General features: G+C 43.4%; 5 protein-coding genes across 7 annotated transcripts; 4 read left to right on the top strand and 1 right to left on the bottom strand.

The window, feature by feature from the left end:
• Positions 1 to 18717: 18717 nt before the first annotated feature.
• On the top strand, positions 18718 to 22691 carry LOC125524242 (NAC domain-containing protein 7). The gene is made up of 5 exons (XM_048689319.2): positions 18718 to 19173; positions 19410 to 19591; positions 21092 to 21287; positions 21418 to 21692; positions 21813 to 22691. The coding sequence occupies exons 3-5, from the start codon at positions 21122 to 21124 to the stop codon at positions 22380 to 22382; spliced, it is 1011 nt and encodes a 336-aa protein (XP_048545276.1). The 5' UTR covers positions 18718 to 19173; positions 19410 to 19591; positions 21092 to 21121; the 3' UTR covers positions 22383 to 22691.
• A 5466-nt stretch (positions 22692 to 28157) lies between these two features.
• LOC125525125 (Terpenoid synthases superfamily protein) lies at positions 28158 to 30224 on the bottom strand. The gene is made up of 2 exons (XM_048690148.2): positions 30077 to 30224; positions 28158 to 29366 (listed from the first exon to the last, which is right to left on the bottom strand). The coding sequence occupies exon 2, from the start codon at positions 29336 to 29338 to the stop codon at positions 28430 to 28432; it is 909 nt and encodes a 302-aa protein (XP_048546105.2). The 5' UTR covers positions 29339 to 29366; positions 30077 to 30224; the 3' UTR covers positions 28158 to 28429.
• A 90-nt stretch (positions 30225 to 30314) lies between these two features.
• Positions 30315 to 35615, top strand: LOC125525124 (uncharacterized). The gene is made up of 15 exons (XM_048690147.2): positions 30315 to 30774; positions 30873 to 31151; positions 31271 to 31450; positions 31549 to 31684; positions 31945 to 32279; positions 32667 to 32796; positions 33247 to 33381; positions 33660 to 33704; positions 33790 to 33869; positions 33967 to 34063; positions 34477 to 34566; positions 34660 to 34707; positions 34786 to 34851; positions 34930 to 35098; positions 35178 to 35615. The coding sequence occupies exons 1-14, from the start codon at positions 30356 to 30358 to the stop codon at positions 35092 to 35094; spliced, it is 2205 nt and encodes a 734-aa protein (XP_048546104.2). The 5' UTR covers positions 30315 to 30355; the 3' UTR covers positions 35095 to 35098; positions 35178 to 35615.
• A 1031-nt stretch (positions 35616 to 36646) lies between these two features.
• Positions 36647 to 42410, top strand: LOC125525804 (disease resistance protein RGA5-like). 3 transcript variants are annotated; one of them, XM_087533024.1, is made up of 5 exons: positions 36647 to 36837; positions 37001 to 37862; positions 38534 to 40462; positions 40558 to 40612; positions 40954 to 42409. In XM_087533024.1, exons 2-4 carry the CDS (start codon positions 37048 to 37050, stop codon positions 40577 to 40579), a joined length of 2766 nt encoding a protein of 921 aa, XP_087389150.1. In that variant the 5' UTR covers positions 36647 to 36837; positions 37001 to 37047; the 3' UTR covers positions 40580 to 40612; positions 40954 to 42409. The 3 variants fall into 3 exon arrangements, with proteins under 3 accessions (XP_087389150.1, XP_087389151.1, XP_087389152.1); XM_087533025.1 differs by having other exon boundaries at positions 37033 to 37862; positions 40954 to 42408; XM_087533026.1 differs by lacking the exon at positions 36647 to 36837 and having other exon boundaries at positions 37005 to 37862; positions 40954 to 42410.
• A 27003-nt stretch (positions 42411 to 69413) lies between these two features.
• Positions 69414 to 70448, top strand: LOC147956803 (uncharacterized). Its single transcript, XM_087531457.1, has one exon. The coding sequence runs from the start codon at positions 69429 to 69431 to the stop codon at positions 70446 to 70448; it is 1020 nt and encodes a 339-aa protein (XP_087387583.1). The 5' UTR covers positions 69414 to 69428.
• The last annotated feature ends 1202 nt before the right edge of the window (positions 70449 to 71650 follow it).

The raw sequence follows: 71650 nt of genomic DNA, 5'->3' as shown, positions 1-71650 counted from the left end.
CTCGAAATACGTCAACCCAACATGTACCTTTGGAGACACCTGTAGAGCACCTTTATAATCACCCAGTTACGTTGTGATGTTTGGTTGCACACAAAGTGTTCCTCCGGCACACGGGAGTTACATAATCTCATAGTCATAGGAACATGTATAAGTCATGAAGAAAGCAATAGCAACATACTAAACGATCGGGTGCTAAGCTAATGGAATGGGTCATGTCAATCAGATCATTCAACTAATGATGTGATCCTGTTAATCAAATGACAACTCTTTGTCCATGGTTAGGAAACATAACCATCTTTGATTAACGAGCTAGTCAAGTAGAGGCATACTAGTGACACTCTGTTTGTCTATGTATTCACACATGTATTATGTTTCCGGTTAATAAAATTCTAGCATGAATAATAAACTTTTATCATGATATAAGGAAATAAATAATAACTTTATTATTGCCTCTAGGGCATATTTCCTTCACATAGACCATCTAGCGACGATTACAAGCACTTAAGCGAGCTAAGGCACACCACTGTCATCACCCCTCCCTCGCCGAAGCCGGGCATAATTTGTTGTAGTAGACAATCGGGAAGCCATAATTATAAGGCCCCATAGGACCAATGCAACATAACAACAATCATTGTCGATGAACAGTAGCGTAGATTAGAAGGATCCAACCTGAAGACACACGAACATAGACGAACAACGACCAAATCCGTCGGATACACACCTCCGCACGCCCACCGATGATACTAGACCCACCATTGGAACGGGTCTTGGTGGGGTGAATCTTATTCCATCTTTAGGGAGCCGCCACCGTCTCACTTTCCCGAACAAGACACAAACCCTAACAAAACTCGAAGAAAGATCTAAATAAAAACAGAGCCCTCCCACCAGTAAGGGTCGGGACCCAGTCCGCCTCCATGGCCCTAAGGCCATCGGAGACGAGGAGGACCGACGACGGCGCTGGCGGGAGGCAGAGGAAGCCTAGACCTTCCTAGTCTTTAGGCGACAAACCATGGTCCATTTGACCAGTCCATATTTTTTCTTTTCACTGTCCCCTTGCCAAAAGAATCTCCTCCTCGAAGGCTTTCACCTCGTTTTATAGATAAAGCAAAGATCCATACAACCGAGTCCCAAGAATCATAGAAAATACGATGGCTGGGGCAACATCACAATCACGCCCAAAAATCCATAAAATAAGTAGAGAAAAAAGGCACCAAGTGGCAGGCACGAAGGCAGCCCTACGAAGAGGATAAGCAGCGCTTGGTAGCTAGAAGTGCATCCATCATGAGCCCAAGACAGACGCGGTCACGCTGCCTAGAAAGTTGGTGCCAGTGGTGCAAGAAAGTAAGGAATTTGAAGAACGGGTCAGAGACCTAGGGAAGACCCGCTCAATCACCATTTTATTACAAGTCGTCCATAACGTCGATGACATCGCCCCAAAGACAAGCCAAAATAAGTGGCGAATTCGGTCAGTCTAGGTAGCATTGGTCTCAAGGAACTCCCCAAAGTCCAGGGCCTCCCAGTCGGCCCATAGTGCCTCAAAAACGAAACACCAGAGGGCCCTCACCGCTGCTCAAGAGAACAATACGTGGGTCCCAGTTTTTGGGACATCGCACAGGGGCATAAGGAATTACCTGGGCCATGAAGCTTAAGCACCTCGGTCCCAGAGGGTGGAGACAGTCACACGGTAGTTGCGACACAAATATCTTGATCTTTAAAGGCAATGGTGTTGGGGAATGCAGTATTTCAAAAATTTTCCTACGATCACGCAAGATCAATGTAGGAGATGCATAGCAACGAGAGGGGAGAGTGTGTCCACGTACCCTCGTAGACCGAAAGCGGAAGCGGTAAGTAACGCGGTTGATGTAGTCGAACGTCTTCGCGATCCAACCGATCAAGTACCGAACGCACGACACCTCTGTGATCTGCACACATTCATCTCGGTGACGTCCCTCGTACTCTTGATCCAGTTGAGGCTGAGGGAGAGTTTCATCAGCACGACGGCGTGATGACGATGATGATGAAGTTACCGATGCAGGGCTTCGCCTAAGCACTACAACGATATGATCGAGGTGGAAATCTATGGAGGGGGGCATGATACGTCCATTTTGCATCGTGCTTTTATATCGATATTTATTGCATTATGGGCTGTGATTACACATTATGTCACAATACTTATGCCTTTTCTCTCTTATTTTACAAGGTTTACATGCAGAGGGGGATTGCCGACAACTGGAATTCTGGGCTGGAAAAGGAGCAAATATTAGAGACCTATTCTGCACATCTCCAAAAATCCTGAAACTCCACGGGAATTATTTTCAGAATATATAAAAATATTGGGCGAAAGAAGTACCAGAGGGGGGACACCCACCGTCCACGAGGGTGGGGGGCGCACCCTACCCCCGGGCGCGCCCCCTGCCTCATGGGCCCCCTGGTGGCCCTCTGATGCCCATCTTTGGCTATATGGAGTCTTTCGTCGAGGAAAAAAAATCATAAGCTGGATCACGGGACGAAACTCCGCCGCAACGAGGCGGAACCTTGGGGGAACCAATCTAGGGCTTCGGCGGAGCTGTTCTGTCGGGGAAACTTTCCTTCGGGAGGGGGAAATCATCACCAACGATCTTCTCATGGGGAGGGGGTCAATCTCCATCAACATCTTCACCAGCACCATCTCATCTCAAACCCTAGTTTATCTCTTGTATCCAAACCTCAGATTGGTACCTGTGGGTTGCTAGTAGTGTTGATTACTCCTTGTAGTTGATGCTAGTTGGTTTACTTGGTGGAAGATCATATGTTCAGATCCATTATGCATATTAATACCCGTCTGATTATGAACATGAATATGCTTTGTGAGTAGTTACGTTTGTTCCTGAGGATATGGGAGAAGTCTTGCTATAAGTAATCATGTGAATTTGGTATTCGTTCGATATTTTGATGAGATTTAGTTGTCATCCCTCTAGTGGTGTCATGTGAACGTCGACTACATGCCACTTCACCATTGTTTGGGCCTAGAGGGAAGCATTGGGAAGTAATAAGTAGATGATGGGTTGCTAGAGTGACAGAAGCTTAAACCCTAGTTTATGCGTTGCTTCGTAAGGGGCTGATTTGGATCCATATGTTTCATGTTATGGTTAGGTTTAACTTAATACTTCTGTTGTAGTTGCGGATGCTTGTAATAGGGGTTAATCATAAGTGGGATGCTTGTCCAAGTAAGGACAGTACCCAAGCACCGGTCCATCCACATATCAAATTATCAAAGTACCGAACGTGAATCATATGAACATGATGAAAACTAGCTTGACGATAATTCCCATATGTCCTTGGGAGCGTTTTCCTTCATATAAGAGTTTTTCCAGGCTTGTCCTTTACTACAAAAAGGATTGGGCCATATTGCTGCACTTTATTTACTTTTATTACTTGTTACCCGTTACAAATTACCTTATCACAAAACTATTTGTTACCGATAATTTCAGTGCTTGCAGAGAATATCTTGCTGAAAACCGCTTATCATTTCCTTCTGCTCCTCGTTGGGTTCGACACTCTTACTTATCGAAAAGGCCACAATAGATCCCCTACACTTGTGGGTCATCAAGACTCTTTTCTGACGCCGTTGCCGGGGAGTGAAGCGCCTTTGGTAGGTGGAATTTGGTAAGGACAAATTCATATAGTGTGCTGAAATTTACTGTCACTTGTTACTATGGAACATAATCCTTTGAGGGGCTTGTTCGGTGTACACTACAAAAAAATACACTTCCGTGATGATGCGTGTTTGTCACACTAGGTCACGTTTTCTGTCATGCATGTACATCCATGACAAATTTATGACAGAATCAAGATAGTCATACCTGTGCTGTCGTAGAAGTGTTCCATGACATTACCAAAATTATCATCACGGAAGTGTCCACTTCCATGCATGACGATAAATCGCGCATCACAGAAGTGCTTTAGTCAAGGGTGACCGACACATGGCATCCACCGTAACGGAACACCGTTAAGCTATCGGGTCCGGTTTTGGATCCGATAACCCGTTAACAGCCCCGACCAATGGGGATTTTCCACGTGTAAAATCATCATTGGCTGGAGGAAACACGTGTCGGTTCATCGTTGGGACAGATATCATCCACTCATTGGACCCAAAGCGCCTATGATACATCGACACGTGGCACGGCCCAACAGAGGCCCATTCCTATGAAAAGACCGGCCCGTTTGACTTGGTCAGAAGATGGCGGGCTGGCCCACGACAAGCCTGTTAACGGCTTGTTCGCATATAGCCCATTTACAACCCGCTAACCCAGGGCCTGTTTACGGCCTATCCGAATTAGGCCCAGTAGCGTCATCTGGGCCGTCCAATATAATTCCAGCCCGTTTTAACTTCCGGCCCATGTATGGCCCATGGCGACTTTCGGCCCATATGAGGCCCTTATATTACTCTCGACCCATTAACGACCCGTGGTAAAACTGGCCCGTAATGAATAATGTATCACTTTATACCCATTAACGACACGTGGTGAAACTGGCCCGTAATGAACAGTGTATCACTTTATGCCCATTAACGGCCCATTATTCCGTTGGGCCGTTTCCAGCCCATGTTATCTTTAGGCCTTCTCGGGGCCCATTATTCTTGGGCTCATTTCCACATTCGTTTTCTTACGGCCCGTTACTGTCATTTTCTGCTTATGGGCGAAATTCAGCCCATGGTTACAGTCGGCCCGTTTGTGGCCCATTAATACATTGGGTCGTTTTCATAGCGTCATCAAATTACGGCCGATTAACGACGGCCCATTATGGTCGGCCCATGAATGACTTCAACTCTAGCCCATTTACGGCCATAATATGGTCGGTTATTGGCCCATGTTTGGCCAACCGATCATACGGCCCGTAGAAGGCCCATTGATAATACGGCCCATAGAAGGCCCATTGTGTCTACGGCCCGTATAAGGCCCATTGTTTCTATGACATGTAGAAGGCCCATTGTTTCCACGGCCCTTATAAGGCCCATTGTTTCTATGGCCCGTAGGAGGCCCATGTTAACTACAGCCGGTGGGCATCAAAGTTCGCCACCAGTGCAAATATAGGGAACACCCTATGATGACCCACAAGTATAGGGGATCTATCGTAGTCCTTTTGATAAGTAAGAGTGTCGAACCCAACGAGGAGCAGAAGGAAATGATAAGCGGTTTCCAGCAAGGTATTCTCTGCAAGTACTGAAATAAGTGGTAACAGATAGTTTTGTGATAAGATAATTTGTAACAAGCAACAAGTAACAAAAGTAAATAAGGTGCAGCAAGGTGGCCCAATCCTTTTTGTAGGAAAGGACAAGCCTGGACAAACTCTTATATGATGTAAAGCGCTCCCGAGGACACATGGGAATATCGTCAAACTAGTTTTCAACACGCTCATATGATTCGTGTTCGGTACTTTGATAATTTGGTATGTGGGTGGACCGGTGCTTGGGTGCTGCCCTTACTTGGACAAGCATCCCACTTATGATTAACCTCTATTGCAAGCATCCACAAATACAACAAAAGTATTAAGGTAAACCTAACCATAGCATGAAAAATATGGATCCAAATCAGCCCCTTACGAAGCAACGCATAAACTAGGGTGTAAGCTTCTGTCACTCTAGCAACCCATCATCTACTTATTACTTCCCAATGCCTTCCTCTAGGCCCAAACAATGGTGAACTGTCATGTAGTCGACGTTCACATAACACCACTAGAGGAGAGACAACATACATCTCATCAAAATATCGAACGAATACCAAATTCACATGACTACTAATAGCAAGACTTCTCCCATGTCCTCAGGAACAAAAGTAACTACTCACAAAGCATAAACATGTTCATAATCAGAGGGGTATTAATGTGCATATAGGATCTGAACATATGATCTTCCACCAATTAAACCAACTAGCATCAACTACAAGGAGTAATTAACACTACTAACAACCTACTAGCACCAATCCCGGACTTGGAGACAAGAATTGGATACAAGAGATGAACTAGGGTTGATGGAGATGTTGATGGAGATTGCCCTCTCCCGATGAGAGGAGCGTTGGTGATGACGATGGCGATGATTTCCCCCTCCGGGAGGGAAGTTTCCCTGGCAGAACAACCCCGCCAGAACCCTAGATTGGCTCCTCCAAGGTTCCGCCTCGTGGCGGAGTTTCGTCCGAGAAGATGGCTTATGATTTTTTTCCCATTGAAAGAGTCCATATAGCAGAAGATGGCCAACGGAGGGCCACCAGGGGGCCCACGAGGTAGGGGGCGTGCCCAGGGGGGTAGGGCGCGCCCCCCACCCTCGTGGGTAGGGTGTGGCCCCCTGGTGAAGTTCTTGCGCTCAATGTTTTTTATATATTTGGAAAACCGCATCCGTGAAGTTTCAGGACTTTTGGAGCTGTGCAGAATAGGTCTCTAATATTTGCTCCTTTTCCAGCCAGAATCCCAGCTGCCGGCATTCTCCCTCTTTATGTAAACCTTGTAAAATAAGAGAGAATAGGCATAAGTATTGTGACATAATGTGTAATAACAGCCAATAATGCAATAAATATTGATATAAAAGCATGATGCAAAATGGACGTATCAACTCCCCCAAGCTTAGACCTCGCTTGTCCTCAAGCGAAAAGCCGAAATCAAAAAATATGTCCACATGTTTAGAGATGAAGGTGTCGATAGAAATAAAATACGGACATGAGGGCATCATGATCATTCTTAGAACAACAACTTATATAATTCTTATGATATGATTTTTTATGCTAGAATAATAATTCAATCACAATATCAAGTATGAATCGTAAACTTCATTGAAAACTAACAAATTATAATCTCAGTCATTGAAGCAATTGCAATTTATCATAACATAGGAAAGAGTCAATGTATAAGAGCTTTTCAGCAAGTCCACATACTCAACTATCATATAGTCTTTCACAATTGCTGACACTCACGCAATACTTATGGGTATGGAGTTTTAATCGGACACAGAGAAAGATAGGGGCTTATAGTTTTGCCTTCCAACGTTTTACCTCAAGGGTAATGTCAACAGTAATAGTTCATGAAAACTCACATCCGATTAGCCATATATACCGGGATCTTTCCAACATATTGTGCTTGCCAAAGGGTAAAATGTAAAAAGGAAGGGTGAAGATCACCATGACTCTTTTGCAGTAAAGGAGATAAAAGTAAAAGATAGGCCCTTCGTAGAGGGAAGCAGAGGTTGTCATGCGCTTTTATGGTTGGATGCACAAAATCCTAATGTGAAAGAACATCACTTTATATTGCCACTTGTGATATGGACCTTTATTATGCAGTCTGTCGCTTTTATTACTTCCATATCACACGATCGTATAAAGCTTATTTCCTCCACACCAATCAATCATACATATTTAGAGCGCAATATTTTTATTGCTTGCACCGATGAAAACTTACTTGATGGATCTTACTCAATCCATAGGTAGGTATGGTGGACTCTCATGGCAAAACTGGTTTAAGGGTATTTTGAAGCACAAGTAGTATCTCTACTTGGTGCAATGAATTTGGCTAGCATGAGGGAGAAAGGCAAGCTCAACATGTTGGAGGATCCAAGACGGTATAATTTATCTCAGATGTAAGAAAACATAACCCATTATGTTGTCTTCCTTGTCCAATGTCAAATCTTTAGCATGTCATATTTTAATGAGTGCTCACAATCATAAAATATGTCCAAGATAGTATATTTATATGTGAAGACCTCTCTTTCTTTATTACTTCCTATTAATTGCAATGATGACCAAAACTATGTTTCTCAACCCTCAATAACTTTTATTCATCATACTCTTTCTATGTGAGCTCATTACTCTCCATAAGACTCACATGATCTCTTTGTTTCTTTTTATTTCTTTTATTCCTTTAGGATCATGGCAAAATAATCAAGCCCTTGACTCAACACTAATATTTTATTATATAGCTCATGGACTCGATTACATAGAAGGATAAGAAAGCAAAACTCACAACTAGATCATACTAAGAACTTTGATTCTACTAGATCAAGATATTACCAAAAGGATCAAACTAAGAAAAACGGTAAAGATAAAAGTGATGATGATACGATACCGGGGCACTCCCCCAAGCTTGGCGGTTGCCAAGTGGAGTGCCCATACCAGATACTCAATTCTTCTTTGTTGGTGAAGAAGGTGGAGTTGTTGATGATGGATAGTCGCACATTGAGCGTAGGAGGTCTTCTAGCTTGCGGATAATGCCCTTGAGTGCGATGATATGCTCCTTCAACAAACTATTTTCACGTCTGAGATACTTATTTTGTATACGAGCCAACTCAATCATATTGAAAGCTTCGATTTCTGTTGGGGTAAGACGATTGTGATCCAGTTGAAGGGTGTCCTCTGTTGCTGGAACTTGGTCCTCCATGGCCTTCTTGATCCCTTCATCCTTGTGGATCTCCATAGGTTCTTCTCTCTTCAACTCTATCTTCATTAGCCAAGCATCATTGCCTCATGGTTGGAGGAGGAGGGAGACGACATAGTGCCTGGCCTTGAGAACCCTGGTCAGAAAACAGCTCGAAACAAAGACAAGAGATTTTTGCGTGATACGGGAGTCAAAACTCCCGGGAGGTTATATAATGAATTTTTATCGACCAAAATACGTGTTCTGCAAGAAAACGGAGTCCGGAGAGCACACGAGGTGCCCACGAGGTAGGGGGGCGCGCCCAGGGGGTAGGGCGCGCCCTCCACCCTCGTGGGGCCCTCGTGTCCTTTCCGGACTGCTGCTTATTTTTCTATTTTTCTAAATATTCCAAAACGGAGAAATATTGCCTTAAAACTGTTTTGGAGTCGGTTTAGTTATCGTACCACATACCTATTCCTTTTCGGAGTCTGAAACGTTCCGAAAAGTGTCCTTTATGTACTCCTCCGGGGTTATGGTTTCAATAACATTGGTTTCAACATTTATGGGATTACCTGAGATATAATGTTTGATTCTTTGACCATTTACCACCTTCGGATTTGTGCCTTCGAAGTTGTTGATTTTTATGGCACCGGAACGGTAGACCTCCTCAATAACGTAGGGACCTTCCCATTTAGAGAGAAGTTTTCCTGCAAAAAAAATCTTAAACCACAGTTGTATAGCAATACACAATCACCTACATTAAACTCACGCTTTTGTATTCTTTTATCATGCCACCTTTTAACTTTTTCTTTAAACAACTTGGCATTTTCGTAGGCTTGGGTTCTCCATTCATCAAGTGAATTAATATCAAATAACCTCTTCTCACCAGCAAGTTTAAAATCATAATTTAGTTGTTTAATAGCCCAATAAGCCTTGTGTTCTAGTTCGAGAGGTAAGTGACATGCTTTTACATAGACCATTTTATACGGAGACATACCCATAGGATTTTTATATGCAGTTCTATAGGCCCATAATGCATCATCAAGTTTCTTGGACCAATTCTTTCTGGACCTATTAACAGTCTTTTGCAAAATTAATTTGAGTTCTCTATTACTCAATTCTACTTGACCACTAGACTGAGGGTGATAAGGGGATGCAATTCTACGATTAACATCATATTTAGCAAGCATTTTACGGAAAGCACCATGAATAAAATGTGAACCACCATCAGTCATTAAATATCTAGGGACTCCAAACCTTGGAAAGATAACTTCTTTAAGCATTTTAATAGAAGTGTTATGATCAGCACTACTAGTTGGAATAGCTTCTACCCACTTAGTAACGTAATCAACAACAACTAAAATATGTGTATAACCATTAGAGGAAGGAAAATGTCCCATATAGTTAAAGCCCCAAACATCAAATGGTTCAATAACAAGTGAATAATTCTTAGGCATTTCTTGACATCTACTAATATTACCAATTCTTTGACATTCATCACAACATAAGACAAACTTATGGGCATCCTTGAAGAGATTAGGCCAATAAAAACCAGATTGTAGTACCTTATGTGCAGTTCTATCTCCAGCATGGTGCCCTCCATAAGCTTCGGAGTGACACTTGCGTAGGATCTGTTCCTGTTCATGCTCAGGTACACAACGTCTAATAACACCATCTACTCCTTCTTTATAAAGATGTGGGTCATCCCAAAAGTAATGCCTCAAATCATAGAAGAACCTTTTCTTTTGCTGGTATGTGAAACTAGGTGGTATAAACTTAGCAACAATGTAATTAGCATAATCAGCATACCATGGAGCAGTATGAGAAGCATTTATGACATTTAATTGCTCATCAGGAAAGCTATCATCAATAGGTAGTGGGTCATCAAGCACATTTTCTAACCTAGATAAGTTGTCTGCAACAGGGTTCTCAGCTCCTTTTCTATCAACAATATGTAAATCAAATTCTTGAAGCAAGAGAACCCATCTAATAAGTCTATGTTTAGCATCTTTCTTTTCCATAAGATATTTAATAGCAGCATGATCAGTGTGAATAGTTACTTTAGAATCAACAATATAAGGTCTAAACTTATCACAGGCAAATACAACTGCTAAGAATTATTTTTCAGTAGTAACATAATTTCTTTGAGCATTGTCTAGAGTTTTACTAGCATATTGAATAACATTTAGTTTCTTATCAACTCTTTGTCCTAGAACAACACCTACAGCATAATCACTAGCATCACACATAATTTCAAAGGGTAAATTCCAATCAGGTGGCTGAACAATAGGTGCAGAGATCAATGCTTTCTTAAGTATTTCAAATGCTTCTACACAATCATCATAAAAAACAAATGGTATATCTTTTTGTAATAAATTAGTCAGAGGCCGAGAAATTTTTGAGAAGTCCTTAATGAACCTCCTATAAAAACCAACATGACCAAGGAAACTTCTTATACCTTTGATGTCCTTGGGACATGGCATCTTTTCAATAGCATCAACCTTGGCTTTATCAAATTCAATACCTCTTTCAGAAACTTTATGCCCCAAGACAATACCTTCATTAACCATGAAGTGGCACTTTTCCCAATTCAAGACAAGATTAGTTTCTTCACATCTCTGCAAAACTCGATCAAGGTTGCTCAAGCAATCATCAAAAGAAGATCCATAGACAGAAAAGTCGTCCATGAAAACCTCACAAATCTTTTCACAAAAGTCAGAGAATATAGCCATCATGCATCTTTTAAAGGTAGCAGGTGCATTACATAAACCAAAAGGCATGCGTCTATAAGCAAAAGTACCAAAAGGGCATGTAAAAGTAGTCTTTGATTGATCTTTGGCTGACACATATATTTGAGAGAAGCCAGAATAACCATCTAGAAAGCAAAAATGTGTATGTTTGGATAATCTTTCTAGCATTTGATCGATAAAAGGTAAGGGTAATGATCTTTTTAGTAGCCTTATTTAATTTACGGAAATCAATTACCATCCTATAACCAGTAATAATTCTTTGAGGAATCAATTCATCTTTATAATTAGGAACAAAAATAATACCTCCCTTCTTAGGGACACAATGGACAGGGCTTACCCACTGACTATCAGCAACGGGGTAAATTATACCCGCCTCAAGGAGCTTTAGTATCTCCTTTCTTACCACTTCTTTCATTTTAGGATTCAGACGGCGTTGATGATCACGAACTGGTTTAGCATCTTCTTCCAAATTAATTTTATGTTGGCATAGAGTGGGACTAATGCCCTTAAGATCATCAAGAGTATACCCAATAGCAGCACGGTGCTTCTTCAGAATTTTCAATAATCAATCTTCTTCATGTTCTGAAAGGTTAGCACTAATAATAACAGGATATATCTTTTTCTCATCAAGATAAGCATATTTAAGAGTATCTGGTAATGGTTTAAGCTCAAACACGGGATCACCCTTGGGTGGAGGAGGATCTCCTAGGATTTCAACAGGTAAATTATGTTTCAGAATAGGTTCCTGTTTAAAGAATACTTCATCTAATTCCCTTCTTTCATTCATAAACATATCATTTTCATGGTCTAGCAAATATTGTTCTAAAGGATCACTAGGAGGTACGACAATAGAAGCAAGACCAATAATTTCATCCTTACTAGGTAATTCTTCTTCACGGTGTTGTCTACTAAATTTAGAAAAATTAAATTCATGAGTCATATCATCTAAACCGATAGTAACAACATCCCTTTTGCAATCTATGGTAGCATTAACAGTATTTAAGAAGGGTCTACCAAATATAATGGGACAAAAACTATCTTGTGGGGAACCAAGAACAAGAAAATCAGCAGGACATTTAGTTTTCCCACACAAGACTTCAACATCTCTAACAATTCCCATTGGTGAAATAGTATCTCTATTAGCAAGTTTAATTGTGACATCAATATCTTCTAACTCAACAGGTGCAATGTCATGCATAATTTCATTGTATAAGTCAATAGGTATTGCACTAGCACTAGCACCCATATCACATAAGCCATGATAACAATGATCTCCTATTTTAATAGAAATAACAGGCATACCTACCGCAGGTCTAGGTTTATCTGTATCACGGAGTTTAGCAATTCTAGCAGTTTCATCACAGAAATAAATAACATGCCCATCTATATTATCATACAAGAGATCTTTAACAATAGCAATATTAGGTTCAACTTTAACTTGCTCAGGAGGTGTTTATGTTTTAATATTGCTTTTACGAACCACAGTTGAAGCTTTAGCATGATCCTTTATCCTAACAGAGAAATGTGGTTTCTCAATATAAGAAGTAGGAACAATAGGATCATTATGAGTAATAGTCTTTTCTTCAACTTTAATAGGTGCAACTACTTTTACTTCTATGGGAGGATGATATTTAAACCACTTCTCCTTGGGGAGATCAACATAAGCAGCAAAAGATTCACAGAAAGAAGCTACTATCTCAGAGTCAAGTCCATATTTAGTGCTAAATTATGAAAAATGTCGGTATCCATAAAAGATTAACACAATCAAAACTAGGTGTCATACCTGACTCCTTACCATTGTCGAGATCCCAATCTTCGGAGTTGCGTTTAATTCTTTCCAATAAATCCCATTCGAATTCAATAGTCTTCATCATAAAAGAGCTAGCACAAGAAGTATCAAGTATGGTGCGATTGTTATCAGAAAGCCGAGCATAAAGATTTTGAATAATCATTTCTCTTAAGAGATCATGATTGGGGCATGAATATAACATTGATTTAAGCCTTCCCAAGATTGAGCGATGCTTTCTCCTTCGCGAGGCCAAAAATTATATATATAATTGCGATCACGATGAACAAGATGCATAGGATAAAACTTTTGATGAAATTCCAATTTCAATCGTTTGTAATTCCAAGACTCCATATCATCACATAGCCTATACCATGTCGATGCATCTCCCCTCAAAGATAAGGGAAAGACCTTCTTCTTAACAACATCTCCGGGTACACCTGCAAGCTTAAATAATCCACAAACTTCATCCACATATATTAGATGTTCATCAGGATGTTTTGTTCCATCTCCTAAAAAAGGATTAGCTAGCAGTTTTTCTACCATACCCAAAGGAATTTCAAAGCAAGCATTTTCATTTTCAGTAGGTTGAGGAGCAACTCTTTGCTCTACTGGTCGGGGTGAAGATACCCCGAACAAGCCCCTCAGAGGATTACTTTCCATAGTAACAAGTGACAGTAAATTTCAGCACACTATATAAATTTTTCCTTACCAAATTCCACCTACCAAAGGCTCTTCACTCCCCGGCAACGGCGCCAGAAAAGAGTCCTGATGGCCCACAAGTATAGGGGATCTATCGTAGTCCTTTCGATAAGTAAGAGTGTCGAACCCAACGAGGAGCAGAAGGAAATGATAAGCGGTTTCTAGCAAGGTATTCTCTGCAAGTACTGAAATAAGTGGTAACAGATAGTTTTTGTGATAAGATAATTTGTAACGAGCAACAAGTAACAAAAGTAAATAAGGTGCAGCAAGGTGGCCCAATCCTTTTTGTAGCAAAGGACAAGCCTGGACAAACTCTTATATGATGTAAAGCGCTCCCGAGGACACATGGGAATATCGTCAAGCTAGTTTTCATCACGCTCATATGATTCACGTTCGGTACTTTGATAATTTGGTATGTGGGTGGACCGGTGCTTGGGTGCTGCCCTTACTTGGACAAGCATCCCACTTATGATTAACCTCTATTGCAAGCATCCGCAAATACAAAAAAAGTATTAAGGTAAACCTAACCATAGCATGAAAAATATGGATCCAAATCAGCCCCTTACGAAGCAACGCATAAACTAGGGTTTAAGCTTCTATCACTCTAGCAACCCATCATCTACTTATTACTTCCCAATGCCTTCCTCTAGGCCCAAACAATGATGAAGTGTCATGTAGTCGATGTTCACATAACACCACTAGAGGAGAGACAACATACATCTCATCAAAATATCGAACGAATACCAAATTCACATGACTACTAGTAGCAAGACTTCTCCCATGTCCTCAGGAACAAAAGTAACTACTCACAAAGCATAAACATGTTCATAATCAGAGAGGTATTAATGTGCATATAGGATCTGAACATATGATCTGCCACCAATTAAACCAACTAGCATCAACTACCAGGAGTAATTAACACTACTAGCAACCTACTAGCACCAATCCCAGACTTGGAGACAAGAATTGGATACAAGAGATGAACTAGGGTTGATGGAGATGTTGATGGAGATTGCTCTCTCCTGATGAGAGGAGCGTTGGTGATGACGATGGCGATGATTTCCCCCTCCGGGAGGGAAGTTTCCCCGGCAGAACAGCCCCGCCAGAACCCTAGATTGGCTCCGCCAAGGTTCCGCCTCGTGGCGGCGGAGTTTCATCCGAGAAGATGGCTTATGATTCTTTTTCCCATCGAAAGAGTCCATATAGCAGAAGATGGCCACCGGAGGGCCACCAGGGGGCCCACGAGGTGGGGGCGCGCGCCCAGGGGGTAGGGCGCGCCCCCCACCCTCGTGGGCAGGGTGTGGCCCCCCTGGTGAAGTTCTTGCGCTCAATGTTTTTTATATATTTGGAAAACCTCATCCGTGAAGTTTCAGGACTTTTGGAGCTGTGCAGAATAGGTCTCTAATATTTGCTCCTTTTCCAGCCAGAATCCCAGCTGCCGGCATTCTCCCTCTTTATGTAAACTTTGTAAAATAAGAGAGAATAGGCATAAGTATTGTGACATAATGTGTAATAACAGCCCATAATGCAATAAATATTGATATAAAAGCATGATGCAAAATGGACGTATCACCCTACACTATACAAAAATGGCTTGCTGTTTTCTTCAGCCGGTGGCTGCACGTTAAGAACAAATTTTGTGTCGCACCGAAACAAATTACAACTATAAAACAAAAGGAAGGTTGGCATAAAAGTTAACAATCTAGGAGATAAATGCACCAACAGAAGTTCAGAAGCTCAGTTCATTTGACCTGATTGTTACGTTTTCATGCTGTATTGTCTGATGGAGCACCATAACCTTCGTCTTCAGTTCTCCTAGGCTCCTGAACAACATAGCAAATTTCTGACAGTCTGGTTTCAAAATCATGCATATCTTGACAACATCGAACAATGTCTCTCTTTGTTTCATAAAGGGTCTTTGTTAGGGAATGGACTTGTGTCTGGAGCGCAGATACAACATTGTTTTGAGCTTGCATATCTTGACGATGTAGCACTAGGCGCAAGAAGGACTAATCCCGATGGTCATGGGCCTTTTGGAAGTCCAACTTGAGAAAGACGCCCCTATGACCCCGTGACGCCAGCTAGTGGACAATCTCGTGAATGCTAGAATCCCATTGTGGATTCGCCGACCCTTTAGAAATGCGGTCTGGAGAGGATGAGTAATTCGCTCCGCCACGGGAGCCAAACATGTCACACATACTTACGCAAAAATCTATTCAAGCACGTTAATCACCGTGATCGGCCTAAAATGTCCAATATCCATCGCACCAACTAATTTTGGGATAAATGATATGACACCAAAATTTATCTGAGACATATGGAAGGTCCCAATATAAAATTCATGAAACATAAATACGATCACCGGCTGTAGGACATTTCAGAACTTTTGGAAGAAAGCCACCAGTAAGCCATCCCTCGCAGGTCCAGGAGTCTGCTTTGTTGGGCAGCCACGGCGCCCCCGCTTGCGGGGGAGTCGGCGGCTGCGGGATCCCGTGGAGGAACCCCAACACTAGCCCCATGCACCACCATCTGGTGATCAGTGGGGTGAAGGCGCGTAGGCGGCCTCCCCCTCCGTGTCCTTCCCTGCGAAGGGCATCGAAGGGTACCGGTCCCAGATGCAGAACTGTTCGGCCCGAGCCCAGGGTCAGTGGTGGCCGGGGCACCCAGGTCCCCATGCTCCGCTCGAGCACGAGCCTCTGCCACAAGAGTCTTGTTTGCAAGACCCATTTTAAGAGTTGAAAAAATGAGAGCATAGAAAGAGCTTCATATTGGGTAGAAACTCACAGCAAAGATGCCACGCACCAGGATGCAACACGCGCAGAAGGGGCGTGCAAAAAACGAAAGGATAAAGAATGTGGTGGCTGACCGGGTGAGGCTAATCATCGGATGAAGCTCACGCCTGTCATGGGGGCGGTGTTGGAGGGAATGAATGCAACACGCCACCTTTCTCGCACAAGCCAAGAATGTATTCTCCTACACACTTCTCCGGTAGTACCCCACTTGCTGTTTTCATGCATGGTCTATCACTTCCTTGAAAAAAAAAATCTTGTAAGAAACATCAGCTTTTATACCTTTTTGTTTTTTTTGAGAAATTTTTATACCTTTTTGGTGCAAGCCAGGAACGCATGGGGTATTCTCCTAGACACTTCTCCCAACTGGGCCGGCGTGCATGGTCTATCACTTCGATTTTTCAAAAGGGAAAAACTTGTGATGAAATTAGCTTTTCCATGGAAAGTTGTCCTCTCTTTTATTTCAGAGTTTTTTTATAAATCAGAGCCAAAAAAACCCCTTTGCCGTTTACTAGTTTGGTTCACATTTCTCCTCGAATTATTTTGGACCCACTTAATTCCCCAAAAACATCATATCTTGAAGCACTTTACCTGCCGACTAGTTTCTAGAATGATAAAATTGTTGTCCCTACAGGGTTATTTTACATTATTTGAAAAATAAAATTGCTCATGCATATGCAATTTACGGGACGAAAATCATACATGCAATTTTTTGGTTTCAGAATATGACTATTCGTGATTGGTGCAAAAATAAAGGCAAATAATTCTGTTGTCATAGCACAGGTATATGTTTCACTGCATACTCTACGTACACATATGATACTTTAAAAAAATCAATATAAATTTTGTGAAGATTAAAAACTGTTGTAATGCTTGCAGGTCTAATAATATTTTGCTGCATGTATGCGGGCGCAGCAATTCCATTTCGATAGAAATAATGATGGCAATCAACTCTATATGATCAAAGTTTGCGGTATGGATGCCTATCCATATACATGGGGTTCTAGTCATTTGTGGTCTTCATCTTCTCCTATCACTCTACGTGTGTACGTACAAACTAATGCTGTAATGCACCTGCCGGCCGGCCCGGGTAGATCATGAACCATGCATGATCACTAATGATCAGTGACATACATAGGGACAAGCACATGATTATTTACACCCCCCAGGCTTAAGCTTGACCCACACATTATGCTCTACACATACAGCCTAGGTAGGGCAGGTACGTGGGATGACGATGGAGCTATAGGCAGAGACGACGATGGATGTAATGAGGAGGGACATGAACACTTATCACGCATGAGATTGCTACCTGCATGCCTAGCTTTCTATCTACTTGGCATATATATGAATCATGTAGTTATATTAGACTCTTCTTAAAAATAAACATATATACCAACATTTGTCAATGCAGATAGTCGTAGATATTGGAGTCAAGTTAACGACGATATTTCCAAATGTTTATTTTGTGTGGGGGAAAGATAATTCGAGACGTTGGTTTCAAACAAAAGATCTAGCTAATTAAGAAAGGGATCTCAATCGCGGTAAAGGCGTGAAAACATCTCTTTCGGTGTGCAGACATGAGATCGCGCGGCGGATCGAGTACTCATCACATGAGTATTTTGAGGGATCTACGGTGGGCGAAAGCCGTTCTCATCATCATAGGAGTATAAATGTCATTATCTTGCAAAGACTAGACTTACATATCCGATCGAAGTCCTACCCTTAAGATACGCCCCTCAAATTCTTTTCATACTATGTACCCCCGCGCGCTCTAAAATATCGAGTTTCGAGATTTAACTTTGTCCATCGGTTAAACCCACAACACAAGGGTTGTGTATCCAGTCGGTCGTACCGGTGAAAACTATTTCCAAGTGCATATCCGATGATCCAAATTTTGCGGTATATATACATATATAGCCTCCACAATTTTGGACTACTAACTGGTGGTGAAAGTTGAATCACCAAATATACGAGCGCCGTACGGTTTATGGCCAGAGGAAGTGGAATGGCACTAGCTATAGTATCCATCACACTTGGAGGCACTAGGCAGAAGGATGGACGGATCAAGCTAGCCACAAACCCTAGAAGAGAGGAGAGGAGCAGTAGCAATTGGCATTGGGCTTTTGGAGGGATATTTTATGGAAAAGAAACTGGAAAAGGAGGGGAATGATGGCGCGAGGCAACAAGGGTGGACGGGAGGGATTTGTTTGGTGGGTGGTCGGGTCCCTTTCCCTCTTTCTTTTCTAGCATTGCGTGTGGGCCACAGGGGTCGCTGTTCTGCTACGTCTTCTTCTTCTCCACCCCTCTCTCTCTCTCTCTCTCCCTCTCCCTCACTCACTCGCCACCACCTCCATTGCCCTCCCTTTCACCCTAGCCAGGCAGCTCGATCCTCCGCGGTTCATTGGATCGATCGCTGCCTAGCCTTGATGGTTGGATATTAATCTTGTTACCTTTAGCTGCGTGGCTGTCAACTGAGCCATGGCGGCCATAGATTAATCAATCCTTGTGCTAAGCTTTTCCTTCGTCTGATCATCCTATCCCGTTCTGCCCCCTTACATTTATCAACCCCGTTCCCGTCCCGTTCCTCCACTCTCTCTCCTCCTCCTCTCCTGCAGCCCTCTTCCTCTCTCCTCTCTGCAGCAGCTACCTGCTGAGCAGGATCAAGGGAAGGAGGTGGAGGACGAAGAAGCAGCCAACAATCAGCCAAGAACTCTGCTGAAGGGTGCATGCAGATCGACCGACCGACAAACGCTTTGCAGCTAGGCAGCAGGTATATATGTGATCGAGCTGAGCCTTGATGATGTTTTCTTTTTCATGTACTTTGCCTGAGAGGAGCTAGCTTAGCTAGATTCATCTCAGCTCTTGTTGCTCTTAGTTTGTCTTGTTATTCCTCAAGGTCCTTGAACTCTCTCTGATGCTGTTTGTTATTGTTGTGTTGTACCTGCCGTGTGTGCGCGTGCTCCTCTCTGCGGTCGTCGTCGACATTCTTCTTGGGATCTGAGCCAGACAATGAGTTATTAGGGATCAGAAAGGCAGATCAGAGAGACAAGCCTTGAGACAAAAAGCTCATCCCTGTCTACTAGCTATTGTATTGCTGCTCCCCTAGCTAGCTAGCCAGATCTCTGGAATTCTTTCTACAAGGTTCCATCACGCGTCTCACTACTGATCTCCATTGATCAAAGAAAAAGGTATAAAACCTAGACATATATGTTGACTTCAGTTGTTCTGAAAACATGTCTTCCCTGGAACCCTAGATCAACTCTTATCTATATATGATATGATAAGTAGAGATGTTCTGTTTGATCAGTACGTTAAAATTGATCACAGATGCAACATACTCTATATTACTAGCACACTAATATACGCAAGAATTTCATACATTTAATGGATTGCATCTTCTTCAATATGGACTTATCATTTGCAGAAACCTATATTTACATATGAGAGTAAATTTTTGTGTTGACGAGATGCAAGTTCAATCTAGCATACATATATGGATATCATTTACATATTTGATTTCAAAACTTGTGTGAGCTACGAGCTTGCTACCACCTTTTATTTTCAGCTCCCCAAATATATATTGTGTTTATGTGTTTTATTTTCTTGCGGCGGATGGATATATATATATATATAGTGTCTGTATGTTCTATTTTCTTGTGGAGAATGGATATGATGTGTTTTTCTCTGCTACATAATCTATGCTTAAGATTTCTTTGTGATGAGAAGTATGTACATATACATTTAAATTCTTCTGGAAAGGGATCATATTATCATATATAACACACTGATCAATGTGTCTATTGTAAGTACATGCATGTTGAGATGATGTGTGTGCACGTCTAGTTTATTTAAACTTGAAATGTTTGTAATTAAATGAGTAAGGATATACTCCTTCCGATCCATAATTTTTGTCATAGTTTTAGTTCAAATTTGAACTAAAACGACGACAAGAATTATGGAACAGAGGGAGTATATGCATGCATGTTCCCTTGCACATGACGATGCGTATTTGAACTTACAACATTATACATACACATCCATGCTAAATGTCTCCTCCAAATAGATCTTACAACTTAGATCTGATCCAAGCATAAAGCATGCCCACCAGCCAGCTATCTAGCACATATGATCATAGATGCATGAGCACCTTGACTGGGACCTAAGCTAATACAAGTGCTTATATATGACCCAACTATTTGCAAACTAATACAAGTGCAAATACAAGTAGCACAGACACATATATAAGTTCACTATACAAGTAGCTAGCTAGAGCAGGGACAAACATACACACATGCATGTATGATGAGATCTACCTTTGAGCAGTAGAAGCCGGGGAACATTCCACAAGGTGCAATGAGTGATGCCTCTCAGCATGTGTAGCATGCATGCGTCACACAAATGATCATGCTTTCTCCCAGCATTACCACTACTTTGCACCCGTCCATTATCACATGCACGCTTCCCACACAAGACACATCTAGGCATGCTTGCTTGCTCGATCTCCATCAGATTCAGTTAAATTAACACAAGCATGCATGCTTATGTGTATAGATGGGCAGTACTTTTTTCTGGATCTGATCTTTTGCTGTCTTCTCTGCATTGCATGCATGCTTCATTTTTACACACGTCACAATAATACAATGATATAATTAATTAGATATTAACTGGATTTTTCATACACCTTACAGGTTTAGCTGTACACTGATCTATCGGACAACATGAGTGGCAGCACACAGCCGCAGGTCCCTCCGGGTTTTCGGTTCCACCCAACCGATGAGGAGCTTGTGGATTACTACCTCCGCAAGAAGGTGGCCTCGAGGAGGATCGACCTAAACGTCATCAAGGATGTTGATCTCTACAAGATAGAGCCATGGGACCTCCAAGGTGTATATATATTACATATACAATAATATAATGCAGTCCAATTAGCAATGACAGCTTAATGTAGTCTTGAGTCTTGACAACACAAATTAATATGTTTTTGCTGATTTAGCTTACATTCATTTGTGTACAGAGAAATGCAGGATAGGGCCTGAGGAGGAGCAGAGTGACTGGTACTTCTTCAGCCACAAGGACAAGAAGTACCCGACGGGGACTCGGACAAACCGCGCGACTGCTGCAGGGTTCTGGAAGGCGACAGGGAGGGACAAGCCCATCTATGCAAAGCACTGCTTGGTTGGCATGAGGAAGACCCTGGTGTATTACAAGGGCAGAGCTCCCAATGGCCAGAAATCCGATTGGATCATGCATGAGTACCGCCTCGAGACCAATGAGAACGGCCCTCCACAGGCAAGCTATAGCTATGTTATTTCACTTGATATACATCGATCTCTGTCCATCTTGACTCGAATATAAACCTGCAAGCTCCTCTACAAATTAATATAGCCTAATTAATTTTCAAAATTTCAGGAGGAAGGGTGGGTAGTATGCAGGGTGTTCAAGAAGAGATTACCGACAACAAGAAGAGATCTAGATCATGATGCGCCATGCTGGTACGTCGACGATGATGGGCCCTTCATGCATGATCTCAACTCTCCCATGAGAGGAATGCCACCTCACCACAGCATGGCACTACAAGAACAACACCTCCAGATGCTCAACAACACCTACAAGAGAGAGCTGAAGCTGCAATATCAAATGCCAAACCATCATCATGTTCTCAACACCATCCCTCACGAGCTAGAGAGCCCTTCTTCCTTCCACTCTCTTTTGGTATCGCCAGACGATCACCAAATCAATGTGCACCATGCCCAGCACCACCATGTTCAACTTATTGACCATGCCGTCGACGACCAAGCTGCCACTGACTGGAGAGTTCTGGACAAGTTCGTCGCATCTCAGCTTAGTAATGATGCAGCCAAGAGTGTCGATTATGCTCATGAAGGAGACATTCTTCAGCTCAACGAGAAGGCACAAGAGTTGGCAACTGATTATGCGTCGACCTCAACATCGAGCAGTCAAGTTGATCCATGGAAGTGATGAGCAGCGGCACCAATCGAACATACTAGCATCCCATCTATAATTATTATATTAAGGAGTTACAATAAGGATGATGATCATATATCAATTATTGGACAGATAAGTATTTTGAGTTACATAACGCCATGTAAATAAGACTATTACATATGCTGTGTGTAGTGTTGTGCTGCTTACGTGTTTCAGGGGCATTGTACTAAATATACAATTACATATCAGTGTGTTGCTATATATATGAAATAATATCATGGAGACCATAAAGGCTTCATGAATTGTGATTTGTAAAAGGCAACACGGTTCAGTTATGTAATTTTAATCTGTTGGTTTCTCAACGAACTTGATAGCCATATGCCGGCCAGTTGTGCCAATATATATGCTCGAACACCGACTGTGCTCATTTTTATAACATGACATTTATTGTCCGTTGCTATAAGCCTCATGTCAGGGAACAAAAAAATTCAGCAGACTAAACCTTGCATGTTTCTAGTACTTCCATAATAAGAAGTACAAATGACAACGTGAAGATCTAGCAGAGACTGTTCAGAATAACTAGATCACATAAGACACCAATATTACATTCAAATAAATTAGGCAAAGATGCAAACAATGTAAACACTTACTTAATCTTAATAAGTATGACTAATCATTCTCCCTCTGTGGTCCGAAGGGTGAGCCATCATTCTTCTCTATGTGGATGCATGTGAGTATGCATTTAGTTCATCACCAGCTAATTCTTTTACAGAAACAAAGGGCTATGATGAAGTATTTATGATTACATGCATGCTGTATATTTGATTATATACGTACAGTGGTAGCTTAGCTTGCTTGAACAATGTGTGTTCACGAGGATCACCAAGAAAATTATCTAGGTCCCTGGAGTGCATATATTATATGAAGTCTTAACTTCAACAGTTACTAATGCATGGGCCTGAAATGTTAGTTTCACATGTTCTTCACATTGTTTTATCTAGTTCGATACAGGCTATGTTCTACTCTGCTACGATCGTACCTAAATAAATAAACACATATAGACCAAACATTCTCTATGTCAAAGTCCTGAAATAACTCACAGAAGCAACAATGAAATGTAGGTCTCTGCTACGATTATGGGTACTAGCAAATAACTGACGCCAAAAACATGTAGACATCAGAAAACTTAACATGGCGTCATAGTCGCAGGGAATGAGTAGTCTCAGAGCAGAATAATAACTTAGATCAACAAAGCGGTTAAGTTCAATCATAAGAAACATATATGGAGAAGAAAACCGACATGCATGGAGGAACTTCTCCAGATCATGATACAGAACAGTCCGGTTATATGATGTTGGATAGGTATGATAGAGAGAAGAGAACTAACTAAACTTGACATCATATATTTGACAGGGATGACCTATATACTTGACATCATATATATGTGTATCTGTGATAATGTCTTCAGATATAGCTCTCCATGGAAGGTAATGTTAACAGAATGACAGGTACCAAAAATCTTCTGTCCAACTAGTTATCTACATCACAAGTACTTTATGTTAATAGGAACAGAGTAGCTCTACCACTCAGGGAAAACAGTCACTCTTGTTTCATGAGACATTCAAACAGCAACTTACAAAGGTATGAAATGGGCTTAAAAGCAAAGCAGTTAATCTATAGGGCCCTGGGCTGGTTGTATACTGAGCCACAAAGGCCAAGTGTTTTTGGACAAAAAGAGCTACAGGTAAAGGAATGACTTTCTGGAGAAGAATTAAAAGAAAAGGTAAATGTCAATCACAAGCCCGGAGATATTAACTAGGCTAACCAACGACGTAGCAATAAGGGAAGAACAGTAATGCATATACGGAACTCACCTACCACAGATAACACGCTGGTGATTATGGCCCAAGGATGATGCTGAAGCAGCAAGTAGATGACAGCATTAGAGACAAGAAAGCCCGGCCGGGATGAGATGGACAGCGACCCCTTGCGGCCGGCCTGAGTGGTACCGGCGAAGCAGGGGATGTATGCATGCTTCCCAGCCACTGCTTTAAGGGGATGGCAAACACGCATAAGAGCAGCAATGACATGCATGCCTCCCACCAACTTACCTTCCGGCTGGCCGACTGCCTGCCTGGCTTATATAGTCCATGCAAGAACGAACCCTATGCTTGGCCACAAGCCATGCACGCACCGCAATCTCCCCTCTCACCACTCAGTGCTGCTCAGCTTGTGCGAAGCAGTCGGCATGATGGAACACATGCATGAAGCGTACTGATCGGAATGTCAGAGGAGAAGAAAGCGCGGCGGGGAACACAATATGATATAATTATGTGCGCGTGTATGAGGTTGAAAAGATGGTGTGGAAAAGGCAGGGACTCGAGAGGATGAGATGAGGGGGGCGGGGCGGGGCGGGAAGGAATAATTAAGTGAGGAGGGAGGGACAGATGGGAGATGGTGATGTTTGTTTGCAGAGGAAGATAAAATGATGCCTGCGTGAAAGCTCTCATGTGAGGACCCATCATGCACGCAGCCCTTCTGCTCCATCTTCCTAATTAATCCTCCCTTCTACTATGCTGTTTTCACACTGCATATCTCTTGCGTGCAAAATATAATAGTGTCTGAACAATGATGCACATATATATGGCCTTTTGCTCCCACGCAAAACAAATAGAAAAGGATTTGAGAAGCTATATGCAATGGAAGGGAAAACGATCCTGGTACTTACATCATTACTGCGCTCATCCCATGTGTATAACGGAATGATGAATGCGGCAGATCCACCATTTGCCAAGATCACCCCATTTTATTCCTCCTGTCTCGGTAATTAGTTGAAGCACTGAGATCCAAAGGGCAGGCCACCCAGTTCAGATCAAGATGCCATTTCCGCTCCTTGCTATTGTCCAGCTTGCTTCACATGATTTTCATTTGTCGCAGTGAAACAGCTTTAGTGTAATATCTGTAGAAAACAAAATGAAATATTGGAATATCTGGTTCAGGAATCATCGATAGAGTACAACTTAGAAAAAAAACAAAAGAGACAAAAAGTTCAGCTCAATATGTTCTCTACCTGGGGTATGCGGGCCGACCGAAACCAGAAGAAACTAGCAGGCGATCCTTTCCGTATGCCATTACCTTAGGTTTAGTCTTAACTCCAAACTAGTAATAGCATGGTGCTATGATTGAGCTTATGAGCACATGTTCCCCTTACCTTTGACCAAAGCTTAAGGAAGAAGCTATCAGATTGCAAGCATACTCCATTTCTACTTTTTCCTGGGTGATGTCAAGCCCTGCATGCCTGCGTGAGTACACATCACATTTCCTATGTGTTTCCTTATGTGACACACTACAGAAAAAATATTGAGTAGAGTACATATAAACGGTATATATATACATATAAATTGCAAATATTGTTTGCTGTTATCAGGGTTTCTGAAAGCTTCGGTTAAACTGAAACTTGACGGAAGATCAGGATCATGAATGGTTAACTATGACAGTACAAGCTGAAATATCCTGTGTGGAGTTACGACAGTACTAGTTAAAAATCTGTCAGTGATTCGGCCAGATTGAAACCAGGCTGCCGAGATCAGGAACACCACAATGCGCTACCGTTTACAGTGGCAGCAAATGCAACAATAGCAAGCTGGACAATGGCATGCCCTTCACATGATTTTCCGTTTACAGTGGAAATTACCATGGCATGCCTACAAACAGCGCCCAGGACCAAGCTGCAAATGCAGTATACTCATGAGTTGAGCTGGGCATAGAGCCATAGACCCAACCACACATGAAGGCCATTACCCAGCCAGGAGCAAGCAATAATATACTACTACTACCAAGGCAGGGGCAAAGCAAGCATATGCATGTGGTGTGGAGCCAAGCAGCAAGCAAGGGGACAATGCTTCTTCCTCCAGTGATTGCTGTTTACTCCACCAGGGACCAAACGCCCAGAATAAAAGCAGGGGTGAAGGTCCCAATGGAAAAGGGCTATGTTGAGTTACTTTTAAGCATTGAGCACAGGTGTTTGTCCCTACAACCCCCAAGGTTTGCAACTTGCCTACTTACTTTATTGACTTCTCGTGCATAGTGCTGAACTTATCCAAACCTCAAAGTGGCAAATAAGATGTGGTTGCATAGCCAGTTGTTTAAGTCTATATGTTTCAGTTGCCTTGCCAAGAGCTACATGCATAGCCTTTTCAATTTCAGGAGATATCAGATAAAATAGGACGTGCCTTCCGAACTAGATGCGCCAAAATTAGCTAGAGTTTTCTGCGGACAATAATAAATAATAATATAAAATTCCATCAGCATTGCACAACAGGATTTAGTTGCAGCTAAAGTCATTAACTGAAAGGATTTGCTCAGGTCATAAAGTAGAAGACAAAATGAAGCAACCACGGTATTAAAACACATTTCTATGAGAACTAAGAGCGCATGTCAGTTACCTTGACACAGGAGGGGGGGGGGGGGGGGGGGGGGGAGCAAAAAGTAAGTCACCATTCAATTCAGTAGCAGCACAAACAAATCTGACCAAGTACTGATAGCTGTACAAAAAACCCCGACCAGCTAAGCACTTTCTATCTCAGCAAATCATATGTTTCTTTGCTGTTGTAGTTGGTTCAAGTTCTTGCAAGTTACGTGATCGACTCCCTATTATTAATAGTACTTGGGAATTCATTTAGCACTTGAAATGTAAAAAAAAAACTCTCACGAGATGTAACAAGATGTGTTAACCAGTTATTCTTAATGCCCTCGGAAAGTTAAGCACTTCTATAGTTGCATGATATTCGGGAACATTTTCACTGATCAGTTTCTCAAGACATATCATGTTGACTGGCTATACAACTGTCAAACTTTACAGCGGTTCTGGTTGTCAAAAGAAGCGAAAAGCTGCAATGTAAATAATTGTGAGAATATATTTTGTCGTCAAGAAAGGCTGCATAAAAAGGAGACAATAAACAGCAGGTCAAACAGTTGCTGACACATCAACATTAAGGTTTTTGCAGCAAGAGTAAAGTATTTCTCAAATTGATTGCAAATTTGGACTTTGGACCAACCCTGTCAAAATTCAGTCACCAGAGAAGGTAAAAGAAATAGTAAGAGAAACAGGGGAGCAATGAATCCAACAACAGTTGAAGCGCCGTGCAAGGAGCATGATCAGAACCACCGGCCAACCTCATTTTATTTATTTCCTTTTAGATCATAATAATATGTAAACAGAAACATCATAGAGAAAAGCGAGATGTGATGTCGTACCTAACTGTGACTGATAAGGAAGTCAAACAAAAAGTTGCTGAAAGCCAAAAATGAGGCTGAGATAGGCACTAGTTTCTGATACAATGAGGAACTTCTTTTCTTTATGTAATTACATTGCTTACAAGAATTTTCTATACCAAATCATTAGCAACTCTTATTTAATATGCTAAAAAATGTTAGCCAGCCTGATTATCTTATAACTGAATTCACAGTACCAATATAGCAATCAAGACATATGAGTAGATCCTTAACCACACATATATGCATTACCTGAAAATCTGAGATCGAAATGAAGGTGATCATGACTTCTGCTTATGCCTTCATAGTGGGCGCCACACATCTGAAGCTTGCACCAATGGAGTTAAAGTATCAGGTTCATATCCTTGTCAAGTCATCTTAGGGTAGCTGCCTAACCCTTTCTCTCTTAGGTTCTCTTCCTGTATCAGAGGTCATTGAATATCGAACTAATAATGGCAGTGCAACAAGTCAAGCCCCACGTCCAGAGGATCCATCAACCCTCCTTGTATTGGAACAATCTGGGCAAGCAACAACTGAAAGGACAAGCTCAACAAATAACATTCATCCACCTCATGTCGATACTCGAATACAAACGAAACAAACAACCCCCAACAAAGCATGTCTCCAGTGAAAAAGGAAGCTACATCAAAATTGCTCAGAAACAGCCAGCTGCAGCAGGTAGCAGAGCCTTTCTTGATCATCAAGCTTATTACATTTCAGTAAATGGACACCCCAGGTTTAGTCTGGGCTAAAACGCACGCTGACCTGCGCTTTCAACAAACATGCTTCAAAATGTATGTATGCATTCAGTACTTGTTTCGCCACGAGTGCCAGTTTAGCTTCAGCTGGTACCACAGAGGGGATATGCCATGGACTCCACTGGACAAGCGTGAGTCGAAGACGTTGAATTCGCGGCGCCGCAGGGAGTCCAGAAGGACCTGGGCCGGCACGGCTGGGAGGAGCACGGGGACAGCCTCTGCTGGCACAGACGCGGCCAGCTCCCGCGCCTTCTGCAGGTGAGCTTCGGCAACAGACGCAACCTTGAAAACTGCATCCGGGAGCGCATCGCCCATCCTGACCTCTGTCCGGCCACCTTCCCGGGCAAGCAGCCCACACTCCTCGGCCACACTCGCCGGGATGTACGGTATCTTCCCTTGCTTGCTGACATGGTGAGGCAGCGCCTTGAGCAGCAGCAGCAGCCCACTCGCCTTGCCGATATGCGACGCAGCATGATCAGCAATGGTGGATTGTATCCCACCAGCCTGCAGCGTCATGTACAGGATGGTCGACTGGGTGTCCTCCGCGTACCTCTCCAGCTCCGGAATATTCTCAGGAATGGCGTCGTCATCCCGGTTTCCATCATTTATCCTCGCCTCCAGCGACCGCTTGAGCCAGTGCTTGCTGACCTTGTGCTCGGAGAGAACCGAGGAGAGCGCGAGCGCGACGGGGTGCTCGACCTTCTTGCCGGCGCAGACCTTGTCGACCACGTCCTTCCACCAGAGGAGGCGCATGAGGCCCTTGCGGGGGTCGGACACGACGTCCATGGCCTTGGCCGTCTCGACGTTGAAGGCCCAGAAGGTGAACGCGGCCTTGCGCATGGCCGGAGGTAGGTGGAGCAGGCAGAGGTAGTTGTGGTAGTCGTAGCTGCGCACCTGCTGGACGCAGTACGAGAGGGCCGTCCGCAGGCTGCCGCTCACCGCGGTGCCCCCACTCATGAGGTCTGCTTCAGGTGTGTATAAGACGCTGCAGCGAAGAGGAAATGCAGTTGTATTAAGTCAGATGTGTGCATGACAAGATCGGTGGATGGAACCGCTGGACAGGTACTGGCAGAGTAAACTGGCAAGCAAAGCATTAAGCATAGAATCTGATTGTTTTTCACCTAACAGTCTTAAGAAAAAAGTATGATCCACCTAACAGGGTAATATGTAGTGCTAGCATGAATGAAAATTGCGCAGTGGAACTTGTGAAAATGAGGCGCTGTATTTGCATTTGAGATCCTGATGAAACTGGATTCAGTTAGCCCACATCGCAACCAAAATCAGAGATGTGCACTGGACTGGAACTTGCAGTCGGTTCTAGAATTGGCGGTGTCGTTCATGGAGATGGGAATGTGAGTTAGCAGCTAGCGAGGTGTCTCACCAGTAACAGAAATGGACCAATTTTGGACTCGTTTGTAGTCACTAGCAAATAGCAATCGGTTGCAGTAACGCAATACACATAGCACGAGCAGAGGAGCTAAGGTACAGATCCAGTCCGGGCCTTAGCCGAGAGATGCGGGCCCCGTGCTCTTCTAGGTGCCAGCGACCACATACGGCGGCGAGGGGCGCGGGGCAAGTAGGGGAGCGCGCGGCCAGCGGCAGGCACCGCGCCGGAGACGAAAGCGACGCCTGCGGCAGGGCTCAGAGTGCCGCGCGGCTGGCTGAGGTGGGGAGAAAAGCGGGGGAGTAGCATACCGTGGCGGTGGGGCGGAGACCACCGGAGGAGCAGAGCAGATCACGGTCGCCGGAGACGGGAGGGAGGAGCAGGACCGATGTGGACGATGGACTGGATCGTGGCTGTGACCTCTCTGTGGCCTTCCGAGCGGGTCCGATGGGCTACGCCCACGGGCCTCTCTGCGAGGCCCATCAGAAGGAGGAGCCCCACGTGGCGGGCCGCGGCACCGCGGGGGCGTTATCCTTGGCGCGCCACCCGTTCCGTTCGGTTCTGTTCGCGCGCGACCCACCAGACGGACGATGCTTCTGCTGCGCGCCAGCCCGGCGCCGGCGGCCGTCCCGATCTCCTCCTTCTCCGCGGCGCCGGTGCCAGTGGCTTACGCAGCCAGGTCGTCCTTCTCCACCACCACGGCCCGCTGCTCCGTCGGCAACCTCTCGCCGGTCCAGTTCGAGCCGCTCCGCGCCGACGCCGACGCCGGCCCCGGCCCCGATCCCGCCTTCCTCCAAGCAGCCGCGGCCACCGCCGACGTCGACGAGCAAGACCAGCCGCAGCAGGAGCAGGAGCATGGCGGGAAGGAGGAGGAAGACCAGGGGAAGAAGGGCGGCATCAACGTGCCGCGCCAGCGCTACATCGCGGTGCCCAAGGCGGCGCTGCTCGACGCCGCCCTCTCCCTCTTCCCCTCCCAGCCCGCCGCCGAAGACTTCAGGCGATTCGCGAGGCCAGTACTCACTCCCGCGCCCCTCCTCTACCACCAGATGATGGGATCGGCATGTAAAGAATGGGGAAATTCACATGCCCTTTGCTCATGCGCTGCAGGTGCTTGGACGCGGTCCTGCACGCGGAGCACAAGGAGACGCTCGAGCAGATGCGCGCCTACTACATGCTCCCGGACGACGAGGACGAGGAGAATGGGCCTGGCAAAGCCTCCAGCGGCAGGGCGTCGTCATCGGTGAACGGCAGGGGCTCCGGGCTCTTCGGCATGTCCCAGGACGGCGATGACGACGACGACGGCAGGATGTCGTTTCTCTCCCGAAGCCTGGACTGGAAGACTCTGCTCGGCTTATCACCGGATCCAGCTCCCATTTCTCCCACCAGGTAGTAAAATCTGCTCTAATTTTCTGTGGTTATACTTGCCCAACCGATTGAAATTGGGACTGCTGCTTGCTACTGCTGGCTAGCTAAGCATGGTTCATTGATCTGTGTGATGCAAAAAGGGTTGCCTTTGCGACTCATTTCCAGCGCGCCTTCATGAACCTCCTGCGCAACGCTCAGTTCGAAGAGCTCTCCGCGCAGGACCTGCTCCTGACCTACTCCCTCAATAGTGATTACCTCCTGACGCTGCCAGTTTACGTCGACTGGAAGAAGGCAGCCGAGTCTAATGCCATCATATTCCGGTGAGTTTTAATTTGGTCCGGTGACTTCACAGACTGTTGCGTATATGCAAAAGGGAAATGGAGATCCCATGGTGTGACTAATTCTTTGACTTTGGCAGGCGTGGGTATTCGACCGAGAGCCAAAAAGGCCTGCTGTTGGTGGAGAAGCTTGATTACCTACAGTCCAAACTGTTGCAGAAAATTTTCTTCAGCCTTTCCAAACCCTTGGGGAAACTGGGGAAATGGACCAATGAGGTCAGTCAATCCTCCCCTCATGACAGTCCATTTGATCACATTCACTATGTCACACTCTGACTGAACTCACTTATACATGTACTCCTTTAGATTGTTGTAGCGAACTTTCCTGCACGGCTAGAACATGCTGAATACACTATTATTCATGTTATTATTCTCTTGTCTAAACTTATAATGACTGCTAGACCTGTTACTTCTATGATTCAGCATGCCCATGCAACTCTTAGCTAATTGTATGTGATTATTTTAGTTCTTGCCAGGCATTGAAAAAATCAACAGGGAGCCCGGGATTTCAGATCTGGATTGACAAATTGAAGCTCTGGCTGAAAGAGCAAACTTATGCAGAGAATTCACTCTTGTTGATAGAAAACTATTCTAGGGGCAAGCTTACGCCAGATCAATTACCAGATGCAGATCTTCCTATTTGGATTGCTGCACAAAGGGCAGTCTCTCGTTATGAAGGATTCCTGTCACCTGTTGGTCCTCGCGGCAGACTCCTAAGAAGAGTGCTTACATGGACAGGATTAATTCCATCTCTGCCAGAGGCAACGCTGAAATCTGATACTGAAGCAAAACAATCTGAAGGCTATGTGAGGTTAGATTCCGAGTAGATGCAGGTTTTTGTATGCTATTTTAGGGACACATCTTTGCTTCTGCTTTATATGAACTTAGGCAAATCTAGCATTAGTACTAGGGGAGACCAGGGTTTGACTGTAAGTATATAACCTCATAACCACTTGCTAATTATAAATTCTTATTTTCCTTTGTGTACATTCTTCTATACCACAAGAACCCCAGAAGTATTGCTGTCACCCGTATTTATCGGTTTCTTTCTTTTCCTATGTATATTATCGTTGAAATGCGATATAATCAACATTAAAATTTATACTACAGGGTTTTCCTTGTTTATTTGGGGTGCATCTTTGGTACTTGACCGCTATATGTTTATGAATTTATGAGATATATTCTGCTTTTGCTTCAGGCCAAATTTTCTGCCTAGAATTACCCTTGCAAACATATGGGAGCCAGCAAGCAGAGAAGCTTGTGACAACAATATTTGGGAGATAATAAAAGCTTCTTTTGGCATTTTATTTGCCAAGTCTACTCTCCAGGTACTTAGTATTTGATATCTGAACACCCTTTCTTACCAGTAGGTTATGGATATGACTATTTATATTATGATTGTGAAGTATTCACCGTGTTGTGTGAAAAAGAGAGGGTAGAGTGGTTCAAAGCTTCGAGCACTATTATATCATTGAATCCTGCTTCACGTGCAAATAGAATTGGCTTGCACTCTGTAGTCTCATATGTGCCATGAAGCACCTTGTGTAATGAAGCATAAGCATAAGAAACAGTTTAAATGTAAACAAATCGTGGACACAACATTTGCCCCAAATGTCCCAGACATTTTTTTCATTAGCTGCAAACTGACAATATTCTGATGATTATCTGTTATTCTCTTTTTACTTATTGTGGGTTTGGGATGCTCATAAGCTACATAAATGTCATTTATCAAAATAGTCTGCAACGAAGAGACATAATTCCATTTAGTTATTTGCCAGGAACCAGCATTCGAAGAACTGATCATACTTTATTCCGATGATTCTGCTCAAAGTAATGAGAAGGAGAGTTCTGAGATGCAGATGCTGCCGCCGCAGTTGAAAATTTACGAGAAAATACCCATCCCAGATCTGCCAGTAAGCGCATCAGTCTCATGGGCACATTTGGTTTACCTACATGTAGAGTATAATGCTCATAATCTCTATCTATTATGGTTATTAAGATGGAAAAATTGGACAAACTCGTCAATGCAGATTTCAGTACTGACAATCTGACGTTGCATCCAAAAGCCTATGCACTATTAAGAATATACTTAGCATCAGTACTTTCTATTTCGAGAAAACACAAGAGAAATGTTTATCTTCTGTGTTAAGAGAATAGTGCCAAATATCATAGTAACTACCCTTGTCTGCAGGTGGTTTTCCCTCACAAAAAGTTGTCATTCCGCATCCTTGATACAGTAATTCCCTCTTGATTCTTTTTTTCTCCTTTTCATTTTGACTCCTGCACTTTAGATTGTTGAGATAACATTTTCCTTAATACAGGTAAGGCTTGATATAGCCACCGTTATAGGATTGTTGGCATATGTTGTCAACTACAAATTTGAGAGTTTAGCCTCATCTCCGTAAGTATGTAGTTTGCATCAGTAATATTAGAGAATTCTTTCTTATTTTCTCAAAACAAGTAACGTTGTTTGCATTCTTCCATGGTATGTAATGCAGGTCAGCTTTCCTTCTTGATCTAGCTGCTTTTACTGCACTCGCAATACTCGTGTTCCGTGTGACTCTGGGATACAAACAGACCAGAGATAGGTACCAGGTAGAAAATTTATATTAATCTATATTTGCATAATAGTGAAAGTGTTTATATGGTTCGATTTGCAAAGGGGAACAGACATAGCTAGTATGCTAGTAGTCCCTCCGTAAACTAATATAAGAGTGTTTAGATCACTACTTTAGTGATCTAAATGCTCTTATATTAGTTTACAGAGGGACTACTTGTTAAGCTTCATGCACTAGCCAACGCAACCAATAGTCCGAACTGATGGAAAGGGTTAGGAAATCCACATATACACTTCAACAGTACTGACTCATGAGTACATGCATAAAAACAATGATACAATTTTAAATGGCAAAGCTTGTTAAGTTAATGTCTTTAGGAAACCAAGGTTTTTATGTGCTTCTCAGTGCGACAGAAGATATAGTTTGTTTGACATCAATACCTCTTCTCAGCTTTTGGTCAATAAGACGCTCTACGAAAAGACATTAGCAAGTGGCTTTGGTTCAGTTTACTTTCTTCTTGATGCTTCCGAGCAACAACAGGTAACATTTAATGTACAGCCCAAAGCATAACTTTTATGCATTTTGACTCTCTATTTGAGCAAGAAAATCCCCTCATCTTCTCTTTTTGTACAGTATAAAGAAGCACTCCTGGCATATGCTATGTTACTTGGCAGAAATAAGGTATGCCTTGCTGCTTTTACTACTTGAGACTTGTCACATTTAATTTACTGATTCCTTGTCCTGATTCCATCCATGCAGGTGTCATCTCGCTCAAGCATCAGGGATATGTGCGAACAGTTTATGTATGAGAAGTTTAATGCTAAGGTTGGGAGTCGACACCTTCTATTCATGTATTCTGCGGTTGTCGTGAAATCATTAAGCATGGTTCTGATATCCTTTTAGATTGAAATGCCTATCGACAAAGCTATGGAGACGCTGCTGCGGTTGGGTCTGGTGGTCGAGCTGTCAACTAACGGCAGCTCCTCCTCTGTAATAGCTCTTCCCTGTCCAGACGCTTACGAGATCCTCAAAAGCCGCTGGGATAGTCTGCTGGAGCATAAGACATAGCAAGGTTAGTAAAGGATTGTGTGATGGAGGATGCTCTTTGAACCGGAAGGGCTTGCCTAAGATTCATGCTGTATATTCTGCAGGGTGATGAAACCTCGCTACAAATCGAGTTTTGTTTGTACAGCGGAAGGCAAAATCACAGTGTAGTCAAGTATGTGGCCTCTGATTTTGCTTGATCTCTCCAAGGTGTACACCGGAGAAGTTGAAGGAAAAATATTCTACCGAATTTCACAAAAAAAAGGCACTTCTGAATTTCCAACTTCGAGCCAAGGAGAATAGCAGTTGTTGATAGACAATATGATCTCTCTCTCTCTCTCTCTCTCTCTCTCTCTCTGTGCAGACAAGTGGGAATTTCTAGGATATGAATTTGTGCATAAGCTCAGTCCAAGATTTGTATATATTTTCGAGGTATATATATTTATTCAGAAAATGTTCAGCGTGCCATACAGGCCACAAAGGGGAATTGACCGAGAATTACGCATGGTTTTTGCGGGCTGATAGATGATCTGGTTCCTTTTTTATCTGTTGAGAAGAGAAGGTTAAGTTCCTGGTCTGGCGATGCTAATTGGCAGTCACCCGCCAGTTAGTCCCTCAATGGGCCAATTCCGACCAGGTGTTATTTCCTTTTTGGGAAAGTCATCCCTTGGTCAAACTTTCCATTAACTTCTGGAAAATCCAGCTCCAAATTTTCGAATTTCTAGAACTTGGGAAATTTTAAAACTTCCAGTAACTCAGACTTGAGGAATTTGGAACTTTGAGAAAATTTCAAATATCCATAATTTCTAAAACTCCCACCTGTTGTGGTTGCCTCTTCCTCTCTAAGTTTCATTCAGATGTGAATGTCCAAGTTGTGCATTGGAGAAGTTGCTTCTGAATTTCCAGGGAAAAAAGGAGACTCTTCTGAACTTGTTTTTTCAAGGGAAAACAGTAACTATCCTACCGCTTGTAAATATAATTTTTCAAATGCCTGTACATGAAGGTAAAATAACAAAAGATAAAAATAGAGAGTGGCATTCAAACGTAGCCTTGCTTGCAATTCATGATATGATTTAGTTGTTGCACCGTTTATAACTAACCATGGCAAGCCCTGCTTTTCAAATTTCCCTGCATCTGTAGAGGGAGGTTCGGCTGGGTTTCTTGTGCCCCAAATGGGCCACCCGCCACCCAACTGATAAGAATAGCCAGCCACCTAACTGAAGAAAGAAACAACATAAATTCAGATCTGAAAGAGGTGTCATGATTCAGATGTGCAATAAAAAAACTACTGTACTCCCTCTGTAAACTAATATAAAAGCGTTTAGATCACTACTTTAGTTATCTAAACGCTCTTATATTTCTTTACGGAGGAGGGAGTATGTTTGAACATGTCTTGGGATGCCAACACGGTTTGGACGGTGGCCCTTGGACAACCCATGGGGCGAGCTGCTCACCAAGAAAATCATTTAGTTGTTTTTTTTAGGGAAAGAAGAAAAATCATTTAGTTGTGGCCACCCCTTTTCAAAAGCCCAAACTATTTTTTATAGGGATCAGGGCCCAGCAGCGAAGGGAGAGGGAGAGGCCCAATTCTAAGGATCGATCTGGAGCCCCGTTCCCCTCTGGTCGCGTCCAGGTCTTCTTCCTCCTCTCAATTGCTCCTCCCCTAGTGTCCCCTGAATGGCCACATCTTCTTCATCCTTAGCTCCTCCCCATCTCCACTAGTCCCCTACTTCCCTGACTCCATGAGCAAGTCTGCAGGTGCGTGAGGTGAGTCCCCTCCCAAATCTCCATCTCCTTCTATTTTCTCGTAGATAGATTCTTTCTCAAATCCAACAGCAGCAAGTGGATCTGCAGCCTGTAGCAGCATATTCTCCATACTTACTTGCATTTTCTTACTGTCGCTTGCTATTTTTTCATAAATCTGACTCAGTTGCTTGCGCACAAACAAATCGCGCAACCCAGCTGCTGAGAGCGACCATGGATCTCGCGACGGGGGCCATGGGCAGCCTCCTCCTCAAGCTTGGCCAACTCCTCACGGAGGAGTACAAGCTGCAGACGGGCGTCAAGGAAGATGTTGGGTATCTAGAGAGAGAGCTGGAGAGCATGCATGCTGCCCTCCGCAAGGTTGGGGACGTGCCGCGAGACCAGCTCGACGAGCAGGTCAAGCTCTGGGCCAACCAAGTCAGGGACTTGTCATTCAGAATGGAGGACGTCGTCGACAAGTTCCTGGTGCGCGTCGAGGGAGCTGAGCCTGCCATCAAGCCACGCAAACTCAAGAAGCTCATGAAGAAGATGGGAGACTTGTTCAGCAAGAGCAAGACTCGCCATGAGATCTCCGATGAGATCAAAGACATCAAGCTCCGCGTCAAGGAGGCGGCTGACCGACGTGATAGGTACCGGGTCAACGGCATGGCTGCTAATCCAGTTGGCGCAACCACTGTTGACCCTCGCCTATTGGCTTTGTACAAGGACCAGAAAGAGCTCGTTGGTATTGATGATTCGTTGAATGAGCTAACCAAGATGATGAGTGATGGGGATGCTGATGGGTCCAGGCAACTCAAGATACTCTCTATTTTCGGATTCGGAGGCCTTGGCAAGACAACTCTTGCCAAAGCACTGTATGATAAGCATAAAGCGCAATTTGATTGCAGTGCTTTTGTTCCGGTTGGACGGAACCCTAGCGTGAAGAAAGTTCTCAATGACATACTCCTTGAAATTGACGGCCAAAAGTACTCGGAGTTGGATGAAAGGCAGCTAATCAACAAACTCCGAGGATTACTCGAGAACAAAAGGTATGCACCCTATTATGTAGTTTCATATACTTCAACTAGTGATTAGGGGGTTGCATGGAAGGCAACCAATTATTGAATTCTGAGAACAAGAGGTACGCCCCCTGTTATGTAATTTCATATACATCAGATAGTAAATGGGAGAGAATAGCGTCAATCCTGAGAAGAAATGAGTAGAACAATTGGTTTGAGACATATTATAAGATAAGGGTTTCGATGTCCTATCATCACTATTGTGTATTTTGCAAAAAATGTGTGCTTGTATGCGCATAATAATGTATTGTATCAAGGTTTCCCTACTCCATTATGGTTTATAATTTGGGTTGGGACTTCCGTCTTCCGTCGAACCTTCATCGTTGTTTCATATATTCTAAAATTTCTTACAATCGATGTCAATTCAAAAATATATCTAATAGTTGAAAGAATCTAGATTGGGAAATGTGTTAATCAAAACTATAATTTTGGACGATGAAATGGAATTAAACTCCGCACTTGCAACATGTCTCTCTCCTGGACCCCTCCATGTCCTGATTCAACAATGCAACTTTAGATTCCTCAACAAGTAGGCTAACATGCATGCATCCTCATTTTAAAGATATTTTGAATACTTAGGGGCCCTATAAAATATTTCCACTAATCTGTTATATCCCTTGCGCTATGGATGGCGATGACAGGTACTTGATTGTCACTGATGACATATGGGATAAAAAAACATGGGAGCTGGTCAAGACCGCTTTGGTGTGTAAGAATTGTGGAAGCAGGATAATCACAACTACTCGTACACTCGAAGTTGCCACAATGGCCAGTGAAGTATACAAGCTACAGCCACTTTCTCTTGATTTATCCAAGGATTTATTTCATAGAAGATTATCTTGTGCTGCAATAGAATGGAATAATCATCTTCCAGCAGTGGTATATGATAAAATTTTACACAAATGTGGTGGTATACCATTGGCTATAATCACAATAGCTAGTTTGCTTGCTGGTAAACCTGTGGAGTTTTGGTCTAAGGTATACACTTCAATTGGTTTTGGGCATGAAGAAAATGAAGACGTGGAGAACACGAGGAAAATACTTTTATTTAGCTATTATGATCTACCTTGTCACCTCAAGACTTGCTTATTGTATCTGAGCATCTATCCTGAAGATCATCTGATTGAAAAAGATAGTTTGATATGGAAGTGGGTCGCCGAAGGTTTTGTCCATGAGGAACTAGGGGTAGGACTATTCGAGATTGGTGAGAGGTACTTCAATGAGCTGGTGAACAAAAGCATGATAATGGCGGTAGAGGGAGATGAACATATTGGCATCATAACTGGGTGTCGTGTCCATGACATGATGGTTGATATGATATGCCTATTGTCAAAGGAGGAAAAGTTTGTTACTCTATTGGATAGTAAGGAGCAATATACATCTTCACATTGCAATGCTCGCAGGCTAGTTGTTCATCATAGAGCCCAGCCCCTGGCTACCACGTCAACATTACAAGCAAGGTCATTTAATGCCATGTGCAGTGTTGATTTGTTGCCATCACTTTCATGCTTTGAAGTTTTGCGTGTCCTAGCTTTGGAAGGCAATGGCACTTTGAATAAGTGTAGCTATAATCTTGAGCATGTTGGGAAGTTAGTTCACTTGAGGCACCTCAAACTAGGGAGCATTGGTATCAGTGAGCTCCCAAAGGAAATAGGACATCTGAAGTTTTTGCTGGTACTGGACTTGGGTAGAAATAGCATAAGGGAACTTCCAGAGAGTATTGGTCGATTAAGTGAACTGAAGTGCTTGAACATCTGGGAAACAGACATTGAAGTGCCATACTGGATCGGAAATTTGACATCTCTGGAAGAGTTGTGCCTAGGAGGAGTTCATGGGCACTCCAACTTTGTGACAGAGCTGGGCAAGCTGACAGAGTTGAGGAAGCTCCGCATTTTTAAAAGCGTATATGTACATGGCGATAGGAGAATGAATAGTTGGGCCAAGTCTGTAGCCAAACTGAGCAAGATCCAAGTCATAGACATTGGTTTAGTTGTCGGGTGTAGGGATTCCAGTCACAGTCACGAAGAGAACCCCTGGGAACGGATTGTTCTGTCTCCACAAATACGTGTTCTACACATGTCCTGCCTAGAACCTGGGATGATGGCAAGGATCAATCCCTCGCTTCTTCCGAATCTGTCCCATTTAAAACTGCATGTATGCAGTCCAGATATGGAGGTCTTTGGAAGTTTTCGAGAGCTTGTCGCCCTCAAGCTGGAGACGGTGTCAACTCTCCACCATGACACCATTGGCGGCGGTGCAGGTGCGTTCCCCAAGCTAAGGTTCTTCAGGACAGAAGCAACGCTTGACTCGTTTCAAGAGGGGGATATGCCGGTCCTTGAATCACTCCAGTTTGAGGTCGTAGCACAGTCCAGTGATGATGGCATTAGCTTTGACTTTGACTTTGCTAGCCTAGGGAACCTCCCTTTGCTTAAGAGAGTCGTCATCACTTTATATGCCCCTCGTGCGGACGACGAGAAGGCCAAGGAAACGGCGAAGCGTGCAATGGATATGCTTCCCAACCGTGTCGAGCATTCTATCATACCAAGGGCTACAGAGAACTGGCGTCGGAGGTAACCAAGTGTATATTTATTTATTCGTCAGTGCTGATCTCCATGGGCAGCGCTACCCGTGTATCTCACAGATCTCCTTTTCCTTTCTTTCCCAGATTAAAACATCGATTGAGCTAATCTAGCCATGCAACTCCACCTCCACGAAACAAGGTACGTACTCCCTATCTAAGTAGAGTATTTATCTGCACCTTGTTTTTTTTCTTTTTAGGCAAGATTAAATAAAAGGAACTGCCAATCAACTGTAAAAAAGCAACTACAAATCTGCCCACACGATACATATATTTTTCTCATCATTTTAAATCAATGAAAAAATAGCATGCTATGACAAAATAGCGTGGCCCTTAAAATACGCTATTAGAGAGACATTGTACATCGATTTATTTAGTTAGATATTGCTCAGGACGCTATAGCGTGCTATTTTTTCACTGTTTTAAATAGTAACCATTGATACTCCACAAACACATTTTCTGAGAGTTACTCCATTTATGCAGGCGGGCAGCAGTGTTAACAAATCACAGCAGAAAAAGAAAAGGGATTGGGAGGCTTCTGTTTGTTTGCTCTATTTATTGTCTTTTAAGCAAAGGGAAAAAACACAAAAATATCTACTTATTTTACTATCTTTTCAAGAAATGGAAAAGCCGCACAAACTAAAAAGAAGTGTTTTTTTTGCTATGTTCTATTTTTTAGCAGAATAAAAATAAAAAAATGCTTGTTTGTTTTACTGCCTTTTGTAGTAAAAGAAAATGAAAATCACAAAAAAAACATGTTTATTTCTCTCCCTTTTGTAGTAATGGAAAAAACACAAAAAAATTGTTTTGAGGTCGAGTAGTCTGTTGCTTCGTTGTTCACTCGGAAAAAGAATTCTAAAAGAGGGTCTTGGGTTTTCTTTACCATTTATTTGGTGTGTGTCGTTTAGGTTTCTATCTTGGGTCTTGGTATTGGAGATTGTGCCTTCGTGTGTTTGTGTGTGTCCTGTTCTTTGGGTTTTAGTTTTTGGTTTAGGTGGGTTTGATGTGTATATGGGGGTGTGTGGAGTGGGGGTGTAACTCCGCCTATGCTAAGATGATGTTACGCTTCATGTTGCATAGCCGGTCTCAAGCCCGGAAAAAGGAGGAGGGGCCAAACTCTGCTCATTATGAAATTGTGTGACCATCTTTTCTTCGTATGATTGATTATACCCGTTACCTGTAGCATTTGCAGAACCAGAGTATGCGGTGGGTTTTTGGCATTTCCCTTTTCTGCCTCTTAGAGTTCCATTTCCATTTAGTGTTGTTTTTCCTGAGGGTGCAGCTATATCCTGGCTGCAAATCCATACCCATTTGGTATATGATGTCCAGGAGATCTAATGGGCAAAAGAAGTATCAGGTATGGCATGTTTATGTATGAAAATTTTGATGTAACCGTGAGGAGTCCATACCTTATGTCTGTAGTTTGATTCATGATTTCTGATCTGGATTGACAAACTGAAGCTCTGGCTGAAAGAGCAAACTTATGCAGAGAATTCACTGTTGTTGACAGAAAACTACTCTCGGGACAGGCATACACCAGATCAATTACCACAAATTTTGAGTCAATTTGGCCCAAAGTAGAAATTCCCACAAATTCACAGGTATCACCAATGGACAATTCGCAAACAAGTCGGCAACGCAGTTTGCAATGACTCAGTGGAGTTGTCCGTAGGGATATTAAATCTTCATTTTGTTATGGCGTGCAGAAAATTACAGGTTATTTGGTGCACGGTAAAACTGCCCAGCAGGATTATCTTGTCATTTTTTTAATAAAATCACCCACGAGTTATTTAAGCACCGAACTTTGCCGAGATGAAGAAGACTCGTGCTAGAGTGCTATGTGGAAAATCTCAACTCAGTTGAGTCGGTGAAGAGTGGGTAACCATTGATATGTGTTAGGTCTGACGTTGAGCGTAGGAATTGCGCACGCATGAAATATCCAACTTGCACCACGTATCCATACATACGATGAAGGCTACGATGGCTAGGCTAGCTCTCATATCATTCCTATCATATACTCCCTCCGTTCCTAAATATTTGTCTTTCTGAAGATTTCAACAAGTAATTACATACGGAACAAAATGACTGAATTTACATTTTAAAATATGTATACATACATCCGTATGTTGTAGTTTGTTTGAAATATCTAGAAAGACGAATATTTGGGAACAGAGGGAGTAGGATATGATGTCAAGTTTCTTCTCCAAGTATCTATACAAAGTCGATGAGGAGAATCAGCTCCCGAAGTCCTTTTCATCGAGCTTGTGGGCTGGCTGGCTGCACGACGATGCGGCCGCATGCAGTTATACTTGGCAAGGTCATATATATTAACTAGATGATTCTCCGCGTGTTGCTGCGGAATGTTATGCTACCAATAATGTTTTTGAGCATTATTACACTTCATCGCAATAAAACATCTAGTGGAATTTTTAGTCAATAAAGAGATATTGTACAAAAAGATATTGAGTGGTGAAGGTTGGCAGAAGTAATGTTATAAGTCGTTAACCTGTTTATACATTTGAAAAAAAATCTCACCAACATTTGGCTGAAAAAAAGTAATAACATTCCAATAAACAATTTAAGGCGGAAAATACGAGGGCAGCCTCTAGAACACGTTCTCATATATCGTCTACACACATACTTGTTGTATTCCAAAGAGTTGCAATTATACAGAAAGCAAAAATATGTAAGAGTAGGGATATATTTTCAATTGTCAACCTAAATACAATTTCATAATATTAAAAAAGGTCGTTCAACTCTCAGGCGCTCAATCAGCGCTCCTTGTGAGCACACTTGGTCCATACATATAGTAAAAGAACAATATTCGCTGCAATGCATGCCTGAATTGAAAAAAAAATATATACTTCATGATTACGAAGCACAATAATAAAACTTGTTGATAAACATCCGATTGATGAGATAATAATAATTAGGTGATCAGTCCAAAAACATAAATTGGCCTTTTTCAATCACAAATGTGATACCTCATTAGGTGCCTGAACTCCAAGAGGAACACCAAATAATAATCATAATTTAGGACAACATTAGAGCAACCAAAAGTCCAATCATTAAGAGATCATGGCCATGAAACACATAGCTCAGTCTGCATAGTCAACACGAAGCTCGGTTTGGTCAGGAAGTCAAGCGCCAGACCTCGCCGTGTCCCCCAGATGCTTTGCATCAACACCCCAGTGCCGCAGGGCATCTTCACGATGAGCCCCACAACCTCCTCCTACCTCCCGTCATCACCCTGCTAGCTCCGGCAGTAGCCGCCACGCACCAAGCCATCGAAACCCGAGCTCCCCTGCCACCCCTGCATCGACTACAAGCTCCTGGTGAGCTCCACCTTCCCTTTCTCCAGCTCTCCTGAGTCTCCTGGCAAGCACCCGAGGCTGGAGCGACGATGGCGAGGGCACCGATGAGTTCATGACGAGTGCGTTGGTATTGACCAAATGAGGAAGAGGAGTGGGAGTGAGAATGACGGGTGGGCCCTACACCAGCCTAATATTTGAATCAAACGTTGTGAGTTGTTTCATGCCACGTCATCATATATAGAGGGACCCAGCTGTCAGTTTTTCCGTCAAACAGCTCTAATCAACTGATCAACGTTTTCTGCAAACTGTCATCACAAAGATGGTGGGTTTTTGAAAAAAAATCTGTATGGTAGTGGTTTTCGGAATTAGGGTCCCCAATTATGGTGGTTTTTTTGCAATTTACACCCATGTAAGCCCTCCCTTTTTTCTTTCAAAAATTGGTTCAAAGCTGGGGAGGGGGGCATTGGCCCCCTCATATTAACACATTGCTCTGCCTTTGCATCGCCTTCACCATGGCCACCGCGGCATCCTCCTCGGTGACCTGCATGAGGCCGGCACTGTTGGAAATATGCCCTAGAGGCAATAATTATTATTATATTTCCTTGTTCATGATAATCGTTTATTATCCATGCTATAATTGTATTGATAGGAAACTCAGATACATGTGTGGATACATAGACAACACCATGTCCCTAGTAAGCCTCTAGTTGACTAGCTCGTTGATCAATAGATGGTTACAGTTTCCTGACCATGGACATTGGATGTCATTGATAACGGGATCACATCATTAGGAGAATGATGTGATGGACAAGGCCCAATCCTAAGCATAGCACAAGATCGTGTAGTTCGTATGCTAAAGCTTTTCTAATGTCAAGTATCATTTCCTTAGACCATGAGATTGTGCAACTCCCGGATACCATAGGAGTGCTTTGGGTGTGCCAAACGTCACAACATAACTGGGTGGCTATAAAGGTACATTACAGGTATCTCCGAAAGTGTCTGTTGGGTTGGCACGAATCGAGACTGGGATTTGTCACTCCGTGTAAACGGAGAGGTATCTCTGGGCCCACTCGGTAGGACATCATCATAATGTGCACAATGTGATCAAGGAGTTGATCACGGGATGATGTGTTACGGAACAAGTAAAGAGACTTGCCGGTAACGAGATTGAACAAGGTATCGGGATACCGACGATCGAATCTCGGGCAAGTATCGTACCGCTAGACAAAGGGAATTGTATACGGGATTGATTAAGTCCTTGACATCGTGGTTCATCCGATGAGATCATCGTGGAACATGTGGGAGCCAACATGGGTATCCAGATCCCGCTGTTGGTTATTGACCAGAGAGTCATCTCGGTCATGTCTGCATGCCTCCCGAACCCGTAGGGTCTACACACTTAAGGTTCGGTGACGCTAGGGTTATAGAGATATTAGTATGCGGTAACCCGAAAGTTGTTCGGAGTCCCGGATGAGATCCCGGACGTCACGAGGAGTTCCGGAATGGTCCGGAGGTAAAGAATTATATATAGGAAGTGCTATTTCGGCCATCGGGACAAGTTTCGGGGTCACCGGTATTGTACCGGGACCACCGGAAGGGTCCCGGGGGTCCACCGGGTGGGGCCACCTGCCCCGGGGGGCCACATGGGCTGTAGGGGGTGTGCCTTGGCCTATATGGGCCAAGGGCACCAGCCCCAAGAGGCCCATGCGCCAAGAGAAGAGGAAAAGGGGAGAGTCCTAAAGGGGGAAGGCACCTCCGAGGTGCCTTGGGGAGGATGGACTCCTCCCCCCCCCTTGGCCGCACCCTTCCTTGGAGGAAGGGGCAAGGGCTGCGCCTCCCCCTCTCCCTTGGCCCTATATATAGTGGGGAAAAGGAGGAGCAAACATACCTAAGGCCTGGCGCCTCCCTCTCCCTCCCGTGACACATCTCCCTCCTCCCGCAGCGCTTAGCGAAGCCCTGTTGGAATCCCGCTACTTCCACCACCACGCCGTCGTGTTGTTGGATCTCCATCAACCTCTCCTTCCCCCTTGCTGGATCAAGAAGGAGGAGACGTCGCTGCTCCGTACATGTGTTGAACGCGGAGGTGCCGTCCGTTCGGCGCTAGGATCATCGGTGATTTGGATCACGACGAGTACGACTCCATCAACCCCGTTCTCTTGAACGCTTCCGCGCGCGATCTACAAGGGTATGTAGATCCACTCCTCCCTCGTTGCTAGATGACTCCATAGATAGATCTTGGTGACACGTAGGAAAATTTTGAATTTATGCTACGTTCCCCAACAGTGGCATCATGAGCTAGGTTTATGCGTAGTTTCTATGCACGAGTAGAACACAAAGTAGTTGTGGGCGTTGATTTTGTTCAATATGCTTGCCGTTACTAGTCTTATCTTGATTCAGCGGCATCGTGGGATGAAGCGGCCCAGACCGACCTTACACGTATTCTTTCGTGAGACTGGTTCCACCGACAAACATGCACTAGTTGCATAAGGTGGCTGGCGGGTGTCTGTCTCTCCCACTTTAGTCGGATCGGATTCGATGAAAAGGGTCCTTATGAAGGGTAAATAGCAATTGGCATATCACGTTGTGGTCTTTGCGTAGGTAAGAAACGTTCTTGCTAGAAACCCATAGCAGCCACGTAAAACATGCAAACAACAATTAGAGGACATCTAACTTGTTTTTGCAGGGTATGCTATGTGATGTGATATGGCCAAAGGATGTGATGAATGATATATGTGATGTATGAGATTGATCTTGTTCTTGTAATAGGAATCACGACTTGCATGTCGATGAGTATGACAACCGGCAGGAGCCATAGGAGTTGTCTTAATTTATTTATGACCCGCGTGTCAACATAAACGTCATGTAATTACTTTAATTTATTGCTAACCGTTAGCTGTAGTAGTAGAAGTAATAGATGACGTGACAACTTCAAGAAGACACGATGATGGAGATCATGATGATGGAGATCATGGTGTCATGCCGGTGACGATGATGATCATGGAGCCCCGAAGATGGAGATCAAAAGGAGCAAAGTGATGATGGCCATATCATGTCACTATTGATTGCATGTGATGTTTATCATGTTTATACATCTTATTTGCTTAGAACGACGGTAGTAAATAAAATGATCCCTTATTAAAATTTCAAGAAAGTGTTCCCCCTAACTGTGCACCGTTGCGACAGTTCGTTGTTTCAATGCACCACGTGATGATCGGGTGTTTGATCCAAACATTCACATACAACGGGTGTAAGACAGATTTACACATGCAAACACTTAGGGTTAACTTGACGAGCCTAGCATGTACAGACATGGCCTCGGAACACAAGAGACCGAAAGGTCGAGCATGAGTCGTATGGTAGATACGATCAACATGAAGATGTTCACCGATGATGACTAGTCCGTCTCACGTGATGATCGGACACGGCCTAGTTGACTCGGATCATGTAATCACTTAGATGACTAGAGGGATGTCTATCTGAGTGGGAGTTCATAAGATGAACTTAATTATCCTGAACATAGTCAAAAGGTCTTCGCAAATTATGTCGTAGCTCGCGCTTCAGTTCTACTGTTTAGATATGTTCCTAGAGAAAAATTTAGTTGAAAGTTGATAGTAGCAATGATGCGGACTAGGTCCGTAAACTGAGGATTGTCCTCATTGCTTCATAGAAGGCTTATGTCCTTAATGCACCGCTCAGTGTGCTGAACCTCGAACGTTGTCTAAGGATGTTGCGAACATCTGACATACACATTTTGATGACTACATGATAGTTCAGTGCGTAATGCTAAATGGTTTAGAATTGAGGCACCAAAGACGTTTTGAAACGTCGCGAAACATATGAGATGTTTCGAGGGCTGAAATTGGGATTTCAGGCTCGTGCCCACGTCAAGAGGTATAAGACCTCCGACGATTTTCTTAGCCTGCAAACTAAGGAGAAAAGCTCAATTGTTGAGCTTGTGCTCAGATTGTCTGAATACAACAATCATTTGAATCAAGTGGGAGTTGATCTTCCGGATAAGATAGTGATGTTTCTCCGAAGTCATTACCACCAAGCTGCTAGAGCTTCGTGATGAACTATAATATATCAGGGACATATATGATGATCCTTGAGATATTCGCGATGTTTGACACAAAAGTAGAAATCAAGAAGGAGCATCAATTGTTGATGGTTGGTGAAACCACTAGTTTCAAGAAGGGCAAGGGCAAGAAGGGATACTTCATGAAACGGCAATTCAGCTGCTGCTCTAGTGAAGAGACCCAAGGTTGAACCCAAACCCGAGACTAAAGTGCTTCTGTAATAAGGGGAACAGCCACTGGAGCAGAATTACCCTAGATACTTGGTAGATTAGAAGGCTGGCAAGGTCGATAGAAGTATATTGGATATACATTGTGTTGATGTGTACTTTACTAGTACTCCTAGTAGCACCAGGGCATTAGATACCGGTTTGGTTGCTAAGTGTTAGTAACTCGAAATAAAAGCTACGGAATAAACGGAGACTAGCTAAAGTTGAGCTAACGATATGTGTTGGAAGTGTTTCCAATGTTGATATGATCAAGCATCGCACGCTCCCTCTACCATCGAGATTGGTGTTTGCATTGAGCATAGACATGATTGGATTATGTCTATCGCAATACGGCTATTCATTTAAGGAGAATAACGGTTACTCTGTTTATTTGAATAATACCTTCAATGGTCTTGCACCTAAGATGAATGGTTCATCGAATCTCGATCATAGTGATACACATGTTCATGCCAAAAGATATAAGATAGTAATGATAGTGCCACCTACTCGTGGCACTGCCACTTAAGTCATATCGGTATAAAACGCATGAAGAAGCTCCATGTTGATGGATCTTTGGGCTCACTCGTTTTTGAAAGGTTTGAGACATGCAAACCATGTCTAATGGTGTATAGGCATGAAGAAACTCCATGCAAATGGACCGTTTGGACTCACTTGATTTTGAATCACTTGAGACATGCAAATCATACCACATGGGCAAGATGACTGAAAGCCTCGTTTTCAGTAAAATGGAACTAGAAAGCAACTTGTTGGAAGGAATACATTTTGATGTGTACAGTCCAATGAGTGCTGAGGCATGTAGTGGATATCGTTATGTTCTTACTTCACAGATGATTTGAGTAGATGTTGAGTATATTTACTTGATGAATCACAAGTCTGGATTATTGAAAGGTTCAAGTAATTTCAGTGTGAAGTTGAAAGATCGTCGTGACAAGAGGATAAAAGATCTATGATATGATCATAGAGATGAATATCTGAATTACGAGTTTGGCACAGAATTAAGACATTGTGGAAATTGTTTCACAACTAATACAGCCTGGAACACCATAGTGTGATGGTGTGTTCGAACATCATAACTGCACCCTATTGGATATGATGCATATCATGATGTCTCTTATCGAATTACCACAATAGTTTATGGGTTAGGCATTAGAGACAACCACATTCACTTTAAATAGGGCACCACGTAATTCCGATGAGATGACACCGTATGAACTATGGTTTAGAGAAACCTAAGCTGTCATTTCTTAAAAGTTTGGGGCTGCGACGCTTATGTGAAAAAGTTTCAGGCTGATAAGCTCGAACCCAAAGCGGATAAATGCATCTTCATAGGACACCCAAAATAGTTGGGTATACCTCCTGTCTCAGATCCGAAAGCAATAAGGGATTGTTTCTGGAATCGGGTCCTTTCTCGAGGAAAAGTTTCTCTCGAAAGAATTGAGTGGGAGGATGGTGGAGACTTGATGAGGTTATTGAACCGTCTCTTCAACTAGTGTGTGACAGGGCACAGGGAGTTGTTCCTGTGGCACCTACACCAATTGAAGTGGAAGCTTATGATAGTGATCATGAAACTTCAGATCAAGTCACTCCCAAACCTCGTAGGATGACAAGGATGCGTACTACTTCAGAGTGGTACGTAATCCTGTCTTGAAAGTCATGTTGCTAGACAACAATGAACCTACGAGCCATGGAGAAGCGATGGTGGGCCCGGATTCCGATAAATGGCTCGAGGCCATAAAAATCCGAGAGAGGATCCATGTATGAAAACAAAGTGTAGACTTTGGCGGAACAGCTCGATGGTCATAAGGCTGTTGAGTACAGATGGATTTTAAAAGGAAGACGGACAATGATGGTAAGTATCACCATTAAGAAAGCTCGACTTGTCATTAAGATGTTTTCCGACAAGTTCAAGGAGTTGACTACGGTGAGACTTTCTCACACGTAGCGATGCTAAGAGTCTGTTGGAATTATATTAGCGATTACTGCGTTATTTATGAAATCTTGCAGATAGAAGGTCAAAACATTGTTTCCTCGACGATTTTTCTTGAGGAAAGGTTGTATGTGATACAACCGGAAGGTTTTGTCAATCCTGAAAGATGCTAATAAGTATGCAAAGCTCCAGCTATCCTTCTGAGGACTGGAGTAAGCATCTCGGAGTTGGAATGTATGCTTTGATGAGATGATCAAAGATTTTGGATGTATACAAAGTTTATGAGAAACTTGTATTTCCAAAGAAGTGAGTGGGAGCACTATAGAATTTCTAAGTAGTATATGTTGTTGACATATTATGGATCAGAAATGACGTAGAATTTCTGGAAAGCATATAGGGTTATTTGGAAAGTGTTTTTCAATGGAAAGCCTGGATTAAGCTACTTGAACATTGAGCATCAAGATCTATAAGGATAGATCAAAACGCTTAATGGTACTTTCAAATGAGCACATACCTTGACATGATCTTGAAGGTGTTCAAGATGGATCAGTCAAAGAAGGAGTTCTTGCCTGAGTTGTAAGGTATGAAGTTAAGACTTAAAGCTCGACCATGGCAGAATAGAGAGAAAGGACAAAGGTCGTCCCCTATGCTTAAGACATAGGCTCTACAGTATGCTATGCTGTGTATCGCACCTGAAGTGTGCCTTGCCATGAGTCAGTCTAGGGGTACAAGAGTGATCCAAGAATGGATCACAGGACAGCGGTCAAAGTTATCCTTAGTAACTAGTGGACTAAGGAATTTTCTCGATTATGGAGGTGGTAAAAGAGTTCGTCGTAAAGGGTTACGCCGATGCAAACTTTGACACTAATCCAGATTATTCTGAGTAGTAAACTGGATTCGTATAGTAGAACAGATATTTGAAATGGCTTCAAATATAGCGTAGTAGCTGCATCTACAAGATGACATAGAGATTTGCGAAGTACATACGGATCTGAAAGATTCAGACCCGTTGACTATAACATCTCTCACAAGCATAACATGATCAAACCCAGAACTCATCGAGTGTTAATCACATGGTAATGTGAACTAGATTATTGACTCTAGTAAACTCTTTGGGTGTTAGTCACATGGGGATGTGACCTTGAGTGTTAATCACATGGCGATGTGAACTAGATTATTGACTCTAGTGCAAGTGGGAGACTGTTGGAAATATGCCCTAGAGGCAATAATTATTATTATATTTCCTTGTTCATGATAATCGTTTATTATCCATGCTATAATTGTATTGATAGGAAACTCAGATACATGTGTGGATACATAGACAACACCATGTCCCTAGTAAGCCTCTAGTTGACTAGCTCGTTGATCAATAGATGGTTACGGTTTCCTGACCATGGACATTGGATGTCATTGATAACGGGATCACATCATTAGGAGAATGATGTGATGGACAAGACCCAATCCTAAGCATAGCACAAGATCGTGTAGTTCGTATGCTAAAGCTTTTCTAATGTCAAGTATCATTTCCTTAGACCATGAGATTGTGCAACTCCCGGATACCGTAGGAGTGCTTTGGGTGTGCCAAACGTCACAACGTAACCGGGTGGCTATAAAGGTACATTACAGGTATCTCCGAAAGTGTCTGTTGGGTTGGCACGAATCGAGACTGGGATTTGTCACTCCGTGTAAACGGAGAGGTATCTCTGGGCCCACTCGGTAGGACATCATCATAATGTGCACAATGTGATCAAGGAGTTGATCACGGGATGATGTGTTACGGAACGAGTAAAGAGACTTGCCGGTAACGAGATTGAACAAGGTATCGGGATACCGACGATCGAATCTCGGGCAAGTATCGTACCGCTAGACAAAGGGAATTGTATACGGGATTGATTAAGTCCTTGACATCGTGGTTCATCCGATGAGATCATCGTGGAACATGTGGGAGCCAACATGGGTATCCAGATCCTGATGTTGGTTATTGACCGGAGAGTCATCTCGGTCATGTCTGCATGTCTCCCGAACCCCTAGGGTCTACACACTTAAGGTTCGGTGACGCTAGGGTTATAGAGATATTAGTATGCGGTAACCCGAAAGTTGTTCGGAGTCCCGGATGAGATCCCGGACGTCACGAGGAGTTCCGGAATGGTCCGGAGGTAAAGAATTATATATAGGAAGTGCTATTTCGGCCATCGGGACAAGTTTCGGGGTCACCGGTATTGTACCGGGACCACCGGAAGGGTCCCGGGGGTCCACCGGGTGGGGCCACCTGCCCCGGGGGGCCACATGGGCTGTAGGGGGTGTGCCTTGGCCTATATGGGCCAAGGGCACCAGCCCCAAGAGGCCCATGCGCCAAGAGAAGAGGAAAAGGGGAGAGTCCTAAAGGGGGAAGGCACCTCCGAGGTGCCTTGGGGAGGATGGACTCCTCCCCCCCCCTTGGCCGCACCCTTCCTTGGAGGAAGGGGCAAGGGCTGCGCCTCCCCCTCTCCCTTGGCCCTATATATAGTGGGGAAAAGGAGGAGCAAACATACCTAAGGCCTGGCGCCTCCCTCTCCCTCCCGTGACACATCTCCCTCCTCCCGCAGCGCTTAGCGAAGCCCTGTTGGAATCCCGCTACTTCCACCACCACGCCGTCGTGTTGTTGGATCTCCATAAACCTCTCCTTCCCCCTTGCTGGATCAAGAAGGAGGAGACGTCGCTGCTCCGTACGTGTGTTGAACGCGGAGGTGCCGTCCGTTCGGCGCTAGGATCATCGGTGATTTGGATCACGACGAGTACGACTCCATCAACCCCGTTCTCTTGAACGCTTCCGCGCGCGATCTACAAGGGTATGTAGATCCACTCCTCCCTCGTTGCTAGATGACTCCATAGATAGATCTTGGTGACACGTAGGAAAATTTTGAATTTATGCTACGTTCCCCAACAGGCACGACCCGCCGCGTTGCCGCCGAGCATTGCCTTCACCATGGCCACTGCGACATCCTCCTAAGTGCCCTGCACGAGGCCTGAGCGTGTGCGCCAGAGTGATGTCGTGCAAGTCGGTGCCGGCACCGCGATCCTACCGCCGAGCCCAAGCTCAGGGTCAGGCTCCTCGCCGGACGAAGCGGCGAGGATGCGTAGGTGCGAACTGTTGATCGTAGTCGGCGCTCCGAGGCCCGCCGAGCCCTTAATCTGGAGGGCAGCAACCCAACACGACCCACCAAAAAACATTTGCAACATCTCCTTCCTGCTCTACTACCACTAGCACTACCATTTGTCTGCTGCTGGACGGTCAGCTACAACATTTGTCTGCTACTGGCAACAACATGATTGGACCCTTACCATCAAGCTTGCTAAGTTGTAAGAGCCTAGTAAGGGTTCAACTTGAACGAAATAACCTTGAAGGAGATATCACCGGGATGGGAACTTATCCAAATGTTCTCTATAGTGATGTCAGTTCAAATAAATTGTTCAACAGATAATCTCATCTTTGGGGTGAGTGCTACAAACTTACTGTGCTACGTGCATCAAACAACAATATAACTGGAGTAATACCATCAAGTATAGGGAAATTAACTCATCTGGGGATACTTGATGTTTCATCAAACAAGCTTGAAGGACAGATTCCGAGAGAAATCAGCAACACAAAGATGTTGTTTAACCTGAGCCTTTTCTAGTAACTTGCTTCAGGGAAATATGCCACAAGAAATTGGATCACTGAACAACTTGGAGTATCTAGATTTGTCATCAAACAACCTAACTGGGCAAATACAAAAATCAATTGAGCACTGCCTAAAGATTCACTTTCTAAACTTGAGCCACAATCACCTAAATGGTACAATTCCTATCGAACTTGGGATGTTAGTAAACCTACAAGATAGGTTGGATCTAAGTGACAATTCAATTGTTGGCTCTATTCCAAGTTTGTTAGGCGATCTTGGTATGCTTGAAGCCTTGAATCTTTCTCGCAATGCACTGAACGACAACATTCCGCCATCATTTCGAAGCATGACCAGTCTCCTATCCATCAATGTGTCATACAACAAACTAGAAGGGTCAGTGCCACATACTAAGTTTTTCGAAGAAGCTCCAATCAAATGGTTCAGGAATAATAAGAAATTGCGTGGTGTTGTGAAAGTTTTGCCCCCTTGTGACCTTCCTTGAAGTAGTAAACAAGGGAAAACATCTGATGCTAGTTTACTAGTTATTATACCAGTTGTTATATCTTTTGTGTTTGTCATTACACTAGTAACATGGCATTGCAAAAGGAAGAAAAATAAGATAGAAACATCAAATGAAGTACAACAGACCATGATGTACGCCATCTGGAACTTTGATGTGGAAGATGTGTACAAGAAAATTGTTGATGCCACAATCAATTTCAGCAATGATTTTTGCATCGGATCTGGAGGGAATGGATCTGTCTATAGGGCTTAGTTCCCAACAGGTGAATTATTAGCGGTGAAGAAGATCCATGTGGCAGAAGACGATGAGCAATTTAACCGTGAAATGCACTCATTGGTGCACATTCGGCATCGCAACATTGCAAAGTTATTTGGTTACTGCTCTGCAACTCAGGGAAGATTCCTTGTATATGAATACATGAACAGAGGGAGCTTAGCAACATCTTTAAATTGTCTAGAAACTGCAGTTGAAATGGATTGGACGAGGAGGTTAAATATTGTTAGGGATGTTGCTCATGCTTTGTCATACATGCATCATGGTTGTTAATAAAATATGATTAATGGCAAACCTAATAATATATTTCATCTTATCGATACAATTTGTGTGTATTGGAGGGGGGTATATTAGTATAGTCAAATTAGAAAAGCTTGACCACATACTAAAATAGGTAGTACACGAGCAACCCTCCCGGATTAATGGTGTAGAAAGAATGAGATCATCGATAACCAATTTCATTCTGAATTTGAATTACCTGCTATTACAACAACACAACGAAGTTGTGTGATTAAATGCCATTCAGGTGAGAGAGCTGGCAGGACGAACAAGGAATTTTACAAAATGGTGCTCAGCGAGCTGGGCTCTCCTTCCACCAATATGAATGCCTAGCCTCAAACTTGCCTTAGTTTTTTTGGAATTGCTCTTTTTATCTGTTGGATCATTCTTTGTTTGTAAGAAATTTCTGCATTTTAGTGTAACCTAAATCTGCTCATTCCAGTATTTGTTGTAATCAGTAGTGGAATGTTGCCCTTTCCTCTCTCTCTCTCTCTCTCTCTCTCTCTCTCTCTCTCTCTCTCTCATTATTTCAGGTCATTAGATTCACGCATTACAGTTAACTGTTTTTAGTGGTGTCATGGTTATATTGGGAAAAGGTGAAACTTTGCTTTCCTTTGGAAGTTTAGTTACAGCAGGAGCGTGCATTCTATATATTGAAAAGTTTAAATACCCACCACTACAATATCTTCATAAGAATCTTTTTTCTACAGTTAGCACAAAGAAGATGCTTCTGGCCTACTACATGAACTCGTTCTTGCTGACTTTATCCTCTGTTTATTTGCTCCGCGAGGTAAGATCCTGCTTGCTCATCTCTTGTTTGATAAAATATCTGTGAGCTGAACCATTCTGTGTTTCATGTTTCCTTGCCGTGTAGGTTCTTTGTTGGTTCGTGGGACTTCTGTGTCGTTAACCAACAAGGTTGGATCTGTTCTGATTCGCTTGGTTGATTAGTGCTTGATGAACAGCCTATGAATCTATGTGTTTGTGCGGCCAGCTTCCCTATCTATTTGTTTTTTTTTGGTTCATCTACCATGCTTGTCGTACTATGTATGGGGTTTTTGCTTCAGATCTCGTCAGGAAAACAACTTTCCTTCTATCTTTACGGTTGTACTGCTGGTTTAGTCCTATGCATAGACGGTCCTCTTCCTGGTTGATTAGGTGCTTGTAGGCCATTGGTTCATGCCCGTGCTTGTATAGTATGGCCTGTTTTCTTACCTTTTGCTAATTCCCAGTAAACTACAAGACTTGCTCAAGTTAGTGCATTAAAAGAAACATATGCAGCAAGTGATAGTTGCTGCTTGCTAATAAAGGAATGATGCCTCCATCAATAGAAAATAAATATGTAGGTTACAAAATACAGTCAGACATATACACCACTTGCTTATTGTTTTTAAACATGCTTGCTTTTTCTTTTATCTTTCATAAACCTCTGATTCCTTTCAGGTTTCCGATTTCCTTTTGTTCTACAGGCGTTGTTATCATTACTTCCTCTCCCCTCGCTGGCTCGTCATCTGCTTGCTATCAAGGTTTGTGCTTCCTGTTTGACCTTTGTCTTCTCATACTGCTGTAGTACTACCAAGGCACGGTTGATCTTCTATGGTCTTCGAGGCATGACTTTAACCACTGATACATACACAACTAGATGGATTGGGCGTTTATGAATGTCATCATTGTATTTATCTTACAAAATGCGTGAATCTAACTAATTACAAGTGAAAACATTTCTTGCCATCGAAACGGAATGGTAGTTTCCCCTTCATTGCGATAATTAATTTACATCTGCATTATAGTAAGCTCGAACCCGATTAAGTGTCATCAGAAATGAGCATGGATTAGTTTATGAATAAGAAAGCTTTCTTACTCCAGTGGGGCTTAGTGTCACAGCAATATCTCGGTTTTGCTTCTCCGCAAGAACTCTAACTATATGTAATAGTGCTATAACTTTCAGCATCGCATAAAGTACATCAAAAGTTGTCCTCAATTACCACTACTATTCTAATTTTCATTGCAGCTTTGTGAAATAAGTTTTGTCATCTCACTGAATGTTAAAAACAATCAGGGTACCTTAAGTAAAAGCATAGAACTGCCAAAGAAGCACAGTCCTTTCAAAGTAAAACATTCACTGTTTTGATTCAGCAGGATTGATTTTCAGATAATATAGGAGAGTGGATGGTTTTATTCTTCGGTTTTGAATGTCATAACATAAGGAGAGTAGCCTATTGTAAATTTTGCATACTGATCCAGAGTCATCAATCCTTTTGAAGGTGATTCCATCGTAATCTTGGTTAAGTGTGTTCACTTTGCAGCAATGTCAGCATGGGATCACAATCACTTGATTGAACATATAAATCCAGCTAGAGTACCCGCCATTCCAGTGTCCTTAGTGTCTCAAATTCATCCTGCCCGCTCGATTCGCCTCGCTGGCCCTGGTAAAAGTACTTTTCGTTGACCTGGTAAAGATCCAGTCGCTCATTATTTTGTATGCCGTGTATTGGGGCTAGGAGCAACTGATGAGTGGGCCAGGCTTGCGCGCGGGCCAGCCTCGCAGCGACGCGGTCGGGGCGTGCTTCTGTCGATGAAAAGCAGGGCCGGATCGCTCGTGGGCTGCGGCCAATCGATCGTGGGGTTGTCAGGGCGTTTTTTACCGTGTTCGTTTGCACCCAGCGACGGCGCCTCCACTTCAACCGCGTCTGGCCCCATCTGTCGGTCTCGTGGGTGCGCGGCGGTTTGGTCGTCCTTGGTCATGTGAGCACCTCCGCTCGGTTCGCTGGGTAAAACAGGGTTTTCGGTCTCTACATGTGGCTACGCGGGATTGCTTGGCCTCGTCTCGCTGCAGGTGGTCCCTTTCTATCCTTGGTCCCACGCGTCGGGCGAGTTGTGTTTCTCTTTAGGTTTCCCTAGAAGTTACAGCGCCCGCGAGAGGCATTTCTGACCGGGTGCGTGGTTTCCTTCTGCTCTTCTCTGCCTCTGTGGCTCGCCTCTCAGCCCACTTCCCCTCGCCTGCGCCTCCTTGTCTTGCTCTCATCCAGTCGCCATTGTCGCTCGTCGTAGTTGGTCATTGATAACCAGCGGCTTGCTCATTGCCTGCTTATCCTGTCGTCGGCTTGTTTCGTCATGGCTCCTCGCGCTGCTGCTGTTGCGTTTGGCTAGGGAGAGTTTGTTGTTTTGTTTGGTCAATTCCTTCTGGCCTCATTGTAGATTGATCTGTACTGACTTGTTCTTGTCTGTTCCCTCTCCTTTCTTCTTGTTTGCAGGGCTGTTGCGCATGCTTTGTTGTCTGCCTGCGCGTTTGCTTGTTCCTTCTTTGTGAGGTGAGGTTTTGCGTGCTCCCCTGCTTCTCATCTGCTCGATGAAATGCGTGACTGGGTTTTTGCCGGTCTGAGATCGTTCCTTTGTTTTCCTAGACATGGATGAGGGTTTGCCATGTTAGATCTGTTGTGCGATGCTTCTAGGAGATGATTTTACATATGTTTCTATGCTTTGGTTGCTGTGGTTCCTACACCTAGGGATTGGCTCTGTTAGTTTAAGTCTGTTTTAGTTGCGTTCTTGCCTTCGTCTAGGTTATGGTTATGCCTAGGTTTGCATGGCCATGGGGTCTGTTGCAGGCATGGGCGGAGACAGGCCCCAGGCAGCCCAGGCGGCTGCCTGGGGCGTGAGTGTTGGGTTTCGTAGTAATTTCAAAAAAATTTCCTACGCACACGCAAGATCATGTGATGCATAGCAACGAGAGGGGAGAGTGTTGTCTACGTACCAACGCAGACCGACTGCGGAAGCGATCACACAACGTAGAGGAAGTAGTCGTACGTCGTCACGATCCAACCGATCAAGCACCGAAACTACGGCACCTCCGAGTTCGAGCACACGTTCAGCTCGATGACGATCCCCGGACTCCGATCCAGCAAAGTGTCGGGGAAGAGTTCCGTCAGCACGACGGCATGGTGACGATCTTGATGTACTACCGCAGCAGGGCTTCGCCTAAACTCCGCTACAGTATTATTGAGGTATATGGTGGCAGGGGGCACCGCACACGGCTAAGGAATAGATCACGTGGATCAACTTGTGTGTCTAGAGGTGTCCCCTGCCTCCGTATATAAAGGAGCCAAGGGGGAGAGCTGGCCGGCCAAGGAGGGGAGGCGCAGGAGAGTCCTACTCCCTCTGGGAGTAGGATTCCCCCCTCCAATCCTAGTCCAACTAGGATTCCTCGGAGGGGGAAAAAGGAGGAGGGGGCCGGCCACCTCTCCTAGTCCTAATAGGACTAGGGGGGGGGGGGGGAGGCGCGCAGCCCATCTAGGGCAGCCCCTTCTCTTTTCCACTAAGGCCCACTATGGCCCATTTAGCTCACGGGGGGTTCCGGTAACCCTCCCGGTACTCCGGTAAAATCCCGATTTCACCCGGAACACTTCCGATGTCCAAACATAGGCTTCCAATATATCAATCTTTACGTCTCGACCATTTCAAGACTCCTCGTCATGTCCGTGATCACATCCGGGACTCCGAACAACCTTCGGTTCATCAAAACGCATAAAAATATAACTGTCATCGTAACCTTAAGCGTGCGGACCCTATGGGTTCGAGAACAATGTAGACATGACCGAGACATGTCTCCGGTCAATAACCAATAGCGGGACCTGGATGCCCATATTGGCTCCTACATATTCTACGAAGATCTTTATCGGTCAGACCGCATAACAACATACGTTGTTCCCTTTGTCATCGGTATGTTACTTGCCCGAGATTCGATCGTCGGTATCCAATACCTAGTTCAATCTCGTTACCGGAAAGTCTCTTTACTCGTTCCGTAATACATCATCTCACAACTAGCATATTAGTTGCAGTGCTTGCAAGGCTTATGTGATGTGTATTACCGAGAGGGCCCAGAGATACCTCTCCGACAATCGGAGTGACAAATCCTAATCTCGAAATACGCCAACCCAACATCTACCTTTGGAGACACCTGTAATGCTCCTTTATAATCACCCAGTTACGTTGTGACGTTTGGTAGCACCCAAAGTGTTCCTCCGGCAAACGGGAGTTGCATAATCTCATAGTCATAGGAACATGTATAAGTCATGAAGAAAGCAGTAGCAACATACTAAACGATCGGGTGCTAAGCTAATGGAATGGGTCATGTCAATCAGATCATTCAACTAATGATGTGACCTCGTTAATCAAATAACAACTCATTGTTCATGGTTAGGAAACATAACCATCTTTGATTAACGAGCTAGTCAAGTAGAGGCATACTAGTGACACTTTGTTTGTCTATGTATTCACACATGTATTATGTTTCCGGTTAATACAATTCTAGCATGAATAATAAACATTTATCATGATATAAGGAAATAAATAATAACTTTATTATTGCCTCTAGGGCATATTTCCTTTAGTCTCCCACTTGCACTAGAGTCAATAATCTAGATTACACTGTAATGATTCTAACACCCATGGAGCCTTGGTGCTGATCATGTTTTGCTCGTGGAAAAGGCTTAGTCAACGGGTCTGCAACATTCAGATCCGTATGTATCTTGCAAATCTCTATGTCTCCCACCTGGACTAGATCCCGGATGGAATTGAAGCGTCTCTTGATGTGTTTGGTCCTTTTGTGAAATCTGGATTCCTTTGCCAAGGCAATTGCACCAGTATTGTCACAAAATATTTTCATTGGACCCGATGCACTAGGTATGACACCTAGATCGGATATGAACTCCTTTATCCAGACTCCTTCATTCGCTGCTTCCGAAGCAGCTATGTACTCCGCTTCACATGTAGATCCCGCTACGACGCTTTGTTTAGAACTGCACCAACTGACAGCTCCACCGTTTAATGTAAACACGTATCCGGTTTGCGATTTAGAATCGTCCGGATCAGTGTCAAAGCTTGCATCAACGTAACCTTTTACGGTGAGCTCTTTGTCACCTCCATATACGAGAAACATATCCTTAGTCCTTTTCAGGTATTTTAGGATGTTCTTGACCGCTGTCCAGTGATCCACTCCTGGATTACTTTGGTACCTCCCTGCTAGACTTATAGCAAGGCACACATCAGGTCTGGTACACAGCATTGCATACATGATTGAGCCTATGGCTGATGCATAGGGAACATCTTTCATATTCTCTCTATCTTCTGCAGTGGTCGGGCATTGAGTCTTACTCAACTTCACACCTTGTAACACAGGCAAGAATCCTTTCTTTGCTTGATCCATTTTGAATTTCTTCAAAATCTTATCAAGGTATGTGCTTTGTGAAAGTCCAATTAAGCGTCTTGATCTATCTCTATAGATCTTAATGCCTAATATGTAAGCAGCTTCACTGAGGTCTTTCATTGAAAAACTTTTATTCAAGTATCCCTTTATGCTATCCAGAAATTCTATATTATTTCCAATCAGCAATATGTCATCCACATATAATATCAGAAATGCTACAGAGCTCCCACTCACTTTCTTGTAAATACAGGCTTCTCCGAAAGTCTGTATAAAACCAAATGCTTTGATCACACTATCAAAGTGTTTATTCCAACTCCGAGAGGCTTGCACCAGTCCATAAATGGATCGCTGGAGCTTGCACACTTTGTTAGCTCCTTTTGGATCGACAAAACCTTCCGGTTGCATCATATACAACTCTTCTTCCAGAAATCCATTCAGGAATGCAGTTTTGACATCCATCTGCCAAATTTCATAATCATAAAATGCGGCAATCGCTAACATGATTCGGACGGACTTAAGCATCGCTACGGGTGAGAAGGTCTCATCGTAGTCAATCCCTTGAACTTGCCGAAAACCTTTTGCGACAAGTCGAGCTTTGTAGAGAGTAACATTACCATCAGCGTCAGTCTTCTTCTTAAAGATCCATTTATTCTCAATTGCTTGCCGATCATCGGGCAAGTCAACCAAAGTCCATACTTTGTTCTCATACATGGATCCCATCTCAGATTTCATGGCTTCAAGCCACTTTGCGGAATCTGGGCTCACCATCGCTTCTTCATAGTTCGTAGGTTCATCATGATCTAGTATCATGACTTCCAGAACTGGATTACCGTACCACTCTGGTGCGGATCTTACTCTGGTTGATCTACGAGGTTCAGTAGTATCTTGTTCTGAAGTTTCATGATCATTATCATTATCTTCCTCACTTATTGGTGTAGGTGTCGCAGAAACAGTTTTCTGTGATGTACTACTTTCCAACAAAGGAGCAGGTACAGTTACCTCGTCAAGTTCTACTTTCCTCCCACTCACTTCTTTCGAGAGAAACTCCTTCTCTAGAAAGTTTCCGAATTTAGCAACAAAAGTCTTGCCTTCGGATCTGTGATAGAAGGTGTATCCAATAGTTTCCTTTGGATATCCTATGAAGACACATTTCTCCGATTTGGGTTCGAGCTTATCAGGTTGAAGCTTTTTCACATAAGCATCGCAGCCCCAAACTTTAAGAAACGACAACTTTGGTTTCTTGCCAAACCACAGTTCATAAGGCGTCGTCTCAACGGATTTTGATGGTGCCCTATTTAACGTGAATGCGGCCGTCTCTAGAGCATAACCCCAAAACGATAGCGGTAAATCAGTAAGAGACATCATAGATCGCACCATATCGAGTAAAGTACAATTACGACGTTCGGACACACCATTACGCTGTGGTGTTCCGGGTGGCGTGAGTTGCGAAACTATTCCACAGTTTTTCAAATGTACACCAAACTCGTAACTCAAATATTCTCCTCCACGATCAGATCGTAGAAACTTTATTTTCTTGTTACGATGATTTTCAACTTCACTCTGAAATTCTTTGAACTTTTCAAATGTTTCAGACTTATGTATCATTAAGTAGATATATCCATATCTGCTTAAATCATCTGTGAAGGTGAGAAAATAACGATATCCGCCACGAGCCTCAATATTCATCGGACCACATACATCTGTATGTATGATTTCCAACAAATCTGTTGCTCTCTCCATAGTACCGGAGAACGGTGTTTTAGTCATCTTGCCCATGAGGCACGGTTCGCAAGTACCAGGTGATTCATAATCAAGTGGTTCCAAAAGTCCATCAGTATGGAGTTTCTTCATGCGCTTTACACCGATATGACCTAAACGACAGTGCCACAAATAAGTTGCACTTTCATTATCAACTCTGCATCTTTTGGCTTCAACATTATGAATATGTGTATTACTACTATCGAGATTCAGTAAAAATAGACCACTCTTCAAGGGTGCATGACCATAAAAGATATTACTCATATAAATAGAACAACCATTATTCTCTGATTTAAATGAATAACCGTCTCGCATTAAACAAGATCCAGATATAATGTTCATGCTCAACGCTGGCACCAAATAACAATTATTTAGGTCTAATATTAATCCCGAAGGTAGATGTAGAGGTAGCGTGCCGACCGCGATCACATCGACTTTGGAACCGTTTCCCACGCGCATCGTCACCTCGTCCTTTGCCAGTGCCCGCTTATTCCGTAGTCCCTGTTTCGAGTTGCAAATATTAGCAACAGAACCAGTATCAAATACCCAGGTGCTACTGCGAGCTCTAGCAAGGTACACATCAATAACATGTATATCACATATACCTTTGTTCACCTTGCCATCCTTCTTATCCGCCAAATACTTGGGGCAGTTCCGCTTCCAGTGACCAGTCTGCTTGCAGTAGAAGCACTCAGTTTCAGGCTTAGGTCCAGACTTGGGTTTCTTCTCTTGAGCAGCAACTTGCTTGCCGTTCTTCTTGAAGTTCCCCTTCTTCTTCCCTTTGCCCTTTTTCTTGAAACTAGTGGTTTTGTTAACCATCAACACTTGATGCTCCTTTTTGATTTCCACCTCCGCAGCTTTCAGCATTGCGAAGAGCTCGGGAATAGTCTTGTTCATCCCTTGCATATTATAGTTCATCACGAAGCTCTTGTAGCTTGGTGGCAGTGATTGGAGAATTCTGTCAATGACGCAATCATCTGGAAGATTAACTCCCAATTGAATCAAGTGATTATTATACCCAGACATTTTGAGTATATGCTCACTGACAGAACTGTTCTCCTCCATCTTGCAGCTATAGAACTTATTGGAGACTTCATATCTCTCAATCCGGGCATTTGCTTGAAATATTAACTTCAACTCCTGGAACATCTCATATGCTCCATGACGTTCAAAAACGTCATTCAAGTCCCGATTCTAAGCCGTAAAGCATGGCACACTGAACTATCGAGTAGTCATTAGCTTTGCTCTGCCAGACGTTCATAACATCTGGTGTTGCTCCAGCAGCAGGCCTGGCACCCAGCGGTGCTTCCAGGACGTAATTCTTCTGTGCAGCAATGAGGATAATCCTCAAGTTACGGACCCAGTCCGTATAATTGCTACCATCATCTTTCAACTTTGCTTTCTCAAGGAACGCATTAAAATTCAACGGAACAACAGCACGAGCCATCTATCTACAATCAACATAAACAAGCAAGATACTATCAGGTACTAAGTTCATGATAAATTTAAGTTCAATTAATCATATTACTTAAGAACTCCCACTTAGATAGACATCCCTCTAATCCTCTAAGTGATCACGTGATCCAAATCAACTAAACCATGTCCGATCATCACGTGAGATGGAGTAGTTTCATCGGTGAACATCATTATGTTGATCATATCTACTATATGATTCACGCTCGACCTTTCGGTCTCCGTGTTCCGAGGCCATATCTGTATATGCTTGGCTCGTCAAGTATAACCTGAGTATTCCGCGTGTGCAACTGTTTTGCACCCGTTGTATTTGAACGTAGAGCTTATCACACCCGATCATCACGTGGTGTCTGGGCACGACGAACTTTGGCAACGGTGCATACTCAGGAAGAACACTTCTTGATAATTTAGTGAGAGATCATCTTATAATGCTACCGTCAATTCAAAGCAAGATAAGATGCATAAAAAGATAAACATCACATGCAATCAATATAAGTGATATGATATGGCCATCATCATCTTGTGCTTGTGATCTCCATCTCCGAAGCACCGTCATGATCACCATCGTCACCGGCGCGACACCTTGATCTCCATCGTAGCATCGTTGTCGTCTCGCCAATCTTATGCTTCCACGACTATCACTACCGTTTAGTAATAAAGTAAAGCATTACATCGCGATTGCATTGCATACAATAAAGCGACAACCATATGGCTCCTGCCAGTTGCCGATAACTCGGTTACAAAACATGATCATCTCATACAATAAAATTCAGCATCATGCCTTGACCATATCACATCACAACATGCCCTGCAAAAACAAGTTAGACGTCCTCTACTTTGTTGTTGCAAGTTTTACGTGGCTGCTACGGGCTTAAGCAAGAACCAATCTCACCTACGCATCAAAACCACAACGATAGTTTGTCAAATAGACTCCGTTTTAACCTTCGCAAGGACCGGGCGTAGCCATACTTGGTTCAACTAAAGTTGGAGAGACAGTCGCCCGCAAGCCACCTGTGTGCAAAGCACGTCGGGAGAACCGGTCTCGCGTAAGCGTACGCGTAATGTTGGTCCGGGTCGTCTCGTCCAACAATACCGCCGAACCAAAGTATGACATGCTGGTAGGCAGTATGACTTGTATCGCCCACAACTCACTTGTGTTCTACTCGTGCATGTAACATCAACATAAATAACCTAGGCTCTGATACCACTGTTGGGTTTCGTAGTAATTTCAAAAAAAAATTCCTACGCACACGCAAGATCATGTGATGCATAGCAACGAGAGGGGAGAGTGTTGTCTACGTACAAACGCAAACCGACTGCAGAAGCGATCACACAACGTAGAGGAAGTAGTCATACGTCTTCACGATCCAACCGATCAAGCACCGAAACTACGGCACCTCCGAGTTCGAGCACACGTTCAGCTCGATGACGATCCCCGGACTCCGATCCAGCAAAGTGTCGGGGAAGAGTTCCGTCAGCACGACGGCGTGGTGACGATCTTGATGTACTACCGTAGCAGGGCTTCGCCTAAACTCCGCTACAGTATTATTGAGGTATATGGTGGCAGGGGGCACCGCACACGGCTAAGGAATAGATCACGTGGATCAACTTGTGTGTCTAGAGGTGTCCCCTGCCTCCGTATATAAAGGAGCCAAGGGGGAGAGCTGGCCGGCCAAGGAGGGGAGGCGCAGGAGAGTCCTACTCCCTCTGGGAGTAGGATTCCCCCCTCCAATCCTAGTCCAACTAGGATTCCTCGGAGGGGGAAAAAGGAGGAGGGGGCCGGCCACCTCTCCTAGTCCTAATAGGACTAGGGGGGGGGGAGGCGCGCAGCCCATCTAGGGCAGCCCCTTCTCTTTTCCACTAAGGCCCACTATGGCCCATTTAGCTCACGGGGGGTTCCGGTAACCCTCCCGGTACTCCGGTAAAATCCCGATTTCACCCGGAACACTTCCGATGTCCAAACATAGGCTTCCAATATATCAATCTTTACGTCTCGACCATTTCAAGACTCCTCGTCATGTCCGTGATCACATCCGGGACTCCGAACAACCTTCGGTTCATCAAAACGCATAAAAATATAACTGTCATCGTAACCTTAAGCGTGCGGACCCTATGGGTTCGAGAACAATGTAGACATGACCGAGACATGTCTCCGGTCAATAACCAATAGCGGGACCTGGATGCCCATATTGGCTCCTACATATTCTACGAAGATCTTTATCGGTCAGACCGCATAACAACATACGTTGTTCCCTTTGTCATCGGTATGTTACTTGCCCGAGATTCGATCGTCGGTATCCAATACCTAGTTCAATCTCGTTACCGGAAAGTCTCTTTACTCGTTCCGTAATACATCATCTCACAACTAGCATATTAGTTGCAGTGCTTGCAAGGCTTATGTGATGTGTATTACCGAGAGGGCCCAGAGATACCTCTCCGACAATCGGAGTGACAAATCCTAATCTCGAAATACGCCAACCCAACATCTACCTTTGGAGACACCTGTAATGCTCCTTTATAATCACCCAGTTACGTTGTGACGTTTGGTAGCACCCAAAGTGTTCCTCCGGCAAACGGGAGTTGCATAATCTCATAGTCATAGGAACATGTATAAGTCATGAAGAAAGCAGTAGCAACATACTAAACGATCGGGTGCTAAGCTAATGGAATGGGTCATGTCAATCAGATCATTCAACTAATGATGTGACCTCGTTAATCAAATAACAACTCATTGTTCATGGTTAGGAAACATAACCATCTTTGATTAACGAGCTAGTCAAGTAGAGGCATACTAGTGACACTTTGTTTGTCTATGTATTCACACATGTATTATGTTTCCGGTTAATACAATTCTAGCATGAATAATAAACATTTATCATGATATAAGGAAATAAATAATAACTTTATTATTGCCTCTAGGGCATATTTCCTTCAGTGAGGCCCATCTCGATCGTACACTGTAGCAAATATATTGTAGAACAACGAAGGCTGCCTCGGGCGTGAGGCCCATCTCGTTCGTTGCCTGCCTCATCTGCGTGCGGCCTGCCTGTGCGTCTACTTCGAGTCTGGACGAACACGAACCAGCCAGCCACCCGCAGCCCGTTCCCCTGACTTGGACGAACCCTAGGCGCCGCCCGCCGCCTACCCTGCCGGCCAGCTCCGTCCCCTTCGACCCCCTTCTGCGGCATCAGGTTGCGCCGCTGCGGTGCTGCGGGCTGCTGCCCTGTACGACGAGGCGGCGACCTCGGCGAGGCGGCAGGCTACCCGGCGTCCGGTGAGCCGCAGCACATAGCAGACAGCAGAGCAAGAGGCCAAGAGCAAAGGTATCCCTTCCTTGCTTCCTAGTTTTCTTCGAGTTCGATGTACAGCTCTGTTCGGTGGAGGCGTGGAGCTCTATTCTGAACTTCTGAATTCTGATGTATAGCTTTTAGGACAGAGACAGTGCAGCGTTGAGCTCTGTTCGTTGGAGGCGTGGAGCTCTATTCTAATCTTGTAAGCATGGCCCCCTCACTTAGGATTCACTAGGTAGAGTTCCTGTACTCTGTAATTGCTAGATGCCACCATTATTTGCTTGATGCCACTTTTTGTTAGATGTGGAAACCTATGTTGACAGATAGTAATTTTGTTTCTATAAATGTTATAGGAAGGCAAGATGAGTAAAAGAAACAAGACATTGAATTCATTTTTTCAAGTTCGAACCACGGAAACTGCAGAAACAGGTCCTTCAACTCGAACAACTGATAATGCCCCTAGTGTTACGGCTCAACTTAAACCTGGTGATATTGAATCAGACCCTGGTAAGAGAATACCAATTGAGGATTTGGATGCAGACATTAGAGATCTTGCTAGAAGGGAGTACATTAGTATGGGTCCATGTCAACCAACTGATCATACATATGAGCAGATAAATGGTAGAAGCATTCATGATTACTGGTATAATGATCATCGCGGCTGGTTGGAATATAGCATTGAAAAAAAGCAGCCTTTTGCTTTTATTGTTTTCTATTTAAGCAACCAAGAGCTGCAAACTATGGTGTTGAGGCGTTCACGAAAAATGGATTTAAATCTTGGAAGGATGGACCTAAAGTTTTTAATCAACATGTTGGCAAGCATGATAGTGCTCATAATAAATCTAGACAACATTATGATGATTTCAAAAATCAAAGACAAAATTTGCCACATGTGTTTGATAGGGGTTCTAAGAAGAGAGAAGAAGAATACAAAGCTCGTCTCTTCATTATATTGGGTATTGTCAAATTTTTGACACTACAAGCTCTTGCTTTTCGTGGTCATGATGAGTCTGCTAGCTCAATGAATAAGGGTAACTTCAAAGAGTTGTTGGACTTGTTCATAAAGAAAGACTCAAAGGTGGAAAAATTGTTTGGTGATGCAGGAGGGAACCATCTACTGACTTCACATGAGATACAATTGGATTTATGCAAGGCTTGTGCACAAGAGACCACCAAAGTCATTATAGAGGAGATTGGAGATAGGAAATTTGCTTTACTTGTTGATGAGTCTAGAGATGCATCTATGAAAGAGCAAATGGCTATGTGTTTGAGCTTAGTACCTTTCCTCGTATTGTATGTGTTTGTTGTTGTAGACTTGTAGGTGGATTTTGTTGAAGTTTTATATTAATCATGCTCCTTTGTCTTATGTAGGTATCTCGGCAAACGAGGGGAGGTGATTGAGAGATTCATGGCAGTTGAGCATGTTCCTGACACAAGATCAACTTCACTGAAGGTAGCTTTGGATGGTATGTTTGCTACTCTTGGCTTATCTATGTCTAATTTGAGAGGACAGGGTTATGATGGGGCTTCAAACATGAGAGGGGAATTCCGTGGGTTGCAAAGATTGATCTTGGAGGAAAATCCTTATGCTCATTATATACATTGTTTTGCCCATCAGTTACAATTAGTGGTTGTTGCTGTTGCCAAGTGTTGTTCATCAGTAAGGAATTTTTTTGAATACACAAGCATGGTGGTTAACATTGTTAATGCTTCTTGTAAAAGACATGATCAATTGGCCCAAGAGCAACATGATGAAATAGTGCGTCAAATAGAGGCTGGGGAACTTCTTGTGGGAAAAGGAAAAAACCAATTAACTAACCTTGCTAGACCCGGTGATACACGGTGGGGATCACATCATAAAACCTTGTGTCGTCTTGTTCAGATGTGGAAACCAGTTCTGAAGGTATTAGAAAATCTACACAATGATGCAGATAATGTTGCACAAAGAACCACAGCCGCAGGATTGATAAAGTAAATGGAGTCCTTTGAATTTGTTCTCATATTGCATCTTATGATTACATTATTGGGCAAGACTAACAATCTGTCACAATGCTTGCAACTGGAAAATCAGAATATTGTACGTGCTGTTGGATTGATTAAAACCACATTGGATGATATTCAAAATATAAGGCAGAATGGTTGGGGTGAGCTCTTTAAAGAGGTAACAGACTTTTGTGTCAAGTACAACATTGTAGTGCCAAATATGGAAGATACTAGAACTGCTAATGGGCGTTCAAGGACTTGGGGTGGGCAGTTGGTAACTTACAACCATCATTTCAGAAATGAAATATTTAATGTGTTGCATGATCAACTTATTGTGGAGTTAAACAACCGCTTTGCTGAAAGGTCTACTCAATTGTTGAGATGCATTGCTTGTCTTGATCCCAAGAATTCATTTGCCAATTATAATGAAGACAAGCTAGTAGACCTTGCTAATATGTATGCTGCTGACTTCTCTACATATGAAGTTACTTTTGTCCTTAGAAACCAACTAGACTCATTCATTCGGGAAGCAAGAGTTGATCCACATTTGATGAATTGCAATGACCTTGGTCATCTTGCCATAAATATGGTTACAAGTAATATGCACACAACTTTTCCCTTGGTTTACCGTCTTGTTGAGTTAGCATTGATTTTACCTGTTGCAACCGCAATAGTGGAAAGGGCATTTTCAGCAATGAGCATTATCAAGACTGGATTGAGGAACAAAATGGGTGATGATTGGATGAATCATAGAATGGTATGTTACATTGAGCGGGATGTATTTGTGAGTATTGAAGAATCAAAGATCATTGAGCGATTTCAAGGTTATCGCAGTCGCAAATGCCTTTTGCCTCGTCCTGGACGTAAGTTTTCAAATTTTGCATCTATTATGAACTATTTTTGCTTCCTTTATTATGCACTGATTTGCATTTCAAAATTTATCATTCAAGGTTTAGCTTCTTCGACTATTGAAGATGTTGTTATGGGAGGGTCAGATCAACCAATCCTTTGATTTGGTATTGATCTTTTGGATCATCTATATATGCTACATATTGTCTTTTGATTTATCTTGCTTTATTAGTTGACCCATCATGGAACAAATGCTGCCATGGAATATTATGTTTGGTGTATTATTAGTTATGCAACATAAATTGACTTTCGTATGCGTTGAAACTGGAGTTTTTTTTGGGTAGCTTTTAGCCCTTAATTTCTCGCCTGGGGTGTCAGCCAATCCTGGCTCCGCCACTGGTTGTAGGTGAATTCTATTTGTGTTTGTTCCTCAGCTATCTAGGCTTTAATGCTCTTGTGCATCTGGTTTAATTCTTCTGCCTCTAGGACTGGAGCTTGTTGTTGTTCATTAAATTTTTGTCTGCTCTTGTTAGGCATGTGTGTGCTACGGTTGTCATCCTTCTTTGTCTTTCTTGTTCCTGTTTGTTTGGTCTAGGGTCTACTCTGGCTGTCTTCATTCATATATTTATTTCCGAAGAACAAAGATATTGCGAAAGACTGCTCAGTAAGAGGCGAACCCATGAGCTTGTACGCCTTTGCTTAAGTTTGTTTGCTTTTTCATGTGCTGCAGGTCTTCCTTTGCGACGTCTGGCTGCCTGACCGGCTAATTTTCTCACTCCCGGTTCGCCAAGTTTCTGCTGTGGTTCAGTTCATGTGACGCCTTGCGCCCTGTCTTTCATCTTGCCAAGGTTCCACCTCCTTCCCTGCCTTTTCCTTTGCTGCACTCCTTTAAAATTTAGTCTTCATGTTGGTTCTAACCATGTGTGTTACGTGCGTTGTGTCGTCTCGTGTTTTTGTTTGTTCCTTATGGCTGCCTTTGTTGTTTACTCTCGGGTGTTCTTTTCTGTTCATAATTCTGCCATTACTTCGCATGTCCAGGATGCCTGCTGTAGTGCCTTTTACTATATTAAGACACATGCATCACTGTTAAACATCCCAACCGAAAACACAGCCAGATAAACCAGCTTAATTATTCTACTACTTCTTTCCAGATGACAGCAGTTAAACAAGAAGAAGCAGACATAACCAGTGATATCAGCGGTGGCCAAATTACCCATGGTAATGCTCAAAAACATACTTATGATTGTTTGTACATCGGAAAGAATGTTCCTTCTTCTTCACTAATGCATGCTATTTGATTGGTCTTTTTTTATCACTTATGCATGCAAGTTGATCAACTATCTAATAAAACAAACTTCTTCCGGG

Source organism: Triticum urartu, chromosome 7A (assembly GCF_056163025.1).
Source record: "Triticum urartu cultivar PI428250 chromosome 7A, HENAU_Tu73, whole genome shotgun sequence".
Lineage (NCBI taxonomy): Eukaryota > Viridiplantae > Streptophyta > Magnoliopsida > Poales > Poaceae > Triticum > Triticum urartu.
The sequence above is the reverse complement of the archived record's forward strand: the minus strand, read 5'-3'. Positions and strand labels throughout refer to the sequence as shown.

Excerpts from the sequence above, each read along its gene's own strand:
- LOC125524242 (XM_048689319.2), top strand. The coding sequence starts at position 21,122 with ATGAGTGGCAGCACACAGCCGCAGGTCCCTCCGGGTTTTCGGTTCCAC. Across the intron at positions 21,288-21,417 it reads AGAGCCATGGGACCTCCAAG|AGAAATGCAGGATAGGGCCT; the intron begins GTGTATATATAT and ends ATTTGTGTACAG. Across the intron at positions 21,693-21,812 it reads ATGAGAACGGCCCTCCACAG|GAGGAAGGGTGGGTAGTATG; the intron begins GCAAGCTATAGC and ends TCAAAATTTCAG.
- LOC125525125 (XM_048690148.2), bottom strand. The coding sequence starts at position 29,338 with ATGAGTGGGGGCACCGCGGTGAGCGGCAGCCTGCGGACGGCCCTCTCG.
- LOC125525124 (XM_048690147.2), top strand. The coding sequence starts at position 30,356 with ATGCTTCTGCTGCGCGCCAGCCCGGCGCCGGCGGCCGTCCCGATCTCC. Across the intron at positions 30,775-30,872 it reads GACTTCAGGCGATTCGCGAG|GTGCTTGGACGCGGTCCTGC; the intron begins GCCAGTACTCAC and ends CATGCGCTGCAG. Across the intron at positions 33,870-33,966 it reads GAGAGTTTAGCCTCATCTCC|GTCAGCTTTCCTTCTTGATC; the intron begins GTAAGTATGTAG and ends TATGTAATGCAG.
- LOC147956803 (XM_087531457.1), top strand. The coding sequence starts at position 69,429 with ATGGAGTCCTTTGAATTTGTTCTCATATTGCATCTTATGATTACATTA.
- LOC125525804 (XM_087533026.1), top strand. The coding sequence starts at position 37,048 with ATGGATCTCGCGACGGGGGCCATGGGCAGCCTCCTCCTCAAGCTTGGC. Across the intron at positions 37,863-38,533 it reads GGATTACTCGAGAACAAAAG|GTACTTGATTGTCACTGATG; the intron begins GTATGCACCCTA and ends TGGCGATGACAG. Across the intron at positions 40,463-40,557 it reads ACAGAGAACTGGCGTCGGAG|ATTAAAACATCGATTGAGCT; the intron begins GTAACCAAGTGT and ends TTTCTTTCCCAG.